This window comes from Corylus avellana, chromosome 6 (genome assembly GCF_965113065.1).
Source record: "Corylus avellana chromosome 6, dhCorAvel1.hap1.2, whole genome shotgun sequence".
In the NCBI taxonomy this organism is placed as follows: Eukaryota; Viridiplantae; Streptophyta; class Magnoliopsida; order Fagales; family Betulaceae; genus Corylus; species Corylus avellana.
In genome coordinates this window covers 19,737,853-19,809,941 of record NC_142495.1, presented here as the reverse complement: position 1 = coordinate 19,809,941, position 72,089 = coordinate 19,737,853, and the positions used below count along the sequence as shown (strand labels likewise).

The 72,089-nt window shown below is 36.8% G+C and overlaps 1 protein-coding gene across 8 annotated transcripts; it reads right to left on the bottom strand.

Annotated features, from left to right (window-relative positions):
* Nucleotides 1-37,645: 37,645 nt before the first annotated feature.
* Nucleotides 37,646-48,012, bottom strand: LOC132186262 (pleiotropic drug resistance protein 1-like). Of its 8 annotated transcripts, none has more exons than XM_088517217.1 (24): nucleotides 47,705-48,012; nucleotides 46,769-46,889; nucleotides 46,573-46,661; nucleotides 46,288-46,372; nucleotides 46,024-46,183; nucleotides 45,653-45,729; nucleotides 45,247-45,300; nucleotides 45,049-45,139; nucleotides 44,647-44,948; nucleotides 42,415-42,696; nucleotides 41,979-42,295; nucleotides 41,714-41,877; nucleotides 41,431-41,534; nucleotides 41,185-41,341; nucleotides 40,918-41,090; nucleotides 40,745-40,843; nucleotides 40,133-40,465; nucleotides 39,582-39,872; nucleotides 39,349-39,432; nucleotides 39,131-39,261; nucleotides 38,793-39,020; nucleotides 38,542-38,713; nucleotides 38,009-38,263; nucleotides 37,646-37,903 (listed from the first exon to the last, which is right to left on the bottom strand). In XM_088517217.1, exons 16-24 carry the CDS (start codon nucleotides 40,751-40,753, stop codon nucleotides 37,646-37,648), a joined length of 1,761 nt encoding a protein of 586 aa, XP_088373343.1. In that variant the 5' UTR covers nucleotides 40,754-40,843; nucleotides 40,918-41,090; nucleotides 41,185-41,341; nucleotides 41,431-41,534; nucleotides 41,714-41,877; nucleotides 41,979-42,295; nucleotides 42,415-42,696; nucleotides 44,647-44,948; nucleotides 45,049-45,139; nucleotides 45,247-45,300; nucleotides 45,653-45,729; nucleotides 46,024-46,183; nucleotides 46,288-46,372; nucleotides 46,573-46,661; nucleotides 46,769-46,889; nucleotides 47,705-48,012. The 8 variants fall into 8 exon arrangements, with proteins under 8 accessions (XP_088373343.1, XP_088373337.1, XP_088373338.1 ...); XM_088517211.1 differs by having other exon boundaries at nucleotides 40,745-40,851; nucleotides 40,935-41,090; nucleotides 47,705-48,009; XM_088517212.1 differs by having other exon boundaries at nucleotides 40,745-40,850; nucleotides 40,943-41,090; nucleotides 47,705-48,009.
* Nucleotides 48,013-72,089: the final 24,077 nt, after the last annotated feature.

Below are 72,089 nucleotides of genomic sequence, written 5' to 3'. Positions count from 1 at the left end.
TTGTTGTGGTTGAGTTGGTTGTGGTTCTTATAATAATGTTTTTAGTTTTTCACGTTTAGGTATTGTTACCTATTGTGGCTTACGATTACTCTTCTTTATCCTGTTGAAAATTGTCCATTTGAGTAGGATTTGGTTTCTTTTGTTCCTTGCAAAAACTCTTAGTGTGTGTGAGTAAGACATGTGGTTCTATGTTTGTGAATTGAGAAGTTTGCGTTTTGGGCTTGATTGACTGTGTGATTATGTGGAGTTGGGACTTAAGGTTCTTGTCTTTCTCTATGTAGATATGTCTTCAAACATTGTTCCTGCAAAAGGAAAGCATTCAAAGACAAAAACTGGCTAATCGGTTGAAATACGGTCCAGCTCTACCCTTAGAGTTTGGACAGCCACTGGATGTGCCCCTCCTCTTAATCCCTCACTGGTTGCTGCCAATGAAGCTGGGTTTGAAAAGCTGTTTCAAAATGCTTTTGATCAAAATTGCTTTTTCAACATTTGCTTCAACCAACGAAAGGCAATAGTTGAACGACCAATTACGCTTCTTGATTTCACTTTTGAGGAATTTGCTTTCATTCCCCAACTCTTTGAAACCAAAGGTTGGTTGCCTTTCAAACTTCATCTTGTTGTTTATTTGGATTTAGTTCCTGAATTTTACTCCAATATTTGCGGTTACTGTGCTCTCAGCTCTTCCCTCACAACTCGTGTTCGAGGGAAAGGCATTTCATTAAATCCTCATTCGTTTTCAACTATTTTGAATATCCCATTTGTGTGTGGTAGTCAATATCTTTACCCCCTGACACTGCTCCCACTAGAGAAGAGTTAGGTGAGCTTTTTTGTTAAACTCCCCGGCCGTTTGCTTTAACCTCGTTTCAAGTAAAATCCATTAGATTGCATGAATGTATCCTTGCTCGTCTGATTATGAGGAATTTATTACCTGTGCTTAGAAAGACTGATTTTACTCTCGATAGGGCTCAATTTTTATATGCTTTGCTAAAAAATCATCGCATTAATTTAGCTGCATGCATCATTGACCTCATAGCCTCTATCAAGACTTGAAAATCCAAAAAATTGGCCCATCTCTATGGTGGTACCATCAGTAAAGTCTTGACCCATTTCTCTGTTCTTCCTTGTTCATCTGATCACATAGCTCCAATGTCTGGTCCTTGTGATCAAACTACTGATGAGTGCCAAATATTGTATATTTGGGCCCCTTTACTTATGTTTGTTAAGCCCTTAGCTATGTTAATTTATGATGTTTTTTGTTGGTTTTGGTGTTTTGGTGTGTTACAGGTCATTAAGAGAAAACTGCGGTTTGAGGGTGGAAATAAGCAAAATAATTCGAGATTTCTGGAAGTGCGATCGAGCGCACAGAGAGACGATCGAGCGCAACTGCACTCGAGCGCAAGAACGGCACGCTCGAGCGCACGACCATGTCAGCCCTAGCATGCATCGCTTAATTGCTGAGCCGCAGGAGCCTTGAAAAAAACCCGAGTGCGCTCGAGTGCACCTTGGGTGCGATCGAGTGCACTCACGCTGACCTAGCAGCGCTGAACCCTAGTTTTTATTATTTATATACAATGTTTTTTTCTTGTAAACACACATTGGGAGGCGCCGTTTTAAGCTAAAATACGGCGTTTTGTCGTGAAAAAGCTTGTGCTTCGTTTTTCATTGTAAGTTTTATTTTTCTCATGATGTCAATTCAATTTTTTGTTGTTTTTGTTATCATGAGAGGCTAAAACCTTCAACTAAGGTTGAAGATGAAGCCTCGTCATTGATAAACATACATGTCTTGCCGTTTTATACATACAATGAGATTATATTATGAAAGTGGTTCAAAAGCCAATTCAACAGTTTAATTAAGTTTAATTGATTAAATGTTGGTAATATAGTGTTGCTCAAAAGCCAATTCAACAGTATAATTAAGTTTAATTGATTAAATGTTGGTAGTATACTCATGTTCAATTTAATATTCGTTGTGTTTCGTCCGGGGGTACATCGAATGATTGGAGTGAGACTAATATCCATTGTGATCTACGGATACGGTGGATGATTTCATCTCAATTAAATATTCGTTGTGATTCTTTGAACGGATGGATTCATCAAATGATTTAATTTGCATGTTTACAACTTTTGAACAGTATGTTTGTATTGAATATTGTATGCATAAAATGCAAGATATGTTGTTTGATTTGACGAGGGGGATTCGGAAACCTTAGTAATTTACCATTACTTATTTTTAATTTGTTTAGTTTTAGTTTATGATTTTGCATGACACAGTTACAAAAATTGGAACTAGGTTAAGATAGAATTAGGTTAAACTAGAAAATTGATTCTTGAAAACACGTCTCCCTGTGGATTAGACCTCGCACTTGCACACACTTTACTGCACATGACTCGTGCGCTTGCGAGTACAATTAAATTTGTACATCAAATTTTGGCGCCGTTGCCGGGGACACGTTTGATTTTGTAAAAATTGATTTTTTTGTTTGAATTAATTTTATCTTTCTACTAGTTTAGGTAGATTTTTATTTTATTTTATTTATTTTGTTTTCTGCATTGATCTAACAAAAAAAAAAAAAAAGGTGCTTTGTGTTTCTGTGCTTTGTGTAGTTTGGCGAAATTCAGTCACTGCCAGAGCGATCGAGCGCAGCTTATCTACGCTCGATCGCACTCGGGCCTATTGCAGCGAGAAAACATACATGCGCTTGCCATTTTGTGCCTGCACTCAAAGCGCATAAAAGCTCGATCGCACCCCTGTGACGATCGAGCGCACATACGCTTGATCGCAAATTCCTGCGCTTGAGCGCATCTCCTTTGGCAGCATTAGCATACCAGAAGCAACTAAGTGAAATTTTGTTCTGCAAATTCTTTGGGTTATTCTTGTTAAAAATTTTGTTTCTGTTTTATTATCTTTTGTCTGTTTGTTCTTTCTTTTGTGAATATTTCATTATTTTTAGCTAGTTTATTTGAGCATTTGTGTTTGGTGCATGCTTGGTCGGAGATCCTTGAACCTAGAATTGATACCCTTTGACCCCGACATTGATAGAACTCTTAGGAGAACTAGAAGAGAGCCTATTGAGAGTGGGGATAGAGGCGAAATGGGAGACCAACAAGATAACATAGAGGAACCTAGGGTTGAGCATGAGGATGCTAGAGCTGGAAATCCCAAGCAAGCTAGAGCTTGGAATGTGGACTTCACTACGTCACTTAGGGAGTTGTTCGCACTTGTGGACTTCACTACATCCCATTCGTGTATAGTGTTGCCACCAACCAATGCTACTCATTTTGATTTGAAACCTCATGTCATCCAACTCCTACCATCGTTCCATGGCCTAGAACTTGAAAATCCTTACAGTCATGTAAAGAAATTCAAGGACATACACCCCACTTTCAAATTTCAAAATTTCTCCGAAGTGTCTATCCATCTCAGACTATTTCCTTTCTCTCTGCAAGACAAAGCCAGGGCATGGTTGGACTCCAACACGCCCGGATCCATTACATCTTGGGAAAGCTTGTTAAGCAAGTTCTATAACAAATATTTCCCAATGTCAAAGGTCATTGAATGCAGAAAGGAAATAAGTTCCTTCACTCAGGAGGAGGACGAGAAATTTTTGGAGTGTTGGGAAAGATTTAAGGAGTTGTTGATAAGATGCCCTCCACATGGTTATTAGAAGTGGAGACTCGTTCAGTTTTTCTACCAAGGATTGACCCAATCCAATCGTAGTATGATCGAGTCAATGAATGGAGGAGCATTCTTAAGTCTGATAGGGGATGCAGCATATAAGGCACTAGATAAGTTGTCCGACAGCTCACAGCAGTGTGATTTTTTGAGTTGTCGGGATAAATTTGCCCGTATCCCCAAAAAATGTGGCATCTATGAGGTTAAGGAGGACACTAATTTGAGGATAAAGATAGATGCTCTGACCAAGAAGGTTGAAGCCCTTGCAATGGGTCAATCCGTAAATGCTACCAACACATTCAATGTTGATGGCTGTTCAATCTATGCTAATCCTATGCACTTAGCACATAATTGTCCATTTTCACCGGCTTTTGCCGAGTGCTCCATGGAACAAGTGAATGCCTTCAATAACTTTAGGAAGCAAGCGAGCAGACCATACTCGGAGACATACAATCCAGGGTGGCGGAACCACCCTAATTTCTCATGGAAGCAGAGCCAACCAATGAATCAAGGATTTCCCTCACATGCTCAGAATCATGGTCGTTCAACTCAACCAGCGCAACATCCTACATCTTCGTCGCAATCATCGCTGGAAGAAACAATGAAGGCATTCATACAATCGAATAGCTAGACCATACAAGAGCTTAAAAATTCTACCATGGCAAACACCCAAGCAATAGATGAAGTGAAGAATGCCACCATGGTTAACACCCAAGCAATTGCAAAGATGGAGAGTCAAATTGGACAGATAACCAATCACTTGGGTGAGAGAGAAAAAGGGAAATTTCCCAGTCAGCCCATACCCAACCCAAAAGGTCAATATATGGTTGGGAATTCCTTAAGTTTTGTGCACGGGCAAGAACATGTGTAGGCAATTATGACACTGAGGTCAGGGAGACAAGTGGACAATCGAGTGGTTGAGCAAGAAGAAGACCCCGTAGGGCAAGAAAAGGAACAGAGTGGCAACAAAGAGAAGAAAGATGACGAGCCATCTACAGCCACACCCATTATTGAGGACCCTCCTAGGTCATTTGTGCCAAAAGCACCTTACCCTGAAAGGTTGCAAGCACCCAAGAAAGGAGGGAAATTTGAGGACATTCTGGAGGTGTTCAATCAAGTTCAAATCAATATTCCTTTTTTGGACGCCATCCAACAAGTACCTTCATATGCCAAGTTCTTGAAGGACTTGATTACAGTGAAGAGTAAGACAAATGTTCCGAAGAAGGCATTCCTGACCGAGCAGGTTTCTTCAATCCTGAAATGCAAGTTGCCCCTCAAGCACAAGGACCCTGGATGTCCTACTATTTCTTGCATGATAGGAGTTAGACAAATTGAGAAGGCATTATTGGATCTTGGAGTAAGTGTCAATTTGTTGCCTTACTCAGTTTATGTGCAGTTGGGCTAGGAGAGTTGAGGCCCACATCCATGACACTGCAATTAGCTGACAGGTCAGTGAAGGTTCCACGGGGAATAGTAGAGGATGTCCTGATTAAGGTGGATAAGTTTTATTTCCGCATGGATTTTATTGTGCTTGACACAGAGCCGGTTCCGGATGTGGGGAGTCAAATACCTGTGATCTTAGAGCGGCCATTTCTAGCTACGGCTAACGCCCTAATCAATTGTAGGACAAGGGTGATGAAGATTTCCTTTGGAAATATGACAGTGGAGCTGAATATTTTCCATATTAGAAAGCAACCATTGGAATATGAGGAAATGCAACAGTTATGCTTGATAGAGGAAATCATTGTGGAGGTTGTTGAAGAATCAAGCATAGAGGACCCCCTGGAGGCATGCTTTGCTCAGTTCGGAGAAGATTTGGACTTGGACAAGTTGCTTGAGCAAGCATATGCAATTTTGGAGACTGCTCCTCTGGTGAGAAATGAGAAGGAGGAGACAGCAATACCTAATTCCCCCAAGAAGGAACTTAAACCTCTACCGGACACTCTTAAGTATAAGTTCCTAGGTCCAGCAGATTCATTGCCTGTGATTATAGCTTCAGACTTGGTTGATGCTCAAGAGGAGAAATTGTTAGAGGTTTTAAGAGAGCACAAAGAAACTATCGGCTGGACTATTGAGGATATCAAGGGGATCAGCCCCTCGGTGGTGATGCATAAGATACATTTGGAGGAGGATGCCAAGCCATCGAGGGAGCCACAAAAGACGCTTAACCCAGCTATGCAAGAGGTGGTGAGGACTGAAGTGATCAAGTTGTTGGATGCAGGGATCATTTATCCCATCTCTAATAGCAAGTGGGTGAGCCCGATTCATGTTGTGCCCAAGCAGGCTGGATTGACGGTAGTGGAGAACAAAGACGATGAGTTGGTCCCAACTCGTATTCAATTAGGATGGAGAGTATGCATAGACTACCGAAAGTTGAATGCTGCCACCAGAAAGGATCACTTCCCACTTCCATTTATTGATCAAATGGTGGAGCGATTGGCTGGGCATGAGTCCTATTGTTTTTTGGATGGTTATTTTGGATATAACCAGGTCCCTGTGGACCCTAAAGATCAGGAGAAGACGACGTTTACTTGTCCTTTTGGGACTTTCGCCTACCGTCGCATGCCTTTTGGGTTATGCAACGCACCTACTACTTTTCAGCGGTGCATGATCAGTATTTTTTCTGACATGGTAGAGCATTTCTTAGAGATTTTCATGGACAACTTCTCTGTCTTCGGTTCATCCTTTGATGAGTGTTTGCACCGCCTAACTTTGGTATTAGTACGGTGCAAGGAGAAGAACCTGGTGCTCAATTGGGAGAAGTGCCATTTTATGGTCAAGCAAGGTATTGTATTGGGGCGCGTCATATCTCAGAGGGGGATAGAGGTTGGTAAAGCAAAGGTGGATCTGATTTCCAACCTTCCACTCCCACATACGGTGAAGGAAGTTCGTTCTTTTCTAGGCCATGCAGGATTCTACAGGCGGTTTATCCAAGACTTTAGCAAGATTGCCATGCCCCTTGTGCAAGTGGTTGGTGAAGGATGCCCCATTTGTATTCGATGAGGATTGCAAGAGAGCATTTGGGGACCTTATGAGCATTCTGACGTCTACACCTATTATTCAGCCACCCAACTGGGGTGTACATTTTGAGATCATGTGTGACGCATCGGATTATGCAGTTGGAGCTGTTTTGGGGCAGCGTGTTGATAGACTCCCCCATGTCATCTACTATCCGAGCAAGACTCTGAACGATGCACAACTCAACTGCTCCACCACGGAGAAGGAGTTGTTAGCAGTCGTTTATGCACTAGACAAGTTTAGATCCTATTTGCTAGGATCTAAAGTCATCATCTTTTCGGATCACGCAGCATTGAAGTATCTATTTTCCAAAAAAGATGCTAAATCTCGTCTGATCAGATGGATTTTGCTACTTTAGGAGTTTGACATAGAAATTCGGGACAAGAAGGGTTCCGAAAATGTGGTGGCAGATCATTTGTCTAGATTGACTGTGGATTACACCAAGGACGCCAGCCCCATTTCGGAGACCTTCCCTGATGAGCACTTGATGCACATTGCTCATGAGCCCACACCATGGTTTGCTGATATAGTGAACTATCTTGTCACTGGCCAACTGCCTCAGCAGTGGGGGTGACAAGATAGGTGCAAATTTTTGTCCATGGTGAAGCACTTTTTCTAGGACGATCCTTACCTATTCAAGTATTGTCCCGATCAGATCATTAGGAGGTGTATACCTGAGCATGACCAATCCAATGTCATCTCCTTTTGTCATGATCGTGCTTGTGGAGGCCATTTCAGTGCTAAGAAGACCGCTGCCAAGATTTTGCAGTGTGGATTCTATTGGCCTACCCTTTTTAGAGACGCCCATGCTTATTGTATATCTTGTGAGCGTTGTCAAAAGCTCGGGAGTATCCCCAGGGGGAATATGATGCCCCTCAGTCCCATTTTGATTGTTGAGATTTTTGATGTATGGGGCATCAATTTCATGGGACCTTTCCCGAACTCCTTTGGGTATCTGTACATCTTGGTTGCTGTGGACTATGTGTCCAAATGGGTGGAGGCGGTTGCATGCAAGACTAATGACCACAGAGTGGTGGTCCAGTTTTTGAGAGACACTATCTTTGCTCCTTTTGGTATGCCTCGAGCAATTGTAAGTGATGGCGGTAACCATTTTTGCAATTGGATTGTTGAGCAGTTGATGAAAAAGTATTTCATCACACATAAGGTTGCCACCCCGTATCACCCACAGACGAGTGGACAGGTTGAAGTTTCCAATTGAGAAATCAAGCATATTTTGGAAAAGACGGTAAACCCCAATAGAAAAGATTGCTCTATGCGATTGAGTGATGCACTGTTGGCATATAGGACAGCTTTCAAGACCCCGATTGGGATGTCACCCTATCAGCTTGTGTACGGGAAGGCATGTCATCTTCCTGTGGAGTTGGAGCATAGAGCATATTGGGTCATCAAGCAGCTGAACTTCAATCTTTTGAAGGCTGGCTCACAAAGGAAGCTTCAACTCAATGAATTAGAGGAGCTGAGGAATGGTGCTTATGATTCTGAGCGGTTGTACAAGGAACAGATGAAGAAGGCTCACGACCAGAGCATTTTGAGATGATCTTTTGAGCCTAGTGAGAAAGTCCTTCTTTACAATTCTCGGCTGCATCTTTTCCCAGGCAAGTTGAAATCTCGGTGGCCAGGCCCATTCATCATTCAGTCTATTTTTCCTCATGGGGCTATCGAGATTGAGGATCCTAAGAATGGCAACACCTTCAAGGTGAATGGACAGAGATTAAAACCATTCTTAGAGTTGAGAAGTAAGGAGATCGAGACGACATTGTTGGAGGATCCGAGTTATTCTGAGTGACTGTCGTCTTTTGTGGAGAGTCTGGCTGAAGACTTAAAACTTAGCGCTTGTGGGAGGCAACCCTCATTCTTTTCCTTACCATTTTATCTTGTTTGTTTGTTTGTTTCTGTTGTGTTTTTTAGAGCAAGTGTCTGCCATTCAAGTTTGGGGGAGCGTTCTCCTACGTTACACCCGACTTGCGCCGCTCACCTGGTATTGTATCTCTGGACCCATTGAGGACAATGTGTCATTTCAGTTTGGGGTGGGGGTAGACATTTCTCGATCTTTTTCTTTGAGTACTCGTGTTAAAAAAAAAAAAAAAAAAAAAAAAAAAAAAAAAAAAAATTTGCTATGTTTTTGATTAAGCAAGGGTAACACATATTCTGTGGTTTGCATGTCATTGGTCTGTTTAGCATTTTGAACACATCATGTCATTAGGATTCTGAGTCTTTTGACTCATTGTTGGATTAGAGAGATTTCACATGTTTGACTTTATCACCACGAGCACACTAGCATAGAATCGGTGAGGAATAAGATTTGACTTGATTATGGTGTATTTCGAGATTGGTAGGATTTAGTATGATAAAATCTTGGCTTGAAAAAAAAAAAAAAATCAGTTTGAGTTCTCATTGAGTAACCGGACCTCAGGTCTCACAAAGCATTGAGTGTTCGCGTAAAAAGATGAGAAACCTAACATGGTTGGTTGTATGGCTAGTTTGGCTTCGTAGCCTAGTTAACTTGAGTAATTAAGCCCTTAGGGATGTTTCTACATCTAGTGCCCTAAAACCATTTGGTTTGGGAGTCTCTGGCCCAACACTCGGTACATAGGTCAATTAGAAAGCTTAAGGAAGCTAAGCATTGCACAGCCTACAAAAAAAATAAAAATAAAAAATAAAATAAAAAAATAATAATAAAAAAAAAATATTTAAGCCTTGGTTGTTTTATCTGTGCGAATTCCTATCACTTTTAAGGTACACCCAAGTTTGAGAATAAATTGAAGCCTCGTGATCATATGTTAGTCTCACATTGCACTTATTGGAACATGTGTTGTCTCAAATTTCCATCTTTGAGTTGAATGATTTGTGGTTGTTTTGATGATGTGATTGTAGTGTTCATTGTTAAAAACTTGCTCATGATGTTAAAAACCATGTGTTTGTGTGGAACCCCTTGGTTGTCAAATAACATAATGCATAAATGTTTGTGGGTATCATTACTGTTAAACCCTCACGAGACTTCACTCGTCCTCTAGGGATGTGACGACCTGCTTGATTGAAACAAGACTAATTTTTTTTTTTTTTTTTTTAACATACCCACAACGCAGATTGTCACAGTGGCATGGCGATACCGTAGTATGCCATGAACCCGTGCATTAACCTGTTTGACAATATCATATGCCACACAAAGCTATATGCAACATCAATAATTCATCAGAGTTTATATACTTGTAGCAGAATATAAATAACTTAAGATATAATATAACACATCAGAGCTGATTAATACATCTAAATGATTAAAGCTTACATACAAAAGAATGGCTATACAAAAGTGTCACATGCGACACGAGCCATATACAAAATAACAATGTCTAAGCATATACATGTAAGCTCTACAAAAAGGGGCTATTATCTAGTCCAACAAAATAACATTTGATGCAACTATGCTTCAAACGTTGTAGTAACCCAAATACATAGCTACTGGGTCATCCTCAATAATCCCCGCACCTGCATCAACATTAACCACATCGCCTGCACCACAGGGATCAACACCACCAATGATGCAGGCGGATTTGTGAGCCCGCCGTCTCCATGAAATAGAGACGCTCAGTAGTATAGAAATTACTAGGCTTTCCAAATAACCATCATTTGAAAATATACTTACAATTTAATTAGCTTAACAATAAAACATATTGATAGTCATCATTATCACAAAATCATATGCTATGCATGCTCATGCAACATCATCTTTTCATATCATCCATACATATACATATATAACATCATCTCCTCATAACATCCGCCATGCATATATACACAACATAACATCATCTCCTCATGACATTCGCCATGCATATATACACCACATAACATCATCTCCTCATAACATTCGCCATGCATATATACATAATATAACATCATCTCCTCATAACATTCGCCATGCATGTATACATAATATAACATCATCTCCTCATAACATCTACCACACATATATACATAATATAACATCATCTCCTCATAACATCCACCATGCATGTATACATAATATAACATCATCTCCTCATAACATCCACCATACATATATACATAATATAACATCATCTCCTCATAACATCCACCATACATATATACATAATATAACATCATCTCCTCATAGCATCCACCATACATATACATATATAGCATCATCTCCTTCATAACATCCACCATACATATATACATAATATAACATCATCTCCTCATAGCATCCACCATACATATACATATATAGCATCATCTCCTTCATAACATCCACCATACATATATACATAACATAATATCATCTCATTTATATCATCCATGCTCATGCTCATGCTCATGCTATAAATGCTCATAGGCTATTTTATGAATCATTTCATAGAATCATACTCATGACATAAACATCATTTTATCTCATAAGCTCATAAAAGCTCATAGAAACCTTTCATCAAATATTTCATGAAACATCATTAAATTGGCAAATGCATTACAAAACACATTTTAAACCTTAGAATATAGTATCTTTTGCCCAGTAAGTAAAATACTTACCTTGTTTAGTTGAGTACCGTCCAGTGAACTCTTGACTCAACAGCGATACACCTAAGCATTAACAACATAAACACATAATTAAGCTCTATTCTTAGCTTAACAACTCATACTCTATATAAAGATACTTGAGCACCACAAGTATCACATTCTATAGGTCATCCCAAATCTATTCAACTAAAGCCCTTAAAATCCTTTACTTACATTTAATACATATATATACGCTAATGCATTAATTATCTAATAACTTAGTTACATTGAACTATGATTCTACATCGTAATATGTTAAATCACTAAATCTTGAGGCATATACATACACTCTAGGTTAAGCATTACACTTAATCCTATAATTATCAATTTCCATAGAACCCATGAAAATCTAGGATTAATTAACACTTTAAATATAATTAACCCATTCAAACAACATTCTTAGTGTTCACACATCTAAAACCCCAAATTAATACAATCCATATAAAATTAGGGTTTATGCCCATATTTTACCAATAAGTAAAATTAGAGTTTCAACCTATAAATTAAATAACCCAAAACTTGAATAATGCATAGCAATCTACTACACATACAAGCCCCACATTAATTTTATGAATTAGGTTTTCTTATCAACTTTCTCCAATTTTCGAGCCTAATTAAAAAGCCTCCAAATCATTGTGATTTCAAGCTTGGAATCCAATGGGTAGAACAAAACCTTAAAGAGAAACTAAAGATTTTAACAATATAACAAAATCCCCAAAATTCCTCTCAAGAACCCTAATTTTCGGACACAAATCAAAGCCTCACAAATCTACACAATTTCTAGCTTCTAATCTCATGGGTAACACGAAAATTACAAGGAAAGACTAAAGATTTTACCTCTCAAGCACCCCTAGCCGGAACCCCCTTCAAATTTCGTCACTTTCCTTTTCTTTTCTTTTTCTTCTTTCTTCTTCTCCTTCTTCTTTCTCTTTCTTTCTCCCAGCCAGCAGTACCCCTCTCTCTCTTTCTCTCAATCTGCAGCCCTTTCTCTCCCAATCTAGGCCATGTGTGTGGGTTTGTGGAAGGAGAAAGAGTGAGGGAAAATGGGAAAAAGGGGCTGCTGTGTGTGTGTGCGTGAATGAGGAGTGAGGGAGAAAGAAAGAAAGGAGGAAAGAAGGAAAAGATGGGGGGAAAAGTGGGCTGCTGCAGGGGGCCCACCAAAAAACTTATATAATTATTATTTTTTTGCATTTTTCTTTTAAAACCAAGGAGATAAGGTATCTCCAATGGCCAATAAAAATTTGACATGTGGCATAGGATAAGATTCTATTTCTATTATTCTAAATCATCTCATGTTTTATCTCATTAATTAGTTTAGATTACTATGAAATTATTAATAACAAACTTAATAATTATCTTGGGCGTTACAAGGGATGCCTAGGAGTTTAAAAGGCTTGTTGCAAATGCTAAATGCAATCGTTTCTCTCACGACAGCGGACTTATGTTTCTTGTTTTCATTTTGTTTTGCTAAGGGACTAGCAAAATGTAAGTTTGGGGGTATTTGATGAGTGCCAAATATTGTATATTTGGGCCCCTTTACTTATGTTTGTTAAGCTCTTAGCTGTGTTAATTTCTGATATTTTTTGTTAGTTTTGGTGTTTTGGTGTGTTATAGGTCATTAAGAGAAAACTGCGGTTTGAGGGTGGAAATAAGCAAAATAATTGGAGATTTCTGGAAGTGCGATCGAGCGCACAGAGAGACGAACGAGTGCAACTGCGCTCGAGCGCAAGAACCGCACGCTCGAGCACACGACCATGTCAGCCCTAGCATGCATCGTTTAATTGCTGCGCTGCAGGAACCTTGAAAAAAACCCGAGTGCGCTCGAACGCACCTTGGGTGCGATCGAGCGCACTGACGCTGATCTGGCAGCGCTGAACCCTAGTTTCTATTATTTATATACAATGTTTTTTTCTTGTAAACACACATTGGGAGGCACCGTTTTAAGCTAAAATACGACGTTTTTTCGTGCGGAAGCTTGTGCTTCGTTTTTCATTGTAAGTTTTATTTTTCTCATGATGTCAATTCAATTTTTTGTTGTTTTTGTTATCATGAGAGGCTAAAACCTTCAACTAAGGTTGAAGATGAAGCCTCGTCATTGATAAACATACATGTCTTGTCGTTTTATACATACAATGAGATTATATTATGAAAGTGGTTCAAAAGCCAATTCAACAGTTTAATTAAGTTTAATTGATTAAATGTTGGTAATATAGTGTTGTTCAAAAGCCAATTCAACAGTTTAATTAAGTTTAATTGATTAAATGTTGGTACTATACTCATGTTCAATTTAATATTCGTTGTGTTTCGTTCGGGGGTACATCGAATGATTGGATCGAGACTAATATCCATTGTGATCTACGGATACAGTGGATGATTTGATCTCAATTAAATATTCGTTGTGATTCTTTGAACGGATGGATTTATCGAATGATTTAATTTGCAGGTTTACAACTTGTGAATAGTATGTTTGGATTGAATATTGTATGCATAAAATGCAAGATATGTTGTTTGATTTGATGAGGGGGATTCGGAAACCTTAGTAATTTACCATTACTTATTTTTAATTTGTTTAGTTTTAGTTTATGATTTTGCACGACACAATTACAAAAATTGGAACTAGGTTAAGATAGAATTAGGTTAAACTAGAAAATTGATTCTTGCAAACACGTCTCCCTGTGGATTCGACCTCGCACTTGCACACACTTTACTACACACAACTCGTGCGCTTGCGAGTACAATTAAATTTGTACATCAACTACAGTTGTTGAATCAGATTCTGTAAAAAGGAAGAGGTCAAGTGACCCTGTTTCTGCTCCTTCCTCTTCCACTTCTATTCCTCCTCTCCCTCCCTCCTTTCCTTCTGAGGCATTTGGTTGTCTTTCGAAAATGATTGTGGAGACAAAGGATATGGTCAAGGAACAACATCAGGATGTTGCTGTGATAAGTGCTAAAATATTCATATTTTCAACCCTTATCTTGCATGTTTTAATCCTTTAGTTTTGGTTAATTAGGCCATTTTACTTCCTTTTTGTGTTTTTCATGATTTTACAGGCTTCTGGAGGAAAATGAAGAAAAACTAGGAGATTTAGGTTCAAAAAGGAGAAGATGGAAATTTGAAACTCCCTGGTACTGCGATCAATCGCAGAGTACCTGCGATCGAGCGCACCTGTGCGTAGGAGACATCCCAAGTGGCGGCTACAATGTCCCTATTTCCATATTAGGGTTTTTCCAACTCCAAATTGTAATAGGATTGAAACCCTACGAAACCCCTAGGGTTTACTACTTTTCCAGGGACTTCTAAAGCCTATAAATCGACTCGTAAGCCTTTAGAATAGGGAGGCTTGGAGGAAGACAGGGATAGGAGCTCTCAAGTTCAAGTCTCGGGTTTATTCTTTTCCTTATTTTTATTTTATTAAGATGTTTAACATCAATTATATGTGTAGCTAATTTACTTAGTAGGGCTAGATTGAAGCCCTAGTTATGTTAAATTAATATTTCAATATTGGTGCCTTGTGATGATCATATTGTGCTATTTAACTTGATTAATACCTGTTTACATGAATTCCTCATATGTGTATGCCTGATCAACATGTGCATGTGGTATGGACTTGTTAGTTAGATCAATTTGGATGACCGAGTCCTGGGTTTAACATAAGTAACAAGAGATATCCACACCAGATTCTTGGGTTAGTCAATATAGGGAACCGGGAGTGTGTATCCATGCCCTAGGCCTTGTGTGTTTGTCGATTTCCATAGAACATATGCTTTTCTAAAGAACAACTTAGTATAGACCATGCTAAATCCTTTAGGAAAGAAAAGAGTTAGGGCATGGACCAAGTGCCTAATTTGTTGCTTAGGGAAATCAATAGCTTAAGGAGTTAGGGTTTAACCCTTAGGTTGGCAAACATTAAATATGCATAACTTGATCAAAGCATTGGCATATTGATATACTAGTTTAACATAATTAGTGGTGGATATTAAAGCCCTACCCTTTATTATCATCTCATCAACAATCAATTTTAGTTTGCTTTTGCTTAAGGAATTTATTTTTAAACATAAATTCAGCAATCCTCGTGGGAATGATCCTGTACTTGCACCCTATACTACCATGTTGACCTTGTGCACTTGCAGGTAAAACGTACAATTATTTACCTATTAATTTAGGTATATTTTTGCACAACAAGTTTTTGGCACCGTTGCCGGGGATTGCGGCGAGTTTTGTTTAAATTTATCTTCCTTTAGTTTTGATAGTTTAATTTTCAATTTTTAATATAGTATTAGAAAAAAAAAATCAAAAAGAATTTTTGTTTCCCTTCACTTTTCTGTATTCTGTTGCAGGTTGAGGATTGGCATTCTGTGATTGCGATCAATCGTCAGCCAAGTGCGATCAAGCGCACTGCGATCGAACGCACCAACCTGCAATTGAGCGTAGTTCCAGAGACCATCCAGACCCGGCAGTGCTGAAGCTGCCAAGTTCATGCAAGGTCGTCGATCTCAAGCCTCAACCGTTTTTCCCCTCGATCTTGAAATTGAGCGGACAATTCGACAATGACCTAGAGACAAAGAAGGAGAAGAAGAAGTTGAAATGGAAGACATGCAAGAAAATCCAATTGGGCCAAGTCCCCTAGAAGCAAATCCACCACGAGTGAGGAGACCAATGAAGCAAGCGTACGTGCCAACAAACCTCCATCAACCCTAATGCATACCATATCAACCGGAAGTGGATGGCAGTTATTATATTTCTCCCCAAATTCTCAATGCATTAACTCATTTCAGAGGCACAGTTACTGAGGATCCCAACTTGCATCTTAAGGAATTCTTTGATTTATGCAAGTTGCAGAATGTTCAAGGCCTAACTCCAGAGAGACTCAGGTTAGTTCTCTTTCCTTTTTCCTTGAAAAATAATGCTAAACTGTGGTACAATTCCTTGCCTGCAGAATCCATTCATACTTGGGAAGAATTGACCACCAAATTTCTGAAGAGGTTCTTCCCAGCTCAGAAGACAAAGCAACTTAAAAGGGAACTTCAAATGTTCCAACAACGAGACGGAGATTTGTTCTTTGAAGCTTGGGATCACTTCAATTCCTTACTCCTAAAATGTCCACATCACAACATCCCTCAAGATGAGCAAGTGCAAATCTTCTATGAAGGATTAGATGATACTAATAAAGGGATGGTTGACTCAGCTTGCGGAGGAACACTTACGGAAAAAAGTAGTGAGGAAGCTGTGGAACTTTTTGAAACATTAAGTGAGCATTCACAACAATTCTGTTCAAGAGGAAGGAGAGGAGTTAAGAGCAAGGGCATGTATGAAGTGAATCTCAGTTGAGGATCAACTAATCAGTTGGCTACAATAGAAAAGAAATTGGATATGCTTGTCAAGGCCATGACTGTTCAGAAAACTTCATCTTTGCAACAAGACACACAATTCCAGGTATGTGCTATTTGTTCCCATCTAGATCACACCATTGAGAAGTGTCCTTTTGCAGAACAAGAAGAGGTAAACTTTGTGGAACAGAACAACTACCCCCACAAGAACAACCCATACTCCAATACTTACAATCCAGGATTGCGTAACAATCCCAATTTTTCTTGGAGTAATAATCAAGGACAGCAGAAAGGGCCCCAACATGCAAGTCAACCAGCTCAAGAACCAAAGATGAACCAACTGGAGAATATAATACATAACCTGGTGACTTCACAACAACAATTCATGGCTGATCAAAAACATGTCAATACAAAGACTGAGCAAGCCATACAAAAGCTGGAAGTGCAAATGGGTCAGATGGCAAAGGAGCTGAGTGAGAGGAAGCAAGGGGAATTCCCAGCTCAAACAGTACCTAACCCAAGCAATCACCAGGAGTTGAAGGTAGTCACAGTTCAAAGAGGTCCCACTCCTACAAGAGCACTAGAGCCTAAATCTGAAGAGCTCAAGTGCAGCTCTTCACACTAGGAGTCCTACAGTCACCAGTAGATGCGTTGAGCAGGCAAGACCCTCAAACGCATCTACCCACATTAGTGGTACTGATGCCACTAAAAGGACGGTAACATTTTCTCTCTTGTTTTTTTTTTTTCTCTACTTTCTTTCCTTCACATATGTCTCGATTTTCTCTGATGTTTTGACCTTTCACTTTTCTTTTGTTTCTTTTTAACAAAAAAAAAATTGACATTCTGGTACTACGATCGATCGTAGAGTACCTGCGATCGAGCGCAGTAACTGAGAGGGGCTAAATACTTTCTGTTAGTATGATCGAACGCACTCAAGTGCGATCGAGCGCACTATGCCCAGACATGCGCGCCTTTGGCCGAATGCGATCAATCGCACAAGATGTGCGATCAAGCGCACTTGGATAGTAAGGCCTGCGAACTATTTAGGCCACTTTTTCCCCATGGCTCACAACCTCTCTCCCGGCGCCGTACAGTCCCGTTTCACATCTCTACCTCCGGCACTCATTCTTCTCCCATTCTTTCACCCAACTTTCACCAAAATCACTCCATCACCACCATCTAAGACCTTTTCCGGCTACCATATCACCATCTTTCACCAAAACAACGCTTCACACATCCCATTCTCACTCCAACCCTCAAACTCCGAACACTCATCCAACCCCAATTTCTCTTTAATTTTTCTTGCAATTGTGGGTGGTTCTCCACCCACATTGTTTCTGTGTTGGGATTTTGTGTATTTGCAGGGAGTTTAAGGCATATTTGGCCGGAGTTGTCTTTGAAGTCATCGGAAGTGCACACCACCTGTTTGACGAAAGTTCCTACCCAACTTCCAAATACCTAGAACACGTGCTTCATCTTCTAGAGGGTCAGGAGCTCATGCTGTTTCTCCTCTACCAGCCTTTGAAGAGCGGGAGTTACTATTTGAAACCACCTTCGCCATCAGAGACGATTTCCAAAACAACGAAGCAACTCAATGGGCGGTTGCCGAGTTTAGGCGAAGGGGTCTTAAGAAGCTATTCAAACCGGTCACCTCTACCGTCTACCGAAAGCTGGTCGTAGAATTCTACGCTAAGCTCTCTCATGACTGTGACAACTTGGCTGCTATCTCCTCTAAAGTTTGAGGGCAAATAGTTCGTGTGACGAGAGCCGACATAGCTGCCGCCTTGCAATGCAATGATGAGCATCCTCCCGAAACTGCAAATGTTGCCGAGCAACCGGCCCGATATTATGTGACAGAAATCATCGAAGACATGTGTCAAGGGCTCTATGCGGATGCACACCACAATGCTGGCAGCCGGTCCAAGTTGCCGCAAAGGCTATGGCTCGTGCATTCGGTACTTCACCGAAATGCTTTCCCCTTGGGACACAAAACTCAAAGGCGTGATCAATTCCTCCAAACTCTCTACGCCTTCCACAAGGATGCATGGTACTCCATCCCCGACATCATATGGAACCAAATCTACAAATTTTGGAATGGAGTGCATGTTGGGGGAGCAGAGTTCACTCATTCATGGGGGTTGCCCTTCCCTTACTTAATCACACATATCCTTCGAAAAAAGGGTATCAAGGGCACTGAAGCTGACAAGCCAGTCACGACAACTCCAATATTTGGCATTCGCCAATGGAATAAGATCTACTCCCATATGCCCCAGGCACTCCCAGAAGCTGGGGAAGAGATGGATGAGGCCGAACCAATGGCTGAAGACGAACTAGCATCTGAGCCGGAAACGGATGATGAGGGCGAAGCTGCAATTCATATTCGAGCCATCCAGTACCGAGCCCTTTGTGAAAAAAATGGAAGGACTTCAAAGAGAGCTCGCCGATCAACGAAGGGAGGCCCGGGAAGATAAGGTCCACATGAATCAACGCTTGACTGCCATGGAAGCAGCCATGCGGTCCATCCTGAGCCGATTACCCCCTCCACCATCTGGAGCATCCACTTCTGGACCACATTGAGAGAGGACCAAAGTCTGGCTGAAGACGTTAAACTTAGCGCTCATAGGAGGCACCCCATAGCATATCCTTTTCTTTTTATTGTTAAATTATATTTTGTTTCATGGTGTTTAGCATTTTTGGCGTTTTTAGTTTTATGTTTTCCATTCTGTTACTGGGATCGATCGCACCACACATGCGATCGAGTGCAGGTCTCCATCTGTGAGGCTACCGCACTCTGTTAGTGCGATTGAACGCACAACACATGCGATCGAGCGAACTTGGCAGCATCTCCTAGTTATTTTTATTATTCTCTTCATGTTCTATTTTTATTTTAGTTTGTTTCATTTTACTTGTTTATGTGTTTTAGTATTTTGCAGGGACAAGTGTGCTTAAATTCAAGTTTGGAGGCGTGCTATGAGCCATGCTTTTCAAGCTACTGTCGACCATCTTCCGGGTACACTCTTTCCTTTACTTACACACATTGGGGACAACGTGTCATTTAAGTTTGGGGGTATGGGAGACACCTTACACACACTTTGTCCCAACTTCATGTTATTTGTTTTGTGTGTTTGTTAAAATATATATATATATATATATGCATGTTCATGTTTGTCTTAAAATTTTGGTTAATCTTAAAAATTGTGATTTGATTTTATTAGTGAGCTTAAAATTTTGAACACATGATCTAATAATTGAGTTTCTCAGTTTGGTTACTTGCTTAGGACAGTTGAGAATTCACATGTTTGATCTAATCTTACACAAGCACATTAGCACATAATTTGTGGGGTATGACATGAAAGTTTAATGTGTGTGTTTCTATGTCTTAAGTGAAACTGAATGATTTATTAGATGAATACCTTGGCATATATATATGTGAAAAAAAAGAAAAATATGATCATTGATAAGCTTTTCACTGAGTAACTGGACCTCTTGTCTCAAAGCATTGAGTGTTCACGTCAAAAGGTGAAGAATTTTGATTTGGTTAATGTCATGGTTAGTTTGGTTTCATAGCCTTTTTGACTCGAGTTAGTAAGTCCTAGGGGTGTCTCTACATCTAATGCCCTAAAACCATCTGGTTTGGGAGTCATTGACTTAACACTCGTTACATGGGTTAATTAGAAAGCTTAAGGGAATCAAGCATTGCACAAGCTGACAAAGAAAGAAGAAGAAAAAGAAAAATATGCCATTGTTGTCCATTCTAATAGGGATTTCAGTAAACGTTGAGATATTGAGACATTGCACATTAGAAACAATTGGAAGCTTCATATTTATATGCTAGTTCACTTTACCCTATTTTCAAACTTGTGATGTCTTAGCATGTCTTTTGTGAGTAATTCAATTTTTAAAATTTCAATTCATTGTGAAGATGGAGTTTATCTTTTTAAGCTTGCTAATGAATGAGAATCATGGTTTTGAGTGATTCCTTAAGTTTGGGATGACATGAACTCTTGCATGATGTTTGTGGGTAACATTGCTGGAAAACCCTCACGAGACTTCACTCGTCCACTAGGGAACTCCCAGTGGTTTAAAAGGCTTGTTGCATATGCTAAATGCAATCGTACATCCCATGAAAGATGGATTTATCTTTTGTCTTTTGTTTTCCATTCCTATTTTTAGTTTTGTATTGCTAAGGAACTAGCAATATGTAAGTTTGGGGGTGTGATAAGTGCTAAAATATTAATATTTTCAACCCTTATCTTGCATGTTTTAATCCTTTGGTTTTGGTTAATTAGACTATTTTACTTCCTTTTTGTGTTTTTCATGATTTTACAGGCTTTTGGAAGAAAATGAAGAAAAACTAGGAGATTTGGGTTCGAAAAGGAGAAGATGGAAATTTGAAACTCCCTGGTACTGCAATCAATCGCAGAGTACCTGCGATCGAGCGCACCCGTGCACAGGAGACATCCCAAGTGGCGGCTACAATGTCCCTATTTCCATATTAGGGTTTTTCCAACTCCAAATTGTAATAGGATTGAAACCCTACGAAATCCCTAGGGTTTAGTACTTTTTCAGGGACTTCTAAAGCCTATAAATAGACTCTTAAGCCTTAAGAATAGGGAGGCTTGAAGGAAGAGAAGGATAGGAGCTCTCAAGTTCAAGTCTCGGGTTTACTCTTTTCCTTGTTTTTATTTTATGAAGATGTTTAACATCAATTATATGTGTAGCTAATTTACTTAGTAGGGCTAGATTGAAGCCCTAGTTATGTTAAATTAATATTTCAATATTGGCGCCTTGTGATGATCATGTTGTGCTATTTAACTTGATTAATACTTGTTTACATGAATTCCTCATATGTGTATGCCTGATCAACATGTGCATGTGGTATGGACTTGTTAGTTAGATCAATTTGGATGACCGAGTCCTGGGTTTAACATAAGTAACAAGAGATATCCACACCGGATTCTTGGGGTAATCAACATAGGGAACCGAGAGTATATATCCATGTCCTAGGCCTTGTGTGTTTGTCGATTTCCATAGAACATATGCTTTTCTAAAGAACAACTTAGTATAGACCATGCTAAATCCTTTAGGAAAGAAAAGAGTTAGAGCATGGACCAAGTGCCTAATTTGTTGCTTAGGAAAATCAATAGCTTAAGGAGTTAGGGTTTAACCCTTAGGTTGGCAAACATTAAATATGCATAACTTGATCAAAGCATTGGCATATTGATATACTAGTTTAACATAATTAGTGTTGGATATCAAAGTCCTACCCTTTATTATCATCTCATCAACAATCAATTTTAGTTTGCTTTTGCTTAAGGAATTTATTTTTAAACATAAATTCAGCAATCCTCATGGGAATGATCCTGTACTTGCACCCTATACTACCATGTTGACCTTGTGCACTTGCAGGTAAAACGTACAATTATTTACCTATTAATTTAGGTATATTTTTGCACAACATGCTGCCCTCAAAGGGCCATTCACTCAAGTAGAGGTAGGGTTGTCAACTCTACTTAAGAGAACATAGGGGCAGAGCCAGCCAGGAGATGAGCCTGGGGCACAGGTGGGTGACGTGGTCTTGGAGGAAGTCGGTGATGGTGAAGAAGCTGAGATTACATAACCAGCTGAGAGACCCAGCTCTTTTGGGAGTTTTAACATGGACTTCGTGGATCTAGAGAATGATCAGTTCTTCACTGACCTTTTCAGCGACAATTAGAACCCTCTATAGGCCCATGTTGATGCCATAGCTCTAGTTCCTCCAACTGCTCCAGTTGATCCCATGCAGCATGATAATGATGACTCTAACGATTCTGAGTAATCTGGTCTTTTATGTTTGATAAGTTCCAAATATTATGTATTTGGACCCCTTTATTTACATTAGTTAATCCTTTAGCTATGTCGTTATTTAATATTTTGTGTTAGTTTTGTGTTTTTAGTGTTTTGTAGGTCATTGAAGAAAAACTACAGCTTTAAAGGGAAAAATGCAAAGTTTCGAAGAAAGTATACTTTAAAAAAACCTAGATGATATGGTTAAATTTAACCAAATCCAAGAAAAAGGTTAAATCGGATTAAAGATCAGATTGGATAAGATTTTGGATTGGATTCAAATTCAGATTCTGCACACGTCTCAGTATTTTGACCATAACTTTCAGTTCAAATATCTGATTTAAGTGATTCAAGCAGCATTAGAAAGCTAGCTCAAATTACTACAATTTGTTGTGAAATAAGATTTTTCTAATTCAGAAGGTTACTAAGCCAAAATCGCCCCGCAATAAAAGAACACAAATCTGGACGAATCCTATTCCGATTTCAAACTTCTATTTTGACTAGGAGACAGACCTCCGAATTATCTAGGTTTACTTGGGCTTCTAGGACTTCCCTAAGCTTATAAATAGACCTCTTTGCATTCAAGAAAATATATAGAATTTCAGAGACTAGTTTTGGGATACAATTTTGGAGACAAAATGTAATCTATAGCTTTTCTTTTAGTTTAGGTTCACTACAAAAAAACAATTAATTTATGACGTGGCTACTATACACAATTTTTTGCCACGTCAGGAAATATTTTTCTAATGTGGCAAAGTTGGCAGCTTAGTAATTTCTGACGTGGTATTTTAACACGTCAGAAATTTTTGACGTGCTAGTTTCACACGTCAGAAAAAATTTTTTCCCTTTCTTTTTCCTCCCCCAAGTTCCAATGACACACAGTGCATGTGCACACCTTACAATTAATTTTTTTTTTAAAAAAAAAAATTTTCTCTCTCTCTGCATGCTTCTATCTTCTTCATTCTTCTTCTCTCCCTTTCTTAGAAATGCTCAAATGTATATAGCACGCTTGATCTGGCCGTCCGTTGCTCTCTCTCTCCAGAGTTTGTGCTTTATCTTTGTCATAGCAGCAAAGAAGGGAGGGATTGGATTTTTCAAATTTTTTCTTCTTCTTTTTTGGCTTCTTTCTATGCTCTGTTTCGAGCTAGGGAAAATCAGAGCAAGATCATAAGGTAAGAGCTTGAATTTCCTTTTCTTTTTCTCTCCCTTTATGCCGTTCTTTTTTGAATTCCTTTCGGTTTAGTTGCTTTTTTTCTCAGAAACAATAAGTAACTATTGTTTCTTTCGATTCGACTGCTTTTTGGTGTGTTGTGAGGGTTCAAAAATTTATGGTTTAATTTGGTGATTTCCATTGTAGTTTAAATTTCGTTATACCCATGGAAATTTTTGATGTGTTGTGATTTTGGGTTCAAATTATTGTGGTTTGTTCTAGTGATTTTCGGTTGTTGGTGCTATATTTTACCAAAATTGAGTATTATGATAGGATTTGAAGTTGTTGATTTTGAGTTCAAATTGTTGTGGGTTTAATTGTGATTTTCGCCACTACCTGGAATAGAGCAAATATGCACTCCTTTTTGTATCATCTACTACCCAGAACAACTTTGCATAGAAGAGAGGGAGAGCTGGAGAAACGAAAATGGAGAAAAGAAGAGAGGGAGAGAGTGAGAAAATGGAGAAAAGAATAGGAGGGAGAGATGGAGAAACGAAATTGGTGAAATTTTTTTTTTTTTTAAAAAAAATTATTTTAATTGAAAAATAATTTAAATTAACAAATTTTTTTAATTGAAAAAAAAAAAATCCAGAAAATTTTTTTTAAAAAATTATTATTTTTTAATAATTTTTTAAAATTTACTGACATGTCAATTTTGACACGTCAGGAAATTTCCTGACGTGTCAGAAAGTGACACGTCAGAAAATTTTTCTGACTTGCCAATTTTGACACGTAAAAAATTTCTGACGTGTTACTAATGACACGTCAGAAATTTTCCGTTTCTAACACCTAAAATTTTAACGCCTGACACACATCAAAAATGCCACATCAGTAACATTTACAGACGTGTCAGACCACGTAACACGTCAGAAAAAGCATGTTAGGAAAAAATTCTTTTTTTGTAGTGACTTTATTTTTTATGTGGAACTAATTCCCAACTAAGGTTGAGGATGAAGTCTCACCGATGAAGAACATCAATACTTTCATGTAAGTCTTTATTTATCTGATTTTATTGGGTTTAATATTTCAATTGTTTTACTTCTTTTCAATGTGTAGAGTGATTCTTAGATATCTTTTGTGATTCAAGGATACACTTGATGATTTAAAATAATTTCACATAATTGATTGCTTGATTTTTGTTGCCTAAATAATTGGATATCTTTTGTGATTTGTTATATGGATACATTTGGTGTTTCAATTAAGATTGGATATCTTTTGTGATTTACGGATATATCTGATAATTTAATTGATATTGGATTCCTCTTGTGATTTGTGCAATGAATAGATACATGGGATGGTTTTGATTAATTGTTTGAAGCATAGTAAAATATATCTAATATTTTAATTGTGAGAACTTCAAATTAATATTGATAAACATGGAAGTATATTGTTATGATTCAGTGAGTGTGAATTCTCAAGCCTTAGTATTTTATCTCTTAGTTTATTTTAATTAGTTTATGTTTATCTATTAATTTTTAAAACCAAAATTAAAACCGTTTTGGAACTAGATTAAGATTTAATTAGTTTAGATATAAATTGTTCTTTCAAAAACACAATTCCCTGTGGGTTCGACCTCGAACTTGCAAAACATTAAACTACAATCGATTTGTCCACTTGCGAGTTAAATAAATTTACACAACAATGTTCTTGTTTTTCTTCCCGACCCTTTGTCCATTATGATAGAAATGGGGAGAATGGTTTAGGTTTATCAAACAATATTTCATTACATTTGGTTTTTCATTGAAATATTGAATATGGTCCAGGAATGCCTCTTGTGTGAAATGTTTCAAAATCATGGCAATGTGTGGTCTTGATACTTTATTTCTTGTGAAGTGTTCCATGATTTAGCACTTTGGTTGGGTTGGTTTGCACTGTGTTTATTTGGTTGTTTGTTTGTGTAAAATTTTAAATTTTGTGTTTAGGGTTTTTCTCATTGAATGGCCAAAGGGGGAGATTGTTAGGTTTTAGTTTGGCCTAATTCAATGATATTTCTTATAATTCTTTTGTTGTTTACAACTTAAGGGAATAGCAGTTAGGTTTTAATGGGTTTTGGAAGTTTTCCCTGTTTTCCTGTCAGAAGTCTTGTCAGGAAGGGCTCGTGACGGCACTTAACCAAGTGCTGTCGATTTTCCTGTCACAAACCCCGTTAGGACGGGACATGTAACGAGACTAAACTTAGAACCTACTATTTCCTCGTTAGGAGTTCTGTTAGGACGGGACATGTAATGGGAAGTTACTGTTTCCTCGGCAAGAGTTACGTCAGGATAGGATCGTAATGAGATTGAAGCTAAAGCTATTGTTTCCTCATCAAGAACCTCGTCAAGACTGGACATGTAACGTGACCAATGTTGGACTCCCTGTTTTCTCGTCAGATGGAGCGTTAGGACGGGACATGTGACGTGGATGAGACATTTGTTCTTCTTGTCATGACAACACTCCTTTCCCATTAAGACATGAATTTTCTAGATCTAGAGTTTTGTTCATCCCATCTTAACGAGAAATGAGTCATGTTAGAACGTGAAGAGTAAAATGTCTTTCCTATAAAAGGATTTTACTATGACTGTTCACTGCAAACTTTTTGGGAAGATTTGTCTCTTTGCAGTCTCAACTATTCTCTTCGAGCACTGCGTCTCGGGAATTTGTTTTGTTCAAGAGAGGACGTGATAAAGCTTCGGGTTGCCTTTGTTCTTCATTGGCCTTTTTGCTTGTTCTTTCAACTACACAAAGATCGTTGGTTTGTTTATTTGAGAAAGAAGTCTACCGAAGGGTCGGTGAGGAAATGCACTCCATGAAGATGGTCAGGATGGAGACAAGCTGGGAAGCATGTTATTCTTACTAAGTCTAAAGGTCCTCCAGGTTGTGAGTATCATCTACTCTGTAACTCTGAATCTTCATTTAGTGATTTTTAGGGTTTGGCTGCCCTGGAGTGGTTTTTACCTTTGATTGGTTCAAAGGGTTTTCCACTTCGTAAACAAACTTTGTGTTGTTTTTGTGACGTTGTTTAATTCCACTGTGCATGGTTTACTTTATTATGGCTTAGTTCCATGTTTTGATTATTTGGTAATTAGAGGTAGAACACGATCCTATTACATTTTTAGTGTGTATAGCCAGTGCTTCCAAAAACTCACAAATGAGAAATGATAAGTGCCAAAATATTCATATTTTAGCCCTTAACTTATATTTGTTCATCCCTTAGTTTTGTTAGTTTGTGCTATTTTATTTTTCTTTTTGTGTTTTCTATGTTTTGGTAGGTAATGGAAGAAAAGAAAGCAGTTCCGGAAAAGTTCCAAGCTTAAAGGGCAAATTGGGAAGACCTAGAAGATATGGTTAACCTTAACCAATCATAATAGATGAACTATATGATATGGTTAAGTTTAATCAAATAAAGGAAATGATTAAATCGGATTTGATTCAAATTTGGATTCTGCACATGTCTCGGTATTTTGACCATAACTTTCCGTTCAAATATCCAATTAAGGTGATTGAAGCAGTGTTAGAAAGCTAGCTCAAAATTTTACAAATCATTGTGAAATAGAATTGTCCTAATTCGGACATACGCTATGTCAAAATCATCCCGCAAGATAAGAATGCAAATCTGGACAAATCCTATTCCGATTTGGACTTACGTTATCTTTATCCTAATTGGACTAGGAGATAAACCTCCGAATTTCCTACGATTACTAGGGCTTCTAGGACAATCCTAAGACCTATAAATAGACCTATAAGCCTCACAATACAATAGACAATTTCAAGGATACTAAGCTTTGGTAGAGGAATTGGAGGCTACTTCAAGGAGCTGTTTTTGGGTTCTTTCTTTCCCTTTTCTTTTTAGTTTTCTTTTAATTATGTATAACTAACTCCTTAGTAGAGCTATATTGAAGTCCTAATTATGTTTATTTAATATTTCAATATTAATGCCTTTGTGATAATCATATTGTGATGCTTAATTTGATTAATTTATGTTTCATTGAATTCCTCATATGTGTGTGATTGGCCATTTTATGCATGTGGTATGTATAAGTTATTTAAGTCAATTTGGATGATCGAGTCCTGGGCTTAATAAAGTAACAAAAACACCTCACCACGGGTTCTTGGGTTAATCAACATGGGGAACCGGGAGTATACACCTATGCCCTAGGCCTCATGTGTTTGTCGATTTTCATATATTTATGCTTTCTTAAAGAACAACTTAGTAGACATACATTCTAAATCCTTTAAGAAAAAAAAAATTAGAGTAGACACTTATGCCTAATTCGTTGCTTAGGGAGATCAATAGCTTAAGGAGTAGACACCCATATCCTTAGGTTGGCAAACATTTAGTATTCATAATATGATTAGAGTATTGGCATATTGTTATATTATTTGAGCATGATTAGTGATAGATATCAAAGTCCTACCTTTTATTTATCTTTATTTATTTTCAATAAATCAATATCAATTTCATGACAACTTTGATATTTTAATTAATTTTAAATAAAATCAACAATTTCCGTGGGAACGATCTTGTACTTGCACCTTATACTACTGTTTTGATCTTGTGCACTTGCTAGTTAAAATATATCAATTATTATCTATTAATTTAGGTAGTATTTGACACATCAAGTGTTTGGGAATCGTTTATTTCCACTTCGTAAACAAACTTTGTGTTGTTTTTGTGATGCTGTTTAATTCTGCTGTGCATGGTTTACTTTATTAAATGGCTTAGTTCCATGTTTTGATTATTTGGTAATTAAAGGTAGAACACGATCCTATTAGATTTTCAATGTGTATAGCCAATGCTTCCAAAAACTCACAAATGAGAAACACCTGGCATTCTTCCGCTCTATGCTTCTTGTGGTGTTTTGTTCCATAGGCTTTTTGTAGGACACCGATTTGATATATACATAGCACAATCAACAGCTTTCTCCAAAAACTCTTTAGGCATTCTTTTTGTCTTCAACATGCTTCGAGCCATATTGAGAACTGTTCTATTCTTCCTTTCAACAACACCATTTTGTTTTGGTGAGCTCGGAACCGCTAAAGGACAATGAATTCTGTTTGCTTCACAAAATTCTTTAAATTCATTAGATGTGAATTCGTCTCTTCTACCAAATCATAAGGATTTAATACAATTGCCACTTTGTTTTTTCACAAAGGCTTTGATTTTTTGAATACTTCAAATACTTGATATTTTTCCTTTAAAAAATAGTCCCAAGTCTTTAGACTAAAATCATAAATGAAAAGAAGGAAATGTCGATATTTACTGACTAAAGATGGCTTCATTAGACCCCAAACATCCGCATGAACAAGTTAAAGCGGTTCATTTGCTCTTGTAGTAGATTCTTTTGGAAAGCTTTTCCGAAATTGTTTGCCGACAAGACATCCTTCGCAAAATTGATCCAATTGATTGATAGAAGGCAAGCCATTCACCATCTTCTTTTGTGCCAACAATTTTAATCCGCCAAAATTTACATGCCCAAATCTCAAATGCCAAAGCCAAGATGAATCTTTCAAGCAAGTCTTAAGACATTTAGCCACATCCGTTTGAATATTTAATAAGAACATTCTATTGCTATTCATGGGAACTTTCGCTATCAAATTCTTCTTGTCATCTCTTAGTAAAAGACTATAATTTTTCATATGAAGTTCATAGTCTTTTTCCAAGAGTTGTCCCAAGCTCAAAATATTACTTTTCATACTTGGAACAAAATAAACATTTGTAATAAATTGATGTCCTCCATTTTTCAAGTGAATTGCGATTGTACATTTCCCTTTTATTGGAACTTTTGGCAAGTCTCCAAAAGAAACACTCCAGCTCACCGATTCATCAAGCTCGACAAACTTGTTTTGTCTCCACATATATGGTCGCTTGCCGTGTTGTCAAGATACCACGAGTTCTTCTCTCATCTTTCTTCTCCATTATAAGCTAGCAACAAAGTGGGCTCCGCTTCCTCGTTTAATTGGCTTCCTCTTCAACATTGTTATCATCGCTTCTACAGTCCCAAGCATAATGACCATATTTTTGGCAATTATAACATTTAACTTGAGATTTATCATACCTTCTTCCATATTGCTTCCAATTATTTCCTCTTTCTCGTCCTCTTGATAGTTGACCTTTCTCTTTGTAATTGTTCCAATTACACGCGCCTCTTCCTCTTCCTCTACCATGGCCACGACCACGTCCTCGTCCTTGTCCTCTTTGACTCATTTCTTGCTCTTCTTCCTTCCCTTTGAAAAAGAGTTTTGTAGCAAGAATTTACTCCAATGGCTCTTCCTTCTTCTTGAGCCTTTCTTCATGGGCTCGAAGAGATCCCATGAGTTGATCAATACTCATGGTTTCTAAATCTTTTGACTCTTAAATAGCTACCACACTATAGTCAAATTTTTGTTGCAAGGAACGGAGGATCTTCTCAATGACTCGAACATCTTCCAATTTTTCTCCATATCTCGTCATTTGATTTACTATGGCCAACACCCTTGAAAAATAATCCGCAATCAACTCGGATTCTTTCATTTGCAAAACTTCAAATTCGCGTCTTAATGTTTGAAGGTGAACATTCTTCACTTTATCAACTCCTTGATAGGAGTTTAGGAGAATCTCCCATGCTTGCTTGGAGGTGGTTGCATTTGCCACCTTCTCAAACATAGCTTCGTCCAAACATTGATGAATAAGAGTGAGAGCTTGTTGATCCTTCTTTCGAAGTCTTTGAAAAGCCTTTCTTTGATTAGGACTTGATGCAGCGCGACTTAGTGGGCTACAACGAAGAATAACAATAAAGTAGCGGATATGTAATTCTAGATCTTGAGTCTATCAATGACCTCAGAGTTCTTCTCAAAATATAGAGTCTATCTATGATTTTAAGGGAAAATATGAAGAAAACTCACCTATAAGTAATTATTATTCAACAAAATCAATAATAAACAACAATTGTTTTCTTTGGAGGCTATGATGTACAAATTTAATTGTACTCGCAAGCGCACGAGTCGTGTGCAATATAGTGTGTGTGCAAGTGCGAGGTCGATCCACAGGGAATTGTGTTTGTGAAATTTAATTTATATCTAAATCAATTATATCTTAACCTAGTTCCGAATGATTTTGATTTTAAAATAAACTAACATAAACTAAATAAAATAAAAATAATCAAAAGATAAACAACTAAGGTTTTAGAATTCACCTCACCAAATCAAAGCATACATTCTTATGTTTTCATTCATGCATCCGACAAACAATTAAACCCTATATATGTTCTATTGTTTTTTTATAAACCAATTGAATCATTCGATGAATCCATCTCTATTACAAATCACAACGAATATCCAATTGAGATCAAATCATCCACTGTATCCGTAAATCACAATGGATATAGGTCTCAATCAAATCATTCGATGTATCCATTGGATGAGACACAACGAATATCCAACGTTTTCACGATTTATAAACAACAATCAATCACAATTTTGTCACACAATTGAATTGAAACGAACATACATTACATTAAACGACGGATTTGTACGAACAAAACATAAAAATATAAAACTAATCAATGGCGAGGCTTCATCTTCAACCTTAGTTGAAGATTTAGCCTCTCATGACAAATGAAATCATAAAGAAGCTAAATTAATTCATTAAAATTAAAAACTTACAAAAGAATTCGAGTTCCAAGCTACAAAAACCCAGAAAACATGAAAAACGACCAAGAACGGCGCCCCCGGCGCGTCTCCGTCTGATCCCCCTCAATTGTGAGGCTTAGAGGCCTATTTATAGGGCTTAGGAGAGTCCTAGAAGCCCTAGTAATCCTAGGAATTTCTGAGATTTAAGTCCAAGCCCAATTAGGTTAAAGAAAACCTAAGCCCAAATCGGAATAGGATTCGCCCAGAATTGTGGTCCTATCTTGCGGCATGATTTTGGCCTTGCGGCACTCCGAATTGGGAAAATTCTATTTCAGAATGAATTGTATAAGTTTGAGTTATCTTTCCAATGCCGCTTGAATCACCTCAATCGAATATCTGAACTGAAAGTTATGGCCAAAATACCGAGACATATTCAGAATCCAATTTTGCATCCAATCCGATTTGACTTCAAATTGAGAAATTCCGAATTAATCCTTTCCTTTATTTGATTAAACTTTAACCATGATTGGTTAAGCTTAACCATATCTTCTAGATCTTCCCAATTTGCCCTTTAAGCTTGGAATTTTTCCATAAACGCTTTATTTTCTTCCAAAAGCCTATAAAACAAAGAAAATACAAAAAGGAAGTAAAATAGCCTAATTAACCAAAACTAAAGGATTAAAACATGCAAGTTAAGGGCTGAAAATATGAATATTCTAGCACTTATCACACCCTCAAACTTACATATTGCTAGTCCCTTAGCAATACAAAACTAAAAACAAGAATGGAAAAACAAAAAACAAAAGATAAATCCATCTTTCGTGGGATGTACGATTGCATTTAGCGTATGCAACAAGCCTTTTAAACCCCTAGGCATCCCTAGAGGACGAGTGAAGTCTCATGAGGGTTTAATAGAAATGATACCCACAAACATTTTTAGCACTACGTCATTGACAAACACAATTTTCATACAAACATATGGTTCTCATATCATGAGCAGGTTTAACAAAGTAAACACCACAATCAAATCATCAAGCCAACCACAAATCATTCAACTCAAAGGTGGAAATTTGAGACAACACAAGCTCCAAATGTGCAAAGTGAGACTAACACAAAGTTAAGAGGCTTCAATTTTTCTCAAAGTTTGGTGTACCTCAAAATTCATAGGAATTTACACAAATGAAAACACCAAAGGCTTAGATCAAGACATGCATTATATATATATATATATATATATATATATATATATATATATATATATATATATATATATTTTCATTTTTTTTTTTTTTTTTTTGTGTAGGCTGTGCAATGTTCGGCTCCCTTAAGCTTTCTAATTAACCTATGTAACGAGTATTGGGCCAGTGACTCCCAAACCAGATGGTTTTAGGGCACTAGATGTAAAACATCCCTAAGGCTTAGTTACTCAAGTCAAAAAGGCTACGAAGCCAAACTAGCCATACAGTCAACCAAGTTGAATTTCTCATCTTTTTACGCGAACACTCAATGCTTAGTGAGGCATGAGATCCGGTTACTCAATGAAAAGCTCAAACTGATGATGACAATTTTTATTTTTATTTTTATTTTTTTTTATTTTTTTTTAATTTTCTATCTTCAAGACAAGGTTTCATCAACACTTCATCCTATAAATCACAAGGCACACCCTAATCAATCCAAATCTCATACCTCACAAAATTTATGCTAGTGTGCTTGTGATAATCAACTCAGACATGTGAAGTCTCTCTAATCCACCGAATGAGTCGAAGGACTCGGATTTCTAATGACATGTAGTGTTCAAAAAGTTAAACACACTAATGACATGCAAACCACAGTTATGATGTAACTCATGACCAATCAACAACATAGCACAATTTTTTTTTTTTTAAAACAAAACAAACAGATAAAAACAAACAAAAAGACACAAACAAACAAAAAGACAATGTGTTTGTCCACACCCCCAAACTTAAATGACACATTGTCCCCAATGTAGCAAGAGACACAATACCGTAGGATGCGGAAACTCGAGTGTGCAAAGGCCAGGGCGTCCCCCAAACTTGAACACCAAAACACCTGTCAAAATCTAGTAGCAATATTTTCTCATAGAAACAAATATCAAAAGATTAATTGCTGATAGAAATAAAAAGAAAATGACACAAAATGAAATGACAAAAAGGAAAAGAAATCAAAATAAAGTGCTGAAAATAAAAAGAAAGAAAGAATACCACACTTTCCTCGATCATTTGGGTGTCCAACCAATCCCTTCCACCCTTTCTTCTTAAGAATTTGATATCCCTCTGGAATGATGTTTTGCCGTCTTAGGTAGCCTAGTTGCTTGCTTCGAAGGATCTTCTTATGAACATGGTTCCTAGATTTGTGACCTTGTGTGCATAGATCCTTGAGAATTTCAGCATGAGACGGCTCTTTGAGACATTGAAGAATTGAAGGTTGGGGTTCATGAATTGTCTCAAGAGGGATTTTGATGAAGGAGTGAGCTTCAGTACTCACTCCCTTGTCACTGGACGGATTTGGAGTTGATGGGGGCTCAATGTGATCAACCTGCTCCTCTTTTTCTTTCTCCTCATGGTTATCCACAATGAAAGGCTCAGCTGCTAATGAGGGTGAGTTAGGGAATGATATCTCAGTGGTTTCCCCATTTTCAATTCGCATCTTAGGAGTGGAGTCCAATAAGGCATCAGCTTGCTCAAGTAACTTGTCAAGGTCTAGGTCACATCTAAATTGAGCAAAGCACTTTCCCAATGGGTCCTCTAGACTTGTCTCATCAACAGTCTCCTCAACAATTTTCTCTCTCATAATTGGGGTGGTGGCTTTGACATGCTCATGATAAGGATTGCTAGAATCATCCTCATCAATCATGTAGTGCCTTTCAGCCATCAACTGACTTTGACGCTCTTCTTCCTCTATTCTAGTGAGTTCAGCAACTAAATAACCAAGCTGTCCTTCCAACTTTTCAATTGCTTGAGTGTTAGCCATGGCTGCATTCTTCACTTCATTTATGGCTTGGGAGTTGACCATGGTGGCATTTTTAAGCTCTTGCAAGGTTTGGCCATTAGACTGTATGAACTCTTTGAGGGTGTTTTCCAATGATAAATCTTGTGGAGGATAATTGCAGGGTGAAGGGGTAGAGGATTGGTTGTCGAACTGTGGATATTCAGGATGGTGCAGTTCATCAAATTGGGGAGCATAATTTCCCGTAGCATTAGCTTGCCACGAGAAATTAGAATGGTTGTTCCAATCGAGGGTGTAGCAATTGAAATTTGATTCAGACCCCAAACTGGAGAAATTGGTGTTCATCTGCTCATGTGAAAAATTGGAAAATTGTCCCCAAGATGGATAATTACCTGAACTATGATAAGGGTTAGAGCAGTATGAACATGGTCCATGTGGGTGAAAATGCTGAGGATGGTTGGAAAAAGCGGGTGTCCTACAACTAAGGGTAGCATTAAAATTACCTAAAGGAAAATTCATGCTTATCCTCACTCTTTAAACAAAGCACACTTCCACATGAAACATTAACCAAATTTTTTTTTGGATTTTTTTGGATTTTTTTTTTTTTTTAAATAAAATAAACAAAAATACCAAAAATTAAAAACAAAAAATCAAAACAAAAACTCACAAAACGGACCAAACATAAGTTTGGCAAAATTCAAGGTGCTGGCCCGTTTTGGTGTAGTCTGCGAAGGTGCACTCGAGCGCAAGTGATTTGCAATCGAGCGTACATGGGCGCGGGGTGTGCGCTCGCGCGCACCTGCGGAAGTGTCGAGCACAGGCACGCGGGATGCTTGCTGCGTTAGGCTCGAATGCGCTCGAGTGTAGGTGATGTGCGATCAAGCGCTTTGGCAGGGACTAGTTCCTTCGGCAGAGCTGCAACAAAAACAACAAAAACTAACAACTTTTTCTCTTTTTTATTTTTTTATTTTTATTAGTAACTATAAACAGAAACAAATAAAAAAAATAAAAATAAAAGGCAACAAACTGTAAAAGAAATATAACTAGTAGAAAAACAAAATCAATTTAAACAAAAATCAATTTTCACAAACAAACAAATCCCTAGCAACGGCGCCAAAATTTGATGTACAAATTTAATTGTACTCGCAAGTGCACGAGTCGTGTGCAAGTGCGAGGTCGATCCACAGGGAATTGTGTTTGTGAAATTTAATTTCTATCTAAATCAATTATATCTTAACCTAGTTCCGAATGATTTTGATTTTGAAAATAAACTAACATAAACTAAATAAAATAAAAATAATCAAAAGATAAACGACTAAGGTTTTAGAATTCACCTCACCAAATCAAAGCATACATTCTTATGTTTTCATTCATGCATCTGACAAACAATTAAACCCTATATATGTTCTATTGTTATTTTATAAACCAATTGAATCATTTGATGAATCCATCTCTATTACAAATCACAACGAATATCCAATTGAGATCAAATCATCCACTGTATCCGTAAATCACAATGGATATAAGTCTCAATCAAATCATTCGATGTATCCGTTGGATGAAACACAACGAATATCCAACGTTTTCACGATTTATAAACAACAATCAATCACAATTTTGTCACACAATTGAATTGAAACGAACATACATTACATTAAACGACGGATTTGTACGAACAAAACATAAAAATATAAAACTAATCAATGGCGAGGCTTCATCTTCAACCTTAGTTGACGATTTAGCCTCTCATGACAAAAGAAATCATAAAGAAGCTAAATTAATTCATTAAAATTAAAAACTTACAAAAGAATTCGAGTTCCAAGCTACAAAAACCCAGAAAACACGAAAAACGACCAAGAACGGCGCCCCCGGCGCGTCTCCGTCTGATCCCCCTCAATTGTGAGGCTTAGAGGTCTATTTATAGGGCTTAGGAGAGTCCTAGAAGCCCTAGTAATCCTAGGAATTTCGGAGATTTAAGTTCAAGCCCAATTAGGTTAAAGAAAACCTAAGCCCAAATCGGAATAGGATTCGCCCAGAATTGCAGTCCTATCTTACGGCGTGATTTTGGTCTTGCGGTGCTCCGAATTGAGAAAATGATATTTCACAATGAATTGTATAAGTTTGAGCTATCTTTCCAATACCGCTTGAATCACCTCAATCGGATATCTGAGCTGAAAGTTATGTCCAAAATACCGAGACGTATTCAGAATCCAATTTTGCATCCAATCCGATTTGACTTCAAATTGAGAAATTCTGAATTAATCCTTTCCTTTATTTGATTAAACTTTAACCATGATTGGTTAAGCTTAACCATATCTTCTAGATCTTCCCAATTTGCCCTTTAAGCTTGGAATTTTTCCAGAAACGCTTTATTTTCTTCCAAAAGCCTATAAAACAAAGAAAATACAAAAATAAAGTAAAATGGCCTAATTAACCAAAACTAAAGGATTAAAACATGCAAGTTAAGGGCTGAAAATATGAATATTCTAGCACTTATCAGGCTATAAGCATATATTTATAGCCTAAAACCCTAAACCTAATAAAATATGACATAAATACCTCAAAACCCTAAACCTAATAAAATAACGAAATAAAGACTCCCAAAACCCTAACCCTAATAGAATAACAACATAAAGTCGGTTTAGAAAATAAAACAAACTGATGGGTATGCAATTTGCATCAGAACTCAAAGAAACTTCATCACTAGGCTCATCGTAGCCTTTTTCTATAATCTCCCAAGCATCTTGCGATCCAAGCAATGCCTTCATAATAATTTACCAATTATCAAAATTGTTTTTGGAATGGTCAGCGAATTGAAATGGGAAGGTTGAATTGGCCATTTCTCTAGGACATATCAACTATGAGGAGTTTGTCAAAGTCATGATGGCCACGTGAGGACCACTCAACGAAATCTAAAATTTGGTTAAGCATACAAATATAAAAGGGTACCGGGTAGATAAGTTTGATGGCATTTCTATTTCCCATTAGGACATCTTTCGCATGTCATTAGCCTTGGTTTGTTGGTAGTCTCTTCCTGTTAGCATTATTTGTGGCACTGTTTTTTAGTACCTACTTGTTTGCTCTGATACCACTTTGTTGAAAATCGGAAATAACACTCACTTAGTGAGAATACAAAATAAGAAGAGGAATGTTCAACTTTATTCAACTTAATAAAATAACTTGCTTACATGGGTATTTATAGGATACAAATGACCTTTCTAACTTCTTCACAATAACTTCATTCATTTACATCTCATATAACTCTCATGTAACTCTTATGTAAAATAACTCTTGAAAAATTAAAAGACACAACCTCTTTAACTCACTTAGTAATATATGAGAATATGAAATGAAAAGACTCAACTAAATATTATTAAAATTAAGTTTATTAGTTAACATTAATATGCTCACCATCCTATTTAAATGATCTAAACAAATTTCTATCGTTTTTGGAAATTGAAGACCTTAATGGACACAGCAAACATAAATGCAAAGAGTAATGTGAACCCAACAACGGCAGCCGCAGCCACCGCCACGAATTCATGTTTGAAACCAAAATATTCTCTAACAAAATCTTCAACTGTTTCACCAGTTTCAAGGATGTTCTTCTTATCTCCAAATTCTGATGCAGTCATCCCATACAAGGTCCAAGCTATTGGACATACCCAAGAGTACCATCTCCACCAAATGGGGATCCTCTGTTGTTAATACCATGTAGGCAAATGAAAGCAGAGGGAAAGAGATTAGTCATATTGAAATTAGGGGATATTGCAATTGAAAGAATTTGAGGTGGAGAAACTTACAGGTCGTGGGATTATGAATCCTGAAAAGAGGTTCCATGTTGTATAAAATGCATAAGCAATTACGTAAGCAATGTGGTCGTTTGGTGTCACGCCAACAACCATCATGCCATAGAAGGTGAAGTACAATAGTGAAAAATACATGAAAAATAGATACCAAAAGAACTTGGGAGCAGTCCATTCAAATCCATTCATTGCATATACTATGACACCATAGGACACAGCTTGTACAAAAACATATGGGAGCTCAATCACAATCTGCAACCAAAGATTAAATCGCATAATATTGATAAAGTTTTAAGTGACATCTAAAAGTTTTTTTTTTTTGATAACGTGGAATCTTTCTAAAGTAGGGCCCTTCAGTCCCGTCCCAATATAGAAAAACCAAAATCTCTACTTGAGTCCGGACTCAAACACAAGATCTCGAGGTAGAACACCACTGAGGCTTCCATTGGAGCTGCCCATGCAGGGCAAGTGACATACAAAAATTATTGATCATACTACACATGAACAATAGCCTGAAGAATAGCGTTTACCTGTGCAAAAGCATATGGCAAGGCTGAATACATCCCAGCTGCTCTTTCTCTATAGAAGACTGTTCGTTCAACAGCCACTATTGGCTGCACTGAGTTAGAGTTTTTAAAACCAATAAAGAGAACAGCAGCATACATGGAACCCACAGCATTGAATACGTCTTGTTGCTTTGTCCTGTAATTATCAATGTCAAGAATTAATTAAAAATCTCAAAGACAATTACAAGAATTTTCTCATTTATATCTTAACTTACGTTTTGGAGCCAAGGTTCCAGAACATTGTCCCGAACATCAGGGCTATGATCATCGTGAAGAGAAACCTTACAGCAGTGTATAGTGGGTTGCGCCAATATGACCAGTGTTGTTTCCATAAGCAAGCCATGAATTGGGAGAAATATGACTGTGAATATTGATTAGGGAAGTAGAGGTCCTTTGATCCAAGAATAGGGCTGCTCAATTCTCTAACAAGTGCTTTGTTTCTCCTGGGATATATATATATATATATATATGCAATTCATGAGTATATTGGCAAAAAAGTACATTACTATGAGAAAGATATTCTAGTACTGTGGGTGCATATGATTAGAGTTACCTGTACAACTCTGAATTTCTGTATTCTTTAGCAAAGTCAATCCCCAAAGCTGATTCACGTGCTGAAGAAGTAACTTCTAGCATCCAAGTAGCTGGATTGTAACCATCTTGAATTCCAGTAACTCCTATTCCCTTTGTAAACACAGAGTAAATGCATCAGCAAACCTTCCAGAAAGATAAAGATCAAAGTATGCATCTGCTGACATTCTGCACAGATACCTCAAAATACTTGATTAAATGACAGGAATGACGACCCAATGGCCCTACATACATCTCTTGCCCCCCTTGCTTCATTAGGAATAGCTGCACAAAAGAGACGATCATAACCTCCAATTTTGAGGTTGCAATGGAAGTTTAAACAAAAATATTTTTCCTTTTTATTTCATAACCAGTTGCAAAATTAGCCGAGGCACACATCACAAATTGTGTTGATTTATTAGTATTAGTCACACCTCATCAAAAGCTTCAAATATGTCGATGCTTGGCTGATGGATGGTGCACACAACCGTTCTTCCTGTGTCGACGGTGTTCCTAACGGTTCTCATGACAATAGCAGCAGCTCTAGCATCCAGCCCTGAAGTTGGCTCATCCATGAAAATTATGGAAGGGTTGGCAACTAGCTCTACTGCAATGGTTAGCCTCTTGCGTTGCTCGGTTGAGAGACCGTTCACACCAGGCAACCCAACTAATGATTGGCTCAGTGGTTTTAGCTCCACAAGCTCCATAACTTCCTCAATGAACATCTGCAAAAACATTTTTCATTTTCAAAAATCAACATAAGTAAACATTCAGGCTGCTTGTGGTTGACTCAAACTTCTTAGGGTAAACTTCATTATTGTTGCAAAACCGCCTATACCTCAGAAAGTAAGTATTAAGTTTTCCAGCTTTTTATCATTCAGAGATCCTTAAGTGGCAAATAAAGCTTCAAAATACAGTTTTAATTGCAAGTAAAGAAATACGTGAAACTCCAAGGCTGAACAAATTTCGAGTTTTAGATGCCAACCTTCCTTGTTTCAAAATCGACATCAGCAGACAGACGGAGCCATGCTGAATAGAGCAAGGACTCATAGACAGTAACATGAGGAGAGTGGATGTCGTTTTGCTCACAATATCCAGAAACTCGAGCAAACGTTTCGTGCTTCTTTGGGTACCCAGAAATTGTGATTTTCCCGTCAATATATCCACCAGTTTTTCTATCGGCCAGCACATCCATCAGAGTTGTTTTACCAGCACCACTGACACCCATCAGAGCTGTGAGAACTCCTGGCCTGAAAGCACCACTCACACCCTTTAAGAGCACCAATTTGTCCTCGGTAACACCTTTATTCTTCATTTCCTGCACGGTTTTCTTAAAGTATTAATTAAACGATTACATTATTCCTTCTCATGATCATTAGCTTAAAATTTTGAATAAGTAATTATTTAATACGGTATCGGAGCCAGAACTCTTGAGTTCGAACTCCAATTCTAACATTCAAACCCCATTTCAGTTAAATATTCAACTTGTAGAACATTACCTATTAAATGAGAGTTTCAACCCACACAAGAGTTTGATTAAATTTATTCTTTTATATAGGCTTAAGCTTTAGCATAAGTCGTGATTTAACAAAGCTACCTGTGGCATGTCAATGCAGTACGTAATTTCATCAAAGGTAAGGGTATGCTGCTCAAATGGAAGAACGATTCCTCCTTTCCTGCTAATTTCATTTCCACTCTCTGCAGGCCGAAAACATTCAATTAGATTGAAGTTGAAGAGAAATAACATAAATGAAAAAACAAAGAACACACATCCACACATACAAGAATAATATAACTTTAAGTTGAAGATATATCACCTATGTTGTTGGTTCCGTGACTTGAGTTATTTCCTCGAGGTGGTGATCCAATGGCTTTTCCACATCTGTCATCATATCCATTGCTTTGAGGCTCTTCTGATTTAACAGCCTCTGGCTTCCCCAAAGCTGCACAATCATTTTTACAGTATTACTAGATATAAAACTGTATATATATATATATATATATACATATCAAAGTGGATAGAGTGGCGATACTCACGATTGAAAAAAGTGAGAGCAAGAGTGAAGCCAGCATTGAAAAGTAATACATATCCAACTAATGCTCCTACGCCTATCCAATACCAATATGCATGAGAGAAGAATCCGCGAGACTTCAAAACTTCAACCCCCAGTGGTTCCGTTGAGTTTGGTAGAACCTTTAACAGAGAAAACATTCTCAAATATCAAACAATTATAAGAGACAACCAAAATAAGTTCACATGCAGCAACCAATTCAAGAAATTACTTGTTTCCAACTCTTCCCAAGGAACTCGTTGACTACTAAAGCATTCTGCCCATACATCATGGGTGAAATCCAGTAACCCCATATCCACCATTGCTTTATGTTCTCTGTGGCAGTAAGCAACAAAGCTATAAGCATCAATTACGTAGCAGTCGTATAACTGACATTTTTCACTGCCATGTCTTGTCAGTTATTTAGCAGTCATATAACACTCTAATAAATAGCATTTTTTATGATAGAAAAGCCACGTTTTGTTAGTGTATGAACAAGTTAAATTATATTATACCTCTTGAGAGGACAAAGCCACTCAAAGCGAAAAGCACGACCAATGCTAATGACCCAAATGTGTTGGCAACAATTAGGTTCCCTCTACCAGTTACAGCAATAAAGCGGAATAATGCAGAAGCCATCTGATTTACAAGGAAGAGCACAAGGTACTGCCTAAACAACCTGCAATATATTATTTATGTTCATATCACATATTCTCGAGCACTTAATAAGAAAAGTAATGAGATTTTTAATTTTTTTTTTTTTTCATCTTTATCTTTTACCTTCCAACATTTGGGTCAAAACCAATGACATAGTAGGTGATGAAAACCCAGATAGCAACTTCTAGAGACGACATAGGGATCTTGATGATCCATGTAGGGAGAGAGTAACCCCATGGAGGATAGAATAGGAGCTTCCTTTGCTTGAAGAAAACTGGAAGCTTTTCAACGGTCATGGAAATCTCAGGTGTGCCACTAAACATGAGAATAACGACACTATAGAACAAAGCACCAGTATAGATTCTTCCATCAGTTTCTGAATCGTGGTGCATCTCAGTTCGTAGAAAAAGTGTCATGGCAATCAGTGCCATTATTGTAAGCTAAAAGCACAAAGCACAAAGATAGTAATATTCAGTCAAATTCATGTACAATGAAATTTAATGTAAATAAATAAATAAATAAGAAACAAGGTGAAAATAGAGGTAAAATATATATTTACTTGGGTGAGCTTGAAAATGTAGACAAACGAATTCCTCTTCATGAGCAAGAATTCTCTTGACAAGCAAGCTTTCAACAGCTCCTCCTTTTTGACACCATATTTTCTAGTTGTCAATGCAGCAGGGTGGCTGTCAGCCTTGTTGAATGGAGTTGCAAGTTCATCTCTAAGCTTCCGCCCCACATGGAATGATTGGAATGCCTTAGCAAATTCCTTAACGGTGACAAAAGGGTAAAGCTCATTTTTTTGAGCCCAATACTGCTGCTGATCTTTCCTTGATGTCACCTATCACAAATTTATTGTACATGAATTCCTACATGAGATTCTACACACGTATGCAATGCTATCTTCTTGGAAGATAATAATTGCTAACCAAAACTTTATTTACCCTCCATCTTTCCGGATTGAGATCTCCTATAATTTCTTTTAAATTTTAGATTATCAAATTCATAAATTTCAACAATTTATCTCATCTAAGTGTATAAAATAAGTCATATTTCAGCATTTAATGAGAAAACTACTAAACCTACGTTTCCTTGGAACAAGATTCTCTCCAATTCAAATGAACTGCATAATATCCACTTAGTTATAGTAGTGAGGTATTTTTGTTTTTTTACTTTTTAAAAAGACAAAAATACCCATCCACTATAACTGAATATTCTTCGGTTGAAATGAAATAGAGATAATCCTAATAAGAGTTGCTGCTATTCATGTTTTCTGCCTTCCATTCAAATGCTGCCACCTCACCTATTGCATCTTAAGAAAATAAGAACAAAAACACAGGATTAACTCCCACAAAAACCCTCATTTTTCCCCTCTCTCTCCGGCGGCAGCAAAGACCTTACCAGAGCCCAGCTAGAGTTGCCGGAGAATACGCTGGAGCTCAACCCAGACCTCTCCAGTGCTCCCTCTCTCTCAAACACACACACAGAGAAAAAAAAGCTACCCAGTGCTCTCTCCCTCTCTTTCTCACACACACGCAGAGAAAAAAAGTTGCCCAGTGCTCTCTCTCTTTCTCTCTCTCACTCACACACACTAGAAATGGCGATGTGCTGTGCCTGCAGAAGATTACATGGGTTTTGAATTGCCCCAGTATACTTGATAAAGAGACTACCTATTTATTTTTATTTTCCAATTCATTGTTTTTTGTAGGGGAAAATTGGCCAGGAAATGTATAGAGAGAGAGAGCACTTGATCTGGGTTTTACAACCAGAGATTGAAACACAAAATTTGACACAATTTTCTAAAACTAGATTTCAATTATCTGATCTGGCTTTTCGGTGACTCAGAAATTTTTTTGGTTCTCCTGCTACCACCGGTGAGAATGAGAGAGAGAAGGAGCACCAGAAATCAAGAGGAGAACCGGCAAACCAAATGTCACCGGAGAAAGAGAGAGAGAACACCGGGGAACAAGAGGGACCGGTAGGCTGGTCTAGCCCGAGACCCGCTTGGGTCTGCTGACCTACGGCGGGTCTAAGACCGGAAGTCTCTCCTTTCTCTCTCTCCATTGAAGCTCAAAATCTAGTGTTTTTGTTGTACGCAATTTTTGTGAAATTATTATACTTTAGCTGAGATATCTTTCTTCTATTTGGAGGGCAGAAAACATGAGTTTTTTTGCCACACCAAATAGAAGATATTCCCGATCCTAATTCCATTTCATTGTGGATATCTTACTCATTAACTGCTGAAATATGGTTTATTTTAGACGCTTAGATAAGATGGATGACTGAGATAATATGGCTTATTTTAGATGCTTAAATAAGATGGATGACTGAGATTTATAAATTTGAGAATCTAAAATTTTAGGAATCTCAATCCCATGTTTCGATACTTTTTGGGTAAAGTCCACTTAATCCCTCAAACTATCACCCAATGATAATCTACCTTCAAACTATCAATTGCCCTCAGTGCTAGTAAAATGACGAAATTACCCCTATATAAATTTCAATAAGACAAAAATACCCTTAAAATTTTGAAAAAAAATTAAATATTAGTATTTTTGTTTTTATTTTAGTTAGGGTAATTTTGTCATTTTGTTAAAATTAGGAATACATTGTCATTATTTTGATAGTTTTAGGGTAAATTGTCGCAACTGATAATTTGGGGAATAGATTGTCATTAGGTTAATAATTTGAGGAGATTAAGTGGACTTTATCAATCATACCTTTAAAGTTTAAAAAATTGTAATATCAAGTTCTTGCGCTTCAAAGTTTAAAGTTCAAAATTCGAACTTACTTCTTGCAGGAAGTCGGCCACTCCTTTCCTCTCAGGACATTTAAAGCCCATAAAATCAAAGAAATCTAGAACTTGTTCCCGAGGACCCTGGTACACAATTTGGCCATCAGAGAGAAGAATAATGTCATCAAAAAGATTGTAAGTCTCAGGTGCCGGCTGGAGGAGGGAGATGACGACAGTTCCGTTGAGAATGTGAACATATTGTTTGATTGAATTCACAATCTGAAAAGTTGTCGAGCTATCCAAACCAGTAGATATTTCGTCCATCAGTAGCACCTTAGATGGCCCGACCAACATCTCACCTATATATGTATATATATATATATATAATTTAATAATGTTGGAATAGAAATTAATAATTATTTAGTTTTTATATGTAGTTTGGAATAGAAATGGAGTTACCTGTTGTAACACGCTTCCTTTGTCCTCCAGATATGCCCCGCAAAATTTGACTCCCTACCAAGGTATCTGCGCAGACATCCAATCCCAAAATCTGCAAAGTTGATTGATGATAAAATCATCAATGGACTGAAATAAACTATCTTGCTATTGATCTTTCTTTTCATAATTATTGCAATTAACAAATTTGTATGATGTTACCTTGATAATATAATCTGTTACCACGCTTGCCTCCTGACCTTCTATTGCTACTGCCTGAATTGACAATTCCAATCATATAAGCATGTTTAGCAAAATAAAATATAATAAAAAACTGATAGTAGAATGAAGAAGAGAGAGATGTTGTTTCTTTCATAATTAATAAGTACTTTTAGTGCTATAAAATCTCTTAATGAAATCTCAAGGGGTTGATTCGAGTGGTAAGTTATTTGGTTTGGATAAATTTAAGGTTTGACCCCTTTGAGTGCAAATATTTCTTTGGAACCAGCCACATAGTGGAGGGGCACTTTGCATAATGTACTCTAGATCTAATCGGGGCAAAACCCAATATATTTGGGTTAAAAAAAAAAACTCCTAATGAAATAAGTGACAATGAATTTTTACTTACCTTCATGAAGATATCAATATCAGGATCTGGCCTAATATTGGCTTCTTTCTCTCTTCTTGCTAACTCTGCTAGCATCTCTTTAGTACCACAACAAGGTGTAAAAAAAAACGGAAAAAAGATCAATCAAAAATGTAGGAAAGATATATATAGAGTAATATTGGGGACTATTTTTTTATCCTCTTAAAGTTGATGTGGTTTTAAAAATCACCATTAGATTAAAATTTAAGTATAATTTATCTAAAATTTAATGGTAATTTTAAAAGTTATATTAACTTTAGGAGGATAAAAAAATGATCTCTATCATTACTCTCATATATATATATATATATATATATAAGAGGAGAAAAAGGAAGGGAATGTTGTAAACTAACCATAACGTGATCCGACCCCTTGACATCTTGCAGAAAAATCCAAGGTTTCCCTCACAGTCATTTCAGCAATATGGAAGTCATGTTGACTAACATAGGCTGCAGTTCTCTGGGGAACAAACTCTTGCATTTTATAGCCATTATAACTCACATTCCCAGAGAACTGGACAAAAATTTTGACTTCCATGTATTAGAAATAAAGCCAGAAAGTAGAATATTATTCAAAACTACAAAGTTGGAAAACATCGTCTACTCTTATGTATATACCTTTAGGTCGGGATCAAGCTCTCCAGCCAAAGCCAACAAGAGTGTGGTCTTTCCCGAACTTGGAGGACCCAAAAGCAATGTCATTCTATGTAAAACATGTCAACCAGGTCAGAAATTAATAATAGAAGTACTAATTAGACAAAGATTGTTGGAGCAGAGGTAATAATTTCGTACCCGGCTCTACAATTCACCTTTCATTTCAATTAAATATTTAACGTACAATTCTTATTAACATAAGTTTTTATGATAAGTTATAATTTAACAAAACAAATACTGCTTTTTCACCTGCTGGGCTTGATAACTCCACTAACATCTTGAAGGATAGACAATTGTTTCTTGCTACTTGGAAGAATATGAAGATAATTCAAGAAATCCTTAAAAATCAAACGACAAAGTAAGTTGTTTAAAATTGAATAAAATGAAAAATATCGAAGTATTTGTATAATATGAACAAATGTTGTACGTATCTACATATTCTTACCAACAGTATGTTAACAGAGAAATTTAAGAATGTAGACAAAGCCCTGCTTCCAACAAGAACCTCTGCCACAACATTTAAATGCTCGAACCGGACTTCAATTGTAGGAATAGTAATTCCAACTCTAAGAAGTTCAAAGAAAAAAAAATTACTCAAAATTCATAGTAAACAAGCGTCCATAAAAATATGGGAAAATTACAGTTTACCCCCTCAAGTTGACAACGTTTTTCAATTTGAACACCCAAGTTTTAATTTTTGCAATCCACCCCCCCAAAGTTTCAAATTTTTTCAATTTGACCAATTGTATCCAAAACTTCTCATATTGCTCCTAATTTTTATTTTTTTTATTTTTTATAAAAAAAATTTAAAAAAATTCGGGATGGCTAATCTGGTCATTTTTACACCCCCCAAATTTGTTTTCGTTTTCATAAAAAATAAAAAAATAAAAATAAAAATCATGGGCAATATGGGATTTTGGGATGATATTGGTCGAATTGAAAAAAATTGAAACTTTGTGGGGGTGCATTGCAAAAATTGAAACTTTGATGTTCGAATTGAAAAACGCTGTCAACTTTTGGGAGGTAAACTATAATTTTTCCTAAAAATATTAAAAGAAAAATGGATGAATAAAATTGGCATTCTGCAATGCATCTAATGGGGTAAAGTTATTAGAATATAAATTAAATAATTAAAAAGTTACATCTTTTTATAAGCTTAACCTTTTGAAATAAGAGGTAATTTACGAGTCTTAGAACAAAGATCCTGAATTCAAACATTTTTTCCGACAATTAATATTTTACGTATTGGGTCTCTTTTATCAAGAGAAAGTTTGAACTCGCATGTAAGTGATAGTATTATAATATAAATTAAATGATTAATACATATTTTTCTATAAACAAATTAAGTTTTTGAAATAAATCGTAATCTAACAAAGGTTACCTGTCGACGCGGTCCTTGAGCTTCAACAAGAATTTCTCATGATCCTCCTGGGGGTCCTTCACCAACCTCTCCATCAAACATTTTCTTTCCTTAAGCCCAAGATGATGCACATCTACCTCAGTGGCATCTCTCTGCGGCGTACTGTAAGTAGCAAGCTTCTCAAGCGCAGCCCATTTGAGAGCTTCTTGGTCGTCTTCTTCCCGTGAAGATCTCGAGAAGACTTCCATGGCATTGTTCCTCCATGCCGACCGCGAACTGCTTAGTCGGAAACTACTGCCAGCCTTATATATATCACCACTCTCCATTGTACCAAAGATTGTTCCCTGTGTTGAACAACTTTGCTGTTGTGTGCGTATTTATAGAGAGGCTGAAGTGCCATGCACGCATGTGGGTGGCTTTCGTTTTTGTGACTGTCCAGGTTCTTTGCATCCTAAAATTTGGTAGTATTTTCTCAAATTAAAAAAAATAAAAAATAAAAATCTCTGGGCAGACATATATTATTGTTTTTAGGAACTTTGGAGGAAGTTCACTTGTCAAATTTTGGAAAAAAACAATAAACAGACTTTGTAAACGACGAAAATGTTTTGATGTTCAAAAGTTCTTTCTCTGCACGTGTGTTAAAGACGGACAAAACTGTGTTAATGGAATACTTAAGGCGGCCATCAGGTCATATATAATACTTTACCTTACCAACCACTCTTTTTACCAAACTCAAACCAAACGCATCAAACAAGACACTCAGCAGCAGTGGAGACAAACACTGGAACACCCCATCCCAATGACACAATATTGTCTGTTTTTTGCTCTCCCAAACTAGACTTTCCAGGAGGTCATCCATCGTGGTACTACTCTCACAAAAGCATGCTTAACTGCAGAATTCTAATAAGATCATGATCATCACGGCTTTAAAATGCATTGTTGTCATTAAGGGTATAAATATACATTTAAGTATATCCGCATCTCTATATCCAAGCGATATGGGATGCCACAATCACCCCCTCTTAGGGCCCAGTGTCCCCGCTGACGACTCTTATGGAATTAACCCATTCTTGGCGTCCCAACGAGTGTCCGCTAGCGACCTTCATGTATTTGTGCACACTACCCTATCTCAAGGGGTAATGGCTCTGATACCATTTGTAACACTCCACCCCAATGACACGTGGCAGATGAAAAATGTTAACTTTGATTGTAAAGTGATAGATTGATGTGGAATTGGACAAGCATTTCAACAAAAAGAATGTGCCAATTGTTTGAAAAAAGAAAAAAAGGTTGAGAATTATCAAAACAACAACAGTTTGGGGAACTGCCGATGAGTTTCACCCTCTTGGAATGGTCTCGTGCTCGTTCAGGCCAGTGTATCGAAGTATATTGGGCAAGTCCACTTAAATTGTTGACGTTCGAGGAGTTATTAAAAACTTAAAAGGCGGTATATTTCGACGTGAGTAGCGCCATTACACGAGGCGTTGGCGGATAATGTTTTTATTTTAGGTTCCGATTATTTAGGTGTTTCCACCAAAAAGGTTTTGTTAAAAAATATTTTCAAGAATTTTAGCTGAAAATATTTTTTGAGGTTTGGATTGTATGAAAATGTTTTCAATTTGACCATACTTTTTTTCAGTCGTAACGAACACTGAAAAATAAGAAAAATAAGAAAAATGTTTTCCATAAAACATTTTACTCATCCCCCTACAAATAGATGAGAGAAACAAAAAGATAGAGAGAGGGAGAGGGTAAGCTTGAGATGAGGAGAAATATAAGAAAACGACCAATCAAGAGCTCACCAGAAGTAAAAATCTCTTACACTTTTATAGAGGTCCGCCCTCAAAAAGGGGAGGCCACTCACAAAAGGAGAGGGGTGAATGGAGGCTACCCTTCACAAAGAGGAGTGGCCACTCATAGAGAGGGGTGACCACCCTTGGTGAGGAGATGTTGCCCCTTACAAGAAAAGTAATGCTAAAAATGATACTTTTATCTTATCACTATTCTATTTTCTTGGCGTGACAATGCCAATCAGCTTTTGAATTATTATTATTATTTTAGCAATGTTAAATATTACACACTCATCCCACCTATTGGGTTGATGAAGTAATCTCCAGCAACCACCTGATTTTTTTTTTTTTTTTTTTTTTTTTTTTTAAGAAAAAAAAAATTGGGAAAACTTTGCTTTAGCCCCCTAAACTTTTAGACCTCTCAATCTCTCATTCCCTTAAAAATTATGTGGAGGTGGTCTCTCAAACTAAAAAATCAATTTCCATACACTAAATATTATGAGGAACCATGCACCCCATATAGGCTTTGGAAAATAGAGAATGGAAGGTAATATACAACATTACTCCACAAGTAGTCATGTGACTCATGACCAAAATCTTTCCAAAATACTTCAGTTTGGACCCTCAAAATACCAAATTATCAAAATTCCTAAAAGTTACTTAAAAATTAGGAGAAAGTCCACGTACTCCTCTCAAACTATCACTCAATTGACAATGTTGCTCCTAAACTTTCAATTATGATAATGTTCCTCTTAATAAACAAAAAAATACTAAAACTAATATATATATATCCTTCTGAGTAAAAAAATATCCTTCTTATAATAAAAAAAAAAATTAAAAATTTTGATTTTTTTTATTTATTTTTTTTATAAAAATTGAAATTTTTCGTTTTCTTTTTTTAAAAAATTTTGTTTTATAATTTTTTTAATAAAAATTTCTATTTTAAAAAAATTTTAAATTTTCATTTTAAAGAATTAAAATTTCAAAAACTCTATATTTTTTTAAATAAAAATTTCCGTTAAAAAAATCGTTTAAGAAAATTAAAATTGAAAAAAGTACTTTTTTATTTTTTATTTTTTCGAATTTATAGGGTATTTTTTGATCTTATTGATAAATCTATATGGGTATTTTTATTTTTTTACTAGCCTTCGGGGAGGGGGGACATTGACACAATTGAAAGCTCAAAAGGGACATTGTCAATTGGATTGTAGTTTCATGTACGTATATGAATTTTGACCTAAAAATACATAGGCCAAGAAAACAAAAAATGGTTGCCGAACCACTACCCTTTTTAATATTTTAGAGGGTGGCTGAATAATAGTTCTACTACCACAGTGAAAATCTTCATGTTTGATTAAGTCTTATTGATGTTCTAATGGGGTTGTGTTAACTTATAGCTCAACTGGGCTTGACAGAATGCCTAGTGTTGGCAAAACGGTTTGGCAGGTTGGTTTGGGCCGACCCACTTAACCTATAAACCCAATAAGGTTAAACCCAAACACGATCCGTTAGTTAAATAGAATATGAATATATAATAGTATTCAACTATATATATATATATATATATATATATATATATATATATATATTTACTAAAAGTAAGAATAACAATTTCAAAATCCAAAACCATCATTACATCATATGTGGATGGATAATAACTGAATTTATTAGTCGCAATAACTAGGCGTATAATAAGTTTACCTTGTAAATTTTGGACTTCTGTATCTTTTTGAGTTTTCCTATAATTTAAGGATGTCTAGAAGTAACTAAATTATGTAATACACTTAAAACCTAAATATGACCCGCGAGTGATCCGACATGACATACTTGACTTGTTTAATAAACGGGTCACAAATAGGTTAACCTATTTTACTCATTTAGACCCAAATGCGAAATGTTTAACCCATTTGATCTAACTCAACATGTCCAGTTTGACCAATTACAACTCAAACAAGACACAATTGACACGTTTGACCCGTTTTAACATATATTTATTAGATAACAAATATATATAATTTCATAAGCAGGTTTAGTGCGTCAACCCATTTATGATCCGAACCTATATATTTATGTCAAATTATAATCTTCTAATTTCATGTTAAGTTCACGTGTCGTGTAAAAAATTAACAACCCTATCTAGATTTCCTTTGTCACTAGTACCCAACAAGCATGTGCTTTGTACTATGATAACACCTACATAAAATATATATTCTCATCGCCCTTCTTACCTTTTTTTAATAGGTAAAAAAACCTCTAACATGATATAATATTAAACACATATATCAGTGAGAATGCATATTCTCTCTTATTTGGTGAGGTCATCGATGACTGCATATTCACTTCTCTCTGAAGTTGTCACTTTTTGACACTTTTGTCTCCTGAATGATGATATCATGGACGACACTTGTGGTAAGAGTGAAAAACATCCAACGGCAGAGAAGTGACTGCATATTCACTTCTCTATGAAGTTGTCACTTTTCGACACTTTTGTCTCCTGAATGATGATATCATGGATGACACTTGTGGTAAGAGTGAAAAACATCCAACGGCAGAGGATGGTAATGATACAACATTTAATAATAAAAAATTATTTTATTAGAATGAAGATTAATTTGGGCTTTTAATCATCTTGTCCTATCTCTCGCTAATGTTTTTGTTTGACTTCTCCACCTATGTAAATTTTAGGTAATGAAAGCCAAATTTGTATTCTTTTCTTTTGGCAAGCAAAATGTGATACTAGAATGATCGACCAGCACTCTGTCGTTACATACTAAAACTTCAGTATTTGCAAATTACGTGCGGACTGTCTTGCTAAGTGGGTTGCAACCAACTTTGTATTTGAAAATATTTCTAATTTAATCCTCCTTTTCTATTTTATTAAAATTAATAGTGAGAAAGATACTATTTGTAATCCTTCCCTTATGTTTGTATTTGCTCAAATATATATATATCGACTAAGGAGATTGGATACTTCGTCCCCATGCATTAACATGACCTTCCATGAAGTTGGAAAGTCTTGAAAAGCAATTATATCTAAATCAATTAAATCTTAACTTAGTTCCGAAAAAGATTTGATTTTTGATTTTGAAAATAAAACAAAACCTAAGTTAAAATAAATCAAAAGGAAGCACTAAGGTTTTGGAATCTACATTCACTGAATCATAACAACATATTCGATGTTCATCAATATTATCCGAAGTTCTCACAATAAAAATCTTATGTAAGTTTTACTATGCTTCAAAGAGTTAATCAAAATCATGTATCTATTCTTTGCACAAATTACAAAAGAAATCCAATTTAAATCAAATAATCAAGTGTATCCGTAAATCACAAAAGATATCCAATTTAAATCAAAACATCAATTGTATACGTAGAGTAAATCACAAGGGATATCCAATTTTTTTTTACAAAGAAAACTAAGCAATCAATTACATGAAATTATTTCAAATTATCAGATGTATCCTTGAATCACAAAAGATATCCAAGAATCATTCAACAAATTGAGTTGAAGTAAAACAATTGAAACATTAAAACCCATAAATCGGATAAAATTAACTTACATGAAAGTATTGTTGTCCTTCATTGGTGAGGCTTCATACTCAACTTTAGTTGAGAATTTAGCTATGCAAGATTATGAAAAATAAAACCTAAACCTAAAAGAAAAACTAAGCTAAAAGGGAGAAAAGTTGTGGAATTTCCGACTATACAGCCCCTGTAGCCCCCTCTTACTTACGAAATTCCATACCCTTTTTATAATGATTTTATTAGGGTTTCTTTGGGCCAAAACGGTGCTTGCTAGAAGCTATGGAAATTGTCAATCTGATGTGTCCGTCTGGACGGGAATTTTTACCGTTGGGCCGGGACCCGTGTGCGCTCGAGCGTGTGATTAGTGCGCTCAAGTGCACAACTGTCCGGACGAGAGATTCCACCGTCCGGATGGGTGCTGCTTTTCCCTTGATAAACTTTTCTTCCAAACTCTGCATTTCTTACCTTAAATCAACAATTTTCCTTAACAACCTACAAAACACTAAAATCACAAAACTAACACAAAACATTAGATTGGGACACATCTAAAGGATTAATAAATGTAAATTAGGAGGCTCAAATATGTAATATTTGGCATTCATCAAGCACCTCCAAACTTACATATTGCTAGTCCCTTAGCAATACAAAACTAAAAATAAAATGAAAGCATGAAACATAAATCATCTTTCGTGGGAGAGACGATTGCATTTAGCATATGCAACAAGCCTTTTAAACCCCTAGGCATCCCTAGTGGACGAGTGCAGTCTCATGAGGGTTTAACATAAATGATACTCACAAACATTTTCAGCATTATGTTACTGAAAAGAATGAAGTTTCACACAAACAATGATTCTTACTCATGAGCAAGCTTAAAAAGATGAACTCCATATTCAAAATCTTTAGGACAACCAAAATCAAATCACTCATAAATGGACAATTGAGACATCATATGTTCTGATTGTTCAAAGTGAAATTAGCATACAATCATGAGGATTCAATTTAATCTCAAGACAAATGATTCAGAACCTCAAAATTTGTAGGAATCCCTATCAGATGAAATAACCAAGGTAAGATGCATATTTTTCTTCTTTCTCTCTCATTCTTTTTTTTTTTTTTTTTTTTTTTTTTAGCCTGTGTAATGCTTAGCTTCCTTAAGCTTTCTAATTGACTCATGTAACAAGTGTTAGGCCAGTGACTCCCAAGCTAGATGGCTTTAGGGCACTAGATGTAGAAACATTTCTAAGGGCTTATTAACTCAAGTCAAAAAGGCTACGAAGCCAAACTAGGCATACCACCAATCAACCTGAACTTCACACCTTTTTATTCGAACACTCAATCCTGAATAGGGCAAGAGGTCCAGTTACTCAATGAAAAACTCAAAATGATATCTCTTTTCTCTTTTTTTTTTTTTTTTACAAGCCAAGGTTATTCGTCCATAAGTCATCCAACAAATTTCAAGATAAACATTATTAAGCTCAAATTTCATACCTCACGGACTATATGCTAATGTGCTCATGATAATTCAACTCAAAACAAGTGAAGTCCCTTTTGCCCAAAAATAAGTCACAAGACTCAAATTCCTAATGACATGATAATGTGTTCAACACTTAAAACAAGCCAATGAAGTACAAACCATAGTTACAGTTTAACTCAAACTTGACAGCAACATAGAATTTTTTATTTTTTATTTTTTTAGAACAAACAGAGAGATAAATTAAAACAAACAAACAGACAGTGTGTCTTTCCATATCTCCAAACTTGAATTACATATTGTCCTCAACGTGTAGTATAGAAATACATTATCAGAAGTAAGGAAACATCTGAGTGTGCAAAAGGCAAGGCGTCCCCCACACTTAAACACCAGAACACCTGTCAACAACTTACAGCAATATTGTCTCATGGAGACAAGCATCAAAAGATTAATTGTTGTTAAAAAAATAAAATAAAATGACAAGAAATAAAAGGAAAAAGGAAAAAGAAATCATGACTTGAAGTGCAGAAAATAAAATGGAAAAGAAAAGTTACAGTGCTTTCCTCGATCATTCGGATGTCCAGCCAATCTCTTCCACCCTTTCTTCTTTAAAACTTCGTAGCATTCTGGAATGATGTTTTGCCATCTTAGGTAGCCCACTTGCTTGCTTAGACTGATTTTCTTAGGAAGACGATTCCTAGATTTGAGCGCGTGTGTGCATAAGTCCTTGAAGATTCTGGCATAAGATGACTTTTTGAGACATTGAGGAGCTGAAGCTTTGGGTTCATGATGTGTCTCAAGATGGAAAGTGATGCAAGCAGGAGCTTTAGTACTTTCTTCCTTGTCATTGTACAGATTAGGATCTGCTGGGGGCTTGACTTGCGCCTCTTTTTCTTCCTTCTCATGATTATCAACAATTTCCTCACTCCTAAGTGTGGTGGTGGCTTGGACATGCTCATGATAAGAATTACAAGAATCATCCTTATCAATCATGTAGTGCCTTTCAGGCATCAATTGACTTTGAAGATCCTCTTCCTCTATTATGTTGAGTTCACCAAATAGATAACTGACATGTCCTTTCAACTTTGCAACTGCTTGAGTGTTGACCATTGTGGCATCTTTGATTTCTTGCAAGGACTGACTTGTTAACTGTATGGTCTGATCGGTTGATTGCATGAAACAATCAGTCGATTGTATGAAAGCCTTTAGAGTGTCGTCCAAGGACAATTGTTGTGGAGGATAATTGTAGGATGAAGGATGGGAGCATTGGTTATCGAACTGCGGATAGTCTGGATGGTGCAATTCATGAAATTGGGGAGCATAAGTTCTTATAGCCTGAGCTTGCCACGAGAAATCAGAATGGTAGCTCCATTCTGGGTTATAAAAATTGGAATTTAATTCAAACCCCAGGCTGGAGAAAATGGTGTTCATTTGTTCACAATAAAAATTAGAAAATTGTCCAAATGATGGACAATTGCTAACATGATGATAAGGATTGAAACAATATGAACATGGTTCATGTGGGTAGAAATTGTGAGGGTAGTTGGTAGGAGCAGATGCCCTACAACTAGGAGAAGCATGTTATTCCGAAAAATTATTTAAATCATCAAACGGAAAATCCATGCTTCACTCTCACTCTTTAGCATGCAAATATCCCACATAAAGCATTAACCATTTTTTTAAAATAATAATAATAATAATAAAAACAAACTAACTAACTAAAACTTAAAAACTCACAAAAAAGGCCAAAAATAAATTTGGCAAAGTTTTCAGCCACTGCTAGTCTATTGGTGCTCCCCTTTGAATTGGTACGCTCAAGCTCAGGGTGGATAGGATCGAGCGTAGGCGCGCTGATCCGTTAGTGGTGCTGCATTGAGTGCTGGTGCACTCGAGCTGATGAGGGAACCGGTCGTGCGCAGCTGCGCTGATCCATCTTGCTATCTTGGGCACGAGTGCGCTCGAGCATACTATTGTGCACTCGAGGTGTTGCTGCAGGGATGGTGCAGCAGAAACTGCAAAAATAGAACAACAACAAACAAAAAAGGAAAATCTTATATATATATATTAGCGACAAGAATAATAAAAAAACAAATTTAAAAATTTAAAATCCTAGCTATAACTAGTAGAAAGATAAAATCAATTTTGATATAAATTGTTTTCAAAAATAAATCAATTCCCCGGCAACAACGCCAAAAGTGTGGCAAAACCTTCTTCAACCTGTTGGCTAAGACCTTGGCAATGAGTTTGTAAATGAAATTACACAAGCTTATAGGTCTATACTCTGTAATGTGGGTAGGGTTCTTAACTTTCAGAATTAAAATAATGAAAGTGTCATTTATAGACGGATCAAAAACCTTATTCTTCAAAAAATCAAGCACAGCCAGACATACCTCATTGTGCACAGTCACCCATGAATGTTGATAAAAGCAGGCTAACATACCACCCAGCCCCGACGACTTCAAAGGATGCATTTGTTTAAGAGCCACGTACACCTTAGCCTGAAATTGCAATTCATCTCCTCGGTTACTCTAGCCTCCAAGCTCGAAAGACATCCTTCCCCTCCTTCCACCCCTTCTGCCGTGAACAGGTTTTGGTAGAAGAGGATGGAAGCTTTGCTAATATCTTCAGGCTTTCTCCATTCTGCCCCATCATCATCCATAATCGTTCGAATTTGATTGATTCTTCTATGATGGCTTGCCCAAGCATGGAAAAAAGGAGTCTTTCTATCCCCATTTTGGTACCATTTCTGTTTTGCCCGCTGTTTCCAGCTCATATCCTCTTGCTCTATGAGGAAATCGATATCCCCTTGCAGTTTTTTAATCTCCTCAAAATTCCAAGGGCCTTCATTTTGATGTGCTAGTTCCAATTCTTTTGTTTTTCCTTTAATGGCTTTTTCGACATTTCAATGTTTCTGCCAACTCCACTTGCGCAGATCACACTAGCACAAGGAAAGTTTGTGCTGAACTTTCTACATGGATGTACCGCCATAATCATCTGCTTGCCATGCAGATGTGATAATCTGGTTTGACTCCACATCCTGTAACCACCTTGCTTTAAATTTGCTCCCTCTTTGGTTTTACGAATGGCCCAACTCCTCACCTGTAAATTCAACTAGTAGAGGTTTATGGTCCGAAGAACGCACCGCCAAAACCTTGTGTTATGTGCTAAAATATTCATATTTTAGCCCCTTAATTTACACTTGTTAATTTCTTAGTTTGTTATTTTGTGCTATTTTATTTTCTTTTTGTGTTTTTTATATTTTTGTAGGTCATGGAAGAAAAGGAAGCATCTCCAAAAAGTTCAAGCATAAAGGAAAAAATTGGGAAAAAGCTAGAAGTCTTGAAACAAGAGGAAGCAATATTATTATGATTTTATGGGTTTTTAAAGTTTCAATTGTTTTACTTTAATTCAATTATTTTAATTACTTTTGGATATCTATTATGATTCCAGGATACATCTGATGTTTTAGGAGAATTTCATATAATTGTTTGCTTGGATCTTGATTAAAATAAAATTGGATATCTATTTATTTTTTGTTTGATGGATACAATTGATGATTTGGTTAAATCCGGATATCTTTTGTGATTTTGAACAATGGATGGATACGTTAGATATTTTGATTGATTTGTGAAGCATAGCAAGACATACATAGGTTTGTATTTGTGAGAATTTAAGATTTTATTGATGAACATGAATGTGTTGTTCCGACTTGGTGGGTGTGGATTCCACAACTTTAGTATTTTTATCTTCTGATTCTTTTTATTTTATTTAGCTTATGTTTGTTTATTTACAAAATCAAAAACAATTTGGAACTAGGTTAAGATAGAATTGATTTAGATATGAATTAAATTTCACGACACAATTCTCTGTGGATTCAACCTCGCACGTGCATAAATTATATTGCAAACGACTCGTGCACTTGCGAGTACTTTAAAACTCACAACAAGTTTTTGGCGTCGTTGCCGAGGAATTGTTTTTGTTCGTGAAAATTAATTTTTGTCTCAATTGATTTTATTTTTCTATTAGTTATTTTCTTCCTACAATTTTATTTTGTTTCTTTTGCAAAACTAATAAAAAAAAAGAAAAAAAAAAAGAAAGATTTTGTTTATGCTAGAGTGCAAGTCACTTACACTCGAGCGCACTAGCGCAATAGACAGCATCAGCGAGGATCCCGCACACCTGCGCTCAATCACTTCCTACACAAGCTTGAGATCACACACGCAGCAGGCGGCATCACTGGAGGATCAGCGCAACTGCGCTCGACGCTTGAGCGCACCTCCGCATACTGCACCAAAAAGGACACTAGTACCTGAAATTTTGCCAAACTTATGTTTGGGGTCCATTTTGTGAGTTTTTGTTTTTAATTTTTGGTCCTCCGCATACTGCACCAAAAAGGACACTAGTACCTGAAATTTTGCCAAACTTATGTTTGGGGTCCATTTTGTGAGTTTTTGTTTTTAATTTTTGGTATTTTTGTCCATTTTATTTTCCAAAAAAAAACAAAACAAAAACAAAAAATTTTTGGTTACTGTTTCATGTGGAGGTGTGTTTTGTTTTAAAGAGTGAGGGTGAAGCATAAATTTTCCGTTTGGTAATTTTAATGCATCACCTAGTTGTAGGACACCAACTCCTACTAACTACTCTCACATTTTTAAACCACATGAACCATGTTCATATTGCTCCAATCCTCACCATCAGATTGGAAATTGTCCATCATATTGGCAATTTTCCAATTTTTCTTATGAGCAAATAAACACTTATTTCTCCAGTTCGGGGTTTGAATCAAATTTCAATTTTTACAGCTCGGACCCACGCAACCATTCTAGTTTCTCATGGCAAGCTTATGCTACAGGAAATTATTCTCCCCAATGTCATGAACTGCACCATCATGAATATCTGCAGTTCAATAACCATTCTTCCATGCCTTAACCTTGCAATTACCCTCCTCAAGAGTCATTAGTGCAACATTTTTCAACTGCACATGTTGATGACTTAGAGGAGAGAGTGAACCAACTCATGGCAGCTAGGCGTGCCCATACCTAGCCTCCTCACACTCACACACCTCATATGTCATGTTCACATTCTTTTCATCCTTCTTACAAGATAGATGATTGCTTATTCATTAACCATTACATGATTGATCAGGATGATGCTAGCAAGTCTTCAAATAAGCATGTTCAAACCAGCACCATACTTGGGAGTGAGGAAAAAGTTGTCAATAAGGTGGAAGAAAAAGAGGAGCAAAGAGCCCCCACCATCTCCAAATTTGTCCAATGACAAGGAAGTGAGTACTGAAGCTCATTCCTTCGTCACAATCCCTCTTGAGACACTTCATGGACCCCAAGCTTCAATTCTTCAATGTTACAAAGAGCCATCTCATTCTAAACCTCTCAAGGATCTATGCACACAAGGTCACAAATCTAGGAACCATGTTCCTAAGAAGATCCTTCGAAGCAAGCAATTAGGCTACCTGAGACGGCGAAACATCCTTCCAGAGTACTATTAAATTCTTAAGAAGAAAGGGTGGAAGGGATTGGTTGGACACACGAATGATCGGGGAAGACACGGTGAATTTTCTTTTCCATTTTATCTTCCGCATTTCATTTCTTAATTCCTTTCCTTTTTCATTTTATTTCACATTATTTAATTTTCTCTTTTAACAGCAATTGATCTGAGGATGCTTGTTCTGTGAGAAAGTTTGCTGTTAGTTTTTTTTTTTTTTTTTTTTTTTGTGACAACTGTCATGGCGTTCAAGTTTGGGGGACACCCTAGCCTTTGCACACTCCGGTTCCTCATCCCACGGTATTGTATCTCTTGCCACATTGGGGACAATGTGTCATTTAAGTTTGGGGGTGTGGAAAAAAAACAGTATGTTTGTTTGTTTTGTTTAAAAAAAAAAAAATAAATAAATATATATATTTGCTATGTTGTTGATTATGCATGAATTACACTATGACTGTGGTTTGCATTTCATGGTCTTGTTTAACATCTCAAACACATCATGTCATTAGACATCTGATTCTTTTGACTCATTTTTGGTTTAGAGAGACTTCACATGTTTGAGTTGATCATCACAAGCACATTAGCATAGGATTCGTGAGGTATGAGATCTGAATTGGATAGTGTGTATTTTGAGATTTGTATGATGAATTTTTGATGAAACCTTGGCTTGAAAGTAGATAATAATAAAAAAAAAAAAGAAAAAAAAAATCATTTTGAGCTTCCCATTGAGTAACCAGACCTTTTGCCTCATTAAGCATTGAGTGTTCACGTAAAAAGATGTGAAATTCAAGTTGGTTGTTTGTATGGCTAGTTTGGCTTCATAGCCTTTTTGGCTTGAGTCATTAAGCCATTAGGGATATTTTTACATCTAGTACCCTAAAACCATCTGGTTTGAGAGTCATTGGCCCAACACTTGTTACGTAAGTCAATTATAAAGCTTTAAGGAGCCGAGCATTGAACAGCCTACACAAAAATAAAAATAAATAAATAAATAAATAATATATATATAAGCCTTATGGTTGTATGTTAATCTCACTTTACACTTATTGGATCATGTGTTGTCTCAAATTTCCATCTATGAGTGAAGTGATTTTGGATGTCCTGATGATTTGATTGTGGTGTTCAGTTTGTTAAACTTGCTTACGAGGTAAAAACCATGTGTTTGTGTGGAAGTTTATGTTTGTCAATAACGTAGTGCTTAAAAAAAAATGTTTCTAAGTATCATTGCTGTTAAACCCTCACGAGACTTCAATCATCCACTGGGATGTCTAAGGGTTTATAAGGCTCATTGCATATGCTAAATGCAATCATCTCTCCCACGACAGAGGATTTATGTTTCTTGCTTTTATTCTGTTTTTCGTTTTGTTTTGCTAAGGGACTAGTAAAATGTAAGTTTGGGAGTATTTGATGTGTGCCAAGTATTGCACATTTGGACCCCTTAATTTACATTAGTTAATCCTTTAGCTATGTTGTAATCTAATGCTTTGTGTTAGTTTTATGTTTTTAGTGTTTTTAGGTTGTTGAAGGAAAACTGCACATTTAAAGTGAAAAAATACAAAAATTTGGAAGAAAGCCGCCAAGGAGCAGCATCGCATGAGCACAAATGAGCAACAAAGGGTTCTACATGCGTTGGTGTGCTTGAGCGCACTGGCCATGCGATCAAGCCCACTCACGGCCAAGACTCGCACCAGCACGCGAGCACACATGCGCTGCAGGAGAAAACTCACACTCGAGTGCACCTAGTGTGTGATCGAGGGCAATGACTTGGCAGAAACTCGTTTAAGCGCCGTATTTAGGGTTTTAAACCCTATAAATACAATGTTAAGCTTCAAGAATAGGAGGCTGGTGACAAAGTCCGATTTTTTACAGTTTTTCTCTCTTTAGTTTAGTTTTCCTTAGGTTTAGATTTATTTTCAATAATCACGTGGGGCTAAATTCTCAACTAAGGTTGAGGATGAAGCCCTAGTGATGAAGAACAACAACACTTTTGTAAGTCAATATTATTATGATTTTATGGGTTTTTAAAGTTTCAATTGTTTTGCTTTAATTCAATTATTTAAATTACTTTTGGATATCTATTTTGATTCCCGGATACATGTGAAGTTTTAGGAGAATTTCATATAATTGTTTGCTTGGATCATGATTAAAATAAAATTGGATATTTATTTGTTTTTGGTCCGACGGATACAATTGATGATTTGGTTAAATCCGGATATCTTTTGTGATTTTGTACAATGGATGGATGCATTAGATCTTTTGATTGATTTGTAAAGCATAGCTAGACATACATAGGTTTGTATTTGTGAGAACTTAAGATTTTATTGATGAACATGAATGTGTTGTTCCGACTTGGTGGGTGTGGATTCCACAACTTTAGTATTTTTATCTTGTGATTATTTTTATTTATTTATTTTTTTTTATTGATTTATTTTTTTGACATGTCCACCTAAGGGAAGGGGGAGGGGGGATTCGAACTAGTGACCTCCGTTTCATTAGGCATGGTCCACAGCCGATTGAGCAACCCCTTGGGGAGATTTTATTTAGTTTATGTTTGTTTATTTTCAAAATAAAAAACAATTTGAAACTAGGTTAAGATAGAATTGATTTAAATAGGAATTAAATTTCACGACACAATTTCCTATGGATTCGACCTCACACTTACATAAACTATATTGCAAACGACTCGTGCATTTGCAAGTACTTTAAAACTCATGACAGAAGAAATGTTATGAACCTTTCCAAATTAGGAATAATCTCTGTGATTTACCTCTGCCACGTTAAGTAGTACAAATCAAATCTTGTTAAATTATGCATATATTTTCATAAGAGTCTTGATTGATGACTCAACCCTACTTTTTGTGGGGACACTGTTATAGTTTGCCTATTAAAGGTTGTTATGCTATCAAATAAAGAGAGAATTATTAAGTAAAAATCAATGAACGTTGTAAGGTTTAGGTTCCCTTTAAAAACCTAATTTATCTCATTACGAACTAAGGTTTGTAACATAGATCTCCAACGTGTATACCCCAACCCAACTCCACGGACATGCCTAGGGTATTCAGGGCCCATGACTTGCTTATGCATCGTTTATTGACCATTGTATTGCCCCTTGCATACATACTCCAGATGTTGGAGGCTCTTGCGACATTAGTTCCTCCCTCTTGTCTAGTAATTTAGTTGAAACTTATGTACTTTTATATCATTTATATGAAACAAAATAATGGTAAAAAATTATTAAAAAAAAAAATTGAAATTCGGTAAAGACGATAAGAAATCCTAATATAACATTTAGGACTTACCAATTTTTCATTATCCTTTTGATTGACGGGGGTGCCATCTATTTTTATTCGAGTCTTTCTATATAGTTTGCTCCTTGTGGGATTATACCCTGACCTACTCTCTTACAATAATAGAAATTATAGACAAAACAACCTATCAAACAATTTATCTTTAAACACCCAAAATGCCGACCATCTCATCAAGAATTGGTGCCTAGCTTTTTGTTAAGGATATAAATCATTTACGATAAATTTTGATTTTGTATTCCTTAAATCATAGGATTTAGATGATATTTATTAATCCTAATTTAAGGAATATGTTTGTATTTTAAATATTTTAAATCACATGTAAAGCTTTATAAATAGAGTTGTGTACTCAAATTATATATCAAAGAAATATATAGCCTATAAGACTTTAATGTGTTGATGTAAGTTATGTGCCGAACCACCTTAATCTTTATGTTTATTCTATTTCCTTTATCTCTGTCATTATTATTATTTCGCTTATTGCATTATTAGTTTTTATATGGTATCAGAGCCATTTACGCTAGCGGTAGTGTTGATACAGTGGATTTTTCCTTCTTTTAATTTATGTCATTGTTTTGCAGATCTCCTCACCCTAGATCTTGCATCATATTTGACTCAACAAAAAAAATCAGTATCTTCTTTTTCGGATTGATTTCAATCCTGGTCATGTACTTGATTTCTTTTTTAGACTGTAAAAAAAAAAATTAATGTTTTTTTTTTTTTTTTTGACGTATAAGCAAATTCATTAATACTTAAAACCAAAACACCAAGTATCACCAATTTACAAGCCCTGCAAAGAGCTAAAACCAAAGCCTCACAGGGGCTTATCCAACTAAACTAAACAAGGATAGAACTGCAGAACAAACCTGCAGAAAAACAACCAACAACAAACTCCCAAAGCAAAGCAAACCTAACAGAAAACAAAACTAAACAACAAACAAAACGACAAAATCACATCCTGCAGAAACATCTTACATCAACAAATCTGCAGGCAGGTTCCATGAAGACACTAAGAGAAGATTCTCTTTAGTCTTAGGAAAGTTTCCCTTCCCAGTTATCCTAGCACTTACTTCCCAAAGGATTCTCGTCAACAGCTGATCTTCAGTAAGAGGATGTCCAGAATGCTTAATTTCATTCCTGGTGCGCCAAAGGTGATAGACAACAGAACCTAACACCAGTCGGCATAGGAGACCTTTTAGACATTTGTTCCCCCAATGGCTGATTCCCATCTAAATAATCTCATCCCATTTTACAGAGGAGCTGTTCACACTGCATCTGCACATAAAGAACTTCCAGATTCGATAACTAAAGCTGCATTCAAAGAAAAGATGCTCCATACTTTCAGTATGATTATGGCAGAAAAAACACTTACCATCTCCTTTATATCCCATTTTAAGCAAATGATCCCCTGTTAAGAGCCTGTCCTACATAGCAAGCCATAAAATGAATGCTTGTTTAGGTATGGCTAAAGGGAACCATACCAGTTTCCACCAAGCAATCTCCACCTTCTTCTTTCCAAGAACCTGCCAAGTTTTTGAACTAACATAGCAGCCTTTCTTAGAAGCAGTACATATAGCATGATCATGCAAGCCTAAACTTACTTTAGGGAGCCTAGACTGAATCTCAACTAAGGCCTCAGACTTGGCTGGTTTCCAAAATCAGTCTCCATTAAGAATGATAGTGGAAAGCTTGGCCTCCACACTGCTTTATGCATCATAGACAGAAAAACCAATAAGACTCCAAATCACACTCGATTTGATGATCACCGAGTGTTCAAACAATCTTGTGCGGAAATAAACAATCATTCACAAACACAGAGATTTGTTTACGAAGAGGAAACCATTCAGAGAACTCTCTAAATGTAAAACCTCTCCTGGGCAGCCAAACCCAGGAAATCAACTAAATCAGTACAATAACAAGAAATATCTAAATGTTGAAGACTTACATAACCTATGCACTTGACATTCAAGTATACCAAACAAGCGACCCACTTATCCGCTACCGTAGTAGTTCTTCCAGAACATCTGGATTGTTCCTTCTACGTGATCTCCCTTCACCGAAACTCCAGTTGACTTCAATTTCTTCAGCTACTTTCTTAGCCCAAAATATATTAAACCCTAATCAGAAATCGTAACTATGCCTATATGTATAGTTTCATATATATAGACCATGGACTCCTAGTCCAACTACAATACAAATCCTATTGCTAACAAACTTATTTGCTATAAGGCGTCCGGACGATTAGTAAGCTTGTTCGGACGAGAACTAGTTTTTACGTAGAATTTACATGCAACACACTAGACATCCGGACAACACGAATGAATGTTCGGACAGAGCTAGGTTAAAATCACTAACTCTAGTTCTCTGAAGCGGCGTGTCCGGACGATAATGCAGACGAGAATTCAGACAAAGTTCTCTGTTTTCTTTCATATCTATTGCGTCCGGATGGTAAAGCAGACGAAACTGTAGACGAAGCTCTTCGGTTTTCATGTATAGCTATCTCGTTCGGACGGTAGTGTAGACGAGACTTCTGACAAAGCTCTCGGGTTTTATGCATAGCTATCTCATTTGAACGACTTGTAGACGAGGCTTTAGACGAAGCTCTCTGGAAAAGTTTCATTCTTCTCGTCTGTACGTAGTGCAGCCGAGCCTTTAGATGAAGCATTGTGTGATTCATCTATTTAACTTATTTTTGCTATCTCGCACATTGCACATTCAAACAAGCAAATTAAGCACAAGTATTTTGTTCACACGAATCCAGCCAATTCAAAACTATGAACTAACAAACTCCCCCTTTGGCTATTCGTTGACAAAATATTAATTCAATTTATGAAACAAACTTTAATTAAATATTTTAACATAGTTTATCATGTTTGTAAAAATTGAAACCATAAGAGCTACAAAATAAGTTGAAGTTCGAAAACACAAAAAAAAAAACTTCGCTTCACTCCCCTTTTTTGTCACGAAAAACAAAGGGACTAAGCTTGAGCAGGTGGATCACTCAGAAATTGCTCCTTAACATGATCGTCTCCAACTGTGCTGTCTGCTTCAGATGATCCCATGAACTTGTTCTTCAATTCGTGGACATCTTTCTGCAGTTGAGAGAAGATTGATGAAAATCCTATCATTTGAGATGCCATGGCATTCAGCTTTGTCATTACATCATCTAGAGACACAGCTGAAGATGTAGTAGAAACTCTCGAGGGTCCAGCAATTGCTGCAGGAACATCATGGTCATCATCAAAATCCATAGTACCTCGCAATCGCATCTGACCTTTGGATCGACTCACTGTGGCTTTGCAAAAGGGACCAAGATGCTTGATCGTTGGTTCAGAGGCAGTTATTTGAATAAATTTGGCTATGATGCGTGATATCAAACTTCCAAACGACAGTGAAACTGAACTCTCAATGAACATAGCCTTCATGAGTCTAATAGCATGGGATGCGAAATCAATCTTGGCATCCGTGAGAAGTGCATAGATGAAACTACCTCGTGCCACACCAAGATCCGAATGATGATCTATTGGAAACACATTGTTCATGACAATTCTAGCTAATAATTTCACATGATGAAAGAGATTTCCAAGGGAAATCACATTCATATTGTCTCGCCAAAAATTGTATGAGTCTGGTGGAATAAATAATTTTGGCATGGCAGCTTTGGAGGGAAAATCATCTTGCGAAAATGGAAACCCAGAATCCTCAATGAGTAGAACTTCTGTAACTTCAGCTATTACTTCACGAGTTACAACAATGTGGACACCCCGAATAAATGTGACAATCTATAGATATTCTTCGGCGTCTTCATCAGTGTCTGGTTGGATATCCATGTTGGCATAAAATTCCCGAACCAAATTTATAAATGGACGAACAGGGGTGATATGAAGTAGTTCCATTGCCTTTGAGTAAAAATCTGAGAGATGATTTTGAACGGATCCTCCTAAAGATCTAACAGATTTATTGGTCTTTCTAAAATAATAGTGCGGTCATTAAACCTATCCTGAAAGGCTTTCTTGGTAGACTTGTTCCGAAACCGAAACCCAATATCAGGCCCTGGAGTGGGGACTGGAGCAGTATCCTCCATTGTCTTTCTCTTTTGGGCCTTAGTCTTTAAGCTGATGGGTAATTTTCTTGAAGTAGAAGCTCCACTAGCCATAGCCTACACACATGAACACATATAGCATAATACCAACACAATAACAACCAAATAATGAGAGCATGAGATTTCAAAACACATAAAAACATCAAATCTTAGGATATAAACAAGCAAAACATGTTGTGAAACAAAAAAAAAAAAAAAATGTCATTCAGACATTTCGTCAAACACTTGGTGGGTAGGCAAAAGTTTAGATGAAAAATATTGGTTCCCCAAGTGCATCACCATCCTAAATACATGTGAATTCAAACCATTTTCCAGTTCTTCCAATAACATTACCCCACTTAAACCAGAGATATGCAGAAATCAATCAACATAAGCACACAATTCAAACCCTAATTTCGTAAATTGGGATAAAAAGAAAAGAACACGATATAATGAAATAAATTACCTGTGCAGAAGAATGCAAAAGAGAAGATCACAACCAATGTAGGAGTTGTGGGATGTAGATATCCACATGAGTGCAACGAGGAAGAGGAGTGAAAAAAAAAAAAGGAGAAGTGAACAAGCCAAATTTTCAAAATGAGAAAAAAAGACCTGTTCGCGGCTTAAAAATTGTGTCTGTCACGATCTCGTCCGGACGAGTTCATTTAGCGTCCGGACGAGGCTCATGAATTGGCAGTTCCATCACTTACCAAACCACACTCTTTCTCCCCCAGAATGCACAAATCTAATACCCAGTGCACAGATCATTTGTGACAAAAGAACATGTAATGTGCATGATTTCATTCAAAAATGGAACCACTCGTGCATGTAGAAACCATCTGAGCTAACACATAAATGATCCAAGACTTTATGAACATTAGCTAGCCAATGGGACCAAAATACTCATGCTGACAAGTGAAGTGTGTGAGAGTCCAGTCAAATTTCAAGACATATGAAAAAGTTTAAAAAAAAAAATCTCAGTTAAAGGTAAAGCTTATGATGTTGGCCTAGAATCCCTCATCCAATACATCCTTTTATAAAACACTCATTATTTTACCATAAATCCTTTAGCAACCATATTTTTCCGTAATGATTTGGTCACTGACTATTTTTATAGGGATTCTTACAACAGTAATGACATAGAACCTTGAAGTTCAGATATGCTCTTTTAGAGCCATGCTATATAATTTTGTGCAAAAAAAAAATGCAGGAGTTTTTAGGATATAGGTTCAACTAGTGAATTGATCAATTTTAACCAAGCCTATGAACCATACATCACCTACATTGTGACCTTTAACCCCTTTTCACATTACTCAAAATTTAGACAGACTCTAAATCGTGCATGATCAACATAAAGAAGAAAAAAAATCCCACATGAAAAGCTATACAACACTCATCATGGTCATGCAATAAATAGAAGCTCAAATAATGCCTTATGCAAAAATAGAACCGTTCGCAAATGACATGACTTCACATGAGATTTTGAAAGGTTATGATCATGAGCTCCAAGAACCAATACAAAGCATTCAAAAAGGACAAAAATGAGGTAAGGTAGAAAAAAAAACTCAAAGTTTTTATTTATTTTTTTATATAGATAAAAAAAATTGACACACAAATCAACAAGTTAAAAACAAAAACAAACAAATAACATAAGTAACTTTGGCACTAGGACAAAAAATTTTCAACATAAAACTATCCTAGCCGTGCAAAGTTATAGATTATGCCATAATACACACACCAATTGCATTCTTGAGATACTCAAACCTAGATGCATCTAGAGGTTTGGTAAATAGATCAGCCAATTGGTTTTCAGTAGACACATAAGCAAGAGATACCACCCGATTTTCTACCAAGTCACGGATAAAGTGATGACGAATATCTATTTGCTTGGTCTGAGAATGTTGAACTTGATTCTTTGATATGTTGATGGCGCTTGTGTTGTCACAATAGACACTCATCATTCCTTGAGTAAATCCATAATCATCTAGGAGTTGTTTCATCCAGATCAACTATGTGCAGCAGCTCCCGGCAGCTATGTATTCTGCCTCGGCAGTGGATAAAGATATGGAGTTTTGTTTCTTACTCATCCATGCCACCATATACGTGCCTACATAAAAGCATCCTCCAGAGGTGCTTTTGTGATCATCCGCATTTCTAGCCCAGTCAGCGTCGAAGTATCCTGCAAGTTCTATATTTGTATCTCTAGGAAAACACACACCAAAGTTAGCAGTTGCATTTACATACCTAAGTATACGTTTGACTGCTGTCATTTGAGATTCCTTTGGATTTGCTTGAAAATCTTGCACACACCCCCACACTGAAAGATATATCTGGTTTGCTAGCTGTGCGATCATGCTTCGATACATTGTTTGATCAATGGAGTTTCCAGCCATATCGGTACTTATCTTGACACTTGTACTCATAGGAGTGCGAGCATGACTTTTGCCGTCCATGCTAAATCTTTTGACCAGATCTTTACCATACTTGGTTTGTGAGACATATATACTTTTGCTAGATTGCTTGATCTGAAACCCTAGAAAGTAAGTCAACTCCCCAATCAAACTCATTTCGAACTCTTTCTTCATTTCCTCAGAGCATGTGTGTGCCTGAGCGTCGATCGTGGCATCAAAAATGATGTCATCTACATAGATCAGCGCAATTAGCTTTTGCTCACCTTTTCTACAGATGAATAGAGTCCGATATACCTGTCCTCGGATGAAACCTTGATTGAGAAGATATGTAGTGAGCCGTTCATACCATGTTCCCCGGGCTTGCTTGAGGCCACAAAGAGCTTCTTGAGTTTATAGACATGATTAGGAAATTGATGATCTTGAAAACCTTTAGGTTGCTCTACATATACTTCTTCTTGGAGAATTCCATTCAACAATGCACTTTTAACTCCATCTGATACAGTTTAATCTTGAGATGGCATGATATACTCAACAGAATTCTAATGGATTCCAGCCTTGCTACAAGAGCAAAGGTTTCATCAAAATCAACTCCTTCAACTTGAGTATATCCCTGAGCTACTAATCAAGCCTTGTTGGGCACCACAGTACCATGCTCATCAGATTTGTTCTTGAAAATCCATTTTGTGCCTATGTCATTGTGATCGTTTGGCCTTGGCACCAGAATCCATACATCATTTTGGGTGAATTGGTTTAGCTCGTCATGCATGGCAGTTACCCAGCTTTCATCCTCTAGTGCTTTAGTAACTTTCTTTGGTTCCAGTTGAGATAAGTAGCAGGAATATGACACTTGATTAACTACCCTGTTTCTTAGTCATTTACCTTCATCGACAGCGCCCAACAAATTTTCTGGAGGATGATTTAGCTTAACCCGAGAGGAGGGTTCTTTGGCTATGATATCCAGATTTGGTGACTGAGTTATGTCTCTGACTTCTTCAACTTGAGGTGAGTGCCTAATGTTTTCAGAGGTGTATGATCCAGTGGTGTCATTAATATCAAGAATGGCTTCAGAGATGCCATTTTGTTGATTATTAATTTTAGCTTGCTCCCCCTCATTTTGATTAGCGATAGATTCATCATCAATTACGACATTAATCGATTCCATAACTACTTTTGTCCTTGTATTGTATACTCGACTAGCTTGACTAGTGGTTGAATGTCCAAGAAAAATCCCCACATCACTCTTTGCTTTAAACTTCCCCAGATTTTCACTATCACGAAGAATATAGCACTTGCTTCCAAACACTCGGAAGTACTTCACTGTTGGCTTCTTTCCTCTCCAAATTTTATATGGATTTTTGTCTGTTGTGGGTCGGAGAAACACACGATTTATAATATGACATGTTGTGTGAACTACTTCTCCCCAAATATGTTGAGTTAATTGTTTAGAATGTATCATGACTCGAGCCATTTCTTGAATCACTCAATTTTCCGCTCAACGATTCCATTCTGTTGAGGAGTAATAGGAGAGGAAAACTCCTGTTTGATTCCAAATTTGCTGCAGAATTCTTCAAAGCTAGAATTTTCAAAGTCTCTGCCATGATCGCTTCGAATTCTCTATATAGAACAGTCATGTTCAACTTGTATCCTTTTAAACAACATAGTGGCTTGATCAAATGCTTATGATTTCTCTTTAAGTAAACTGATCCAGGTGTACCGTGAGTAGTCATCCACAACCACTAGAATGTATATCTTACCTCCCAAGCTCGCTGTCCGTGTAGGACCCATAAGATCCATGTGAAGAAGCTCCAAATTTCTGGATGTACAAGTACCCGAGGTCTTCTTATGTGGATTTCTTGTTTGCTTACCAAGCTGATATGGTCCGCACTTTCCTTTCTCCAGATAGTTGATTTTGGGTAAATCATTAATAGCTTCTTTCTCAGCTATCTTGACTAGATCATGATAATTCAAATGCCCCAACCGCTAATGCCACAGTTCTCCAATGTCTAGAGATACTATGTGACATTTAGGCTGCGTGGTCGGAGAGATGCCATAGCAGTTATCAGATGTCCGGTCTCCTCCCATTAGCCATTTTCCTTGAGCATCGAATATGCTACATTTTTTCTTTGAGAACTGTACCACAAGATCATTGTCGCAGAATTGACTGATACTCAGAAGATTTGCTTTGAGCCCTTCCACATATAGTATGTCTTAGGGAGTAGGTACACCAGGAATTTCCACAATCCCTTGACCTATTACATTAGATTTACTGCCATCCCCATAGGTGATGTTTCCACTTCTGCCTTCTTTGAGCTCCTTGAACA

Bases quoted from the DNA above. Each gene is read 5' to 3' on its own strand.
- LOC132186262 (XM_059600148.2), bottom strand. From the start codon at position 48,009: ATGGAGAGTGGTGATATATATAAGGCTGGCAGTAGTTTCCGACTAAGC. The intron at 44,949-45,048 runs GTAACTCCATTT...ATACATATATAG, and splicing joins AAGGAAGCGTGTTACAACAG to GTGAGATGTTGGTCGGGCCA. The intron at 38,714-38,792 runs GTAAGTTAAGAT...TGATAATTACAG, and splicing joins TGGAACCTTGGCTCCAAAAC to GACAAAGCAACAAGACGTAT.